Source organism: Pundamilia nyererei, unplaced genomic scaffold (genome assembly GCF_000239375.1).
Source record: "Pundamilia nyererei isolate P.nyererei 1_Seehausen unplaced genomic scaffold, PunNye1.0 scaffold00235, whole genome shotgun sequence".
In the NCBI taxonomy this organism is placed as follows: Eukaryota; Metazoa; Chordata; class Actinopteri; order Cichliformes; family Cichlidae; genus Pundamilia; species Pundamilia nyererei.
In genome coordinates this window covers 332,147-402,728 of record NW_005187636.1, presented here as the reverse complement: position 1 = coordinate 402,728, position 70,582 = coordinate 332,147, and the positions used below count along the sequence as shown (strand labels likewise).

At 40.3% G+C, this 70,582-nt stretch overlaps 4 protein-coding genes across 6 annotated transcripts in view; 1 reads left to right on the top strand and 3 right to left on the bottom strand.

Annotated features, from left to right (window-relative positions):
- LOC102195361 (solute carrier family 26 member 9) overlaps positions 1-6,081 on the bottom strand; it is a 6,740-nt gene extending 659 nt beyond the window's left edge. The window contains exons 1-19 of the mRNA XM_005749026.1: positions 5,957-6,081; positions 5,610-5,749; positions 5,374-5,484; positions 5,052-5,227; positions 4,785-4,949; positions 4,546-4,698; positions 4,335-4,417; positions 4,093-4,240; positions 3,894-4,007; positions 3,696-3,773; positions 3,494-3,589; positions 3,296-3,402; positions 3,139-3,208; positions 2,961-3,053; positions 2,733-2,870; positions 2,333-2,584; positions 1,756-1,810; positions 1,257-1,393; positions 451-510 (exon numbers count right to left, since the gene is read on the bottom strand). Coding sequence (XP_005749083.1) covers positions 451-510; positions 1,257-1,393; positions 1,756-1,810; positions 2,333-2,584; positions 2,733-2,870; positions 2,961-3,053; positions 3,139-3,208; positions 3,296-3,402; positions 3,494-3,589; positions 3,696-3,773; positions 3,894-4,007; positions 4,093-4,240; positions 4,335-4,417; positions 4,546-4,698; positions 4,785-4,949; positions 5,052-5,227; positions 5,374-5,484; positions 5,610-5,749; positions 5,957-6,081 — 2,301 coding nt within the window. The remainder of the gene's footprint in view (positions 1-450; positions 511-1,256; positions 1,394-1,755; positions 1,811-2,332; positions 2,585-2,732; positions 2,871-2,960; positions 3,054-3,138; positions 3,209-3,295; positions 3,403-3,493; positions 3,590-3,695; positions 3,774-3,893; positions 4,008-4,092; positions 4,241-4,334; positions 4,418-4,545; positions 4,699-4,784; positions 4,950-5,051; positions 5,228-5,373; positions 5,485-5,609; positions 5,750-5,956) is intronic.
- Positions 6,082-10,106: 4,025 nt separating this feature from the next.
- Positions 10,107-11,930, bottom strand: slc48a1a (solute carrier family 48 member 1a). Its single transcript, XM_005749013.1, has 3 exons — positions 11,204-11,930; positions 10,483-10,650; positions 10,107-10,318 (listed from the first exon to the last, which is right to left on the bottom strand). Exons 1-3 carry the CDS (start codon positions 11,331-11,333, stop codon positions 10,182-10,184), a joined length of 435 nt encoding a protein of 144 aa, XP_005749070.1. The 5' UTR covers positions 11,334-11,930; the 3' UTR covers positions 10,107-10,181.
- Positions 11,931-13,421: 1,491 nt separating this feature from the next.
- On the top strand, positions 13,422-36,070 carry rapgef3 (Rap guanine nucleotide exchange factor (GEF) 3). 3 transcript variants are annotated; one of them, XM_005749011.1, is made up of 28 exons: positions 13,422-13,534; positions 15,703-15,788; positions 20,121-20,165; positions 24,023-24,129; positions 24,209-24,330; positions 24,891-25,068; positions 25,221-25,305; positions 25,630-25,690; positions 26,035-26,111; positions 26,216-26,362; positions 26,530-26,636; positions 27,733-27,821; positions 27,932-28,010; positions 28,220-28,370; positions 28,486-28,565; positions 28,667-28,697; positions 30,001-30,076; positions 31,078-31,215; positions 31,434-31,531; positions 32,279-32,404; positions 33,169-33,350; positions 34,272-34,362; positions 34,471-34,521; positions 34,634-34,721; positions 34,806-34,870; positions 34,973-35,027; positions 35,197-35,268; positions 35,411-36,070. In XM_005749011.1, exons 2-28 carry the CDS (start codon positions 15,726-15,728, stop codon positions 35,527-35,529), a joined length of 2,583 nt encoding a protein of 860 aa, XP_005749068.1. In that variant the 5' UTR covers positions 13,422-13,534; positions 15,703-15,725; the 3' UTR covers positions 35,530-36,070. The 3 variants fall into 3 exon arrangements, with proteins under 3 accessions (XP_005749068.1, XP_005749069.1, XP_005749067.1); XM_005749012.1 differs by lacking the exon at positions 13,422-13,534 and adding an exon at positions 15,511-15,577; XM_005749010.2 differs by lacking the exons at positions 13,422-13,534; positions 15,703-15,788 and adding an exon at positions 16,328-16,967.
- Positions 36,071-37,458: 1,388 nt separating this feature from the next.
- itga5 (integrin, alpha 5 (fibronectin receptor, alpha polypeptide)) lies at positions 37,459-68,778 on the bottom strand. Its single transcript, XM_005749009.1, has 30 exons — positions 68,339-68,778; positions 59,766-59,896; positions 55,870-55,970; positions 55,197-55,320; positions 54,974-55,035; positions 54,831-54,876; positions 54,591-54,716; positions 54,460-54,504; positions 54,178-54,221; positions 53,907-53,963; positions 53,236-53,288; positions 52,943-53,148; positions 51,889-52,080; positions 51,750-51,795; positions 51,358-51,471; positions 49,963-50,018; positions 49,409-49,566; positions 49,081-49,218; positions 46,674-46,741; positions 45,112-45,262; positions 44,914-45,006; positions 44,262-44,341; positions 44,031-44,111; positions 43,823-43,928; positions 43,375-43,533; positions 42,674-42,781; positions 39,932-40,045; positions 39,223-39,324; positions 38,972-39,094; positions 37,459-38,845 (listed from the first exon to the last, which is right to left on the bottom strand). Exons 1-30 carry the CDS (start codon positions 68,545-68,547, stop codon positions 38,762-38,764), a joined length of 3,177 nt encoding a protein of 1,058 aa, XP_005749066.1. The 5' UTR covers positions 68,548-68,778; the 3' UTR covers positions 37,459-38,761.
- Between the last annotated feature and the right edge of the window lie 1,804 nt (positions 68,779-70,582).

Sequence of the window (70,582 nt, the reverse complement as noted above, 5' to 3'; positions counted from 1 at the left end):
GCACTTCTGTATGACTGCGCAGTCAGCAGTTCACTCCTCGGTTATTGTAAAAGGTAGGCAAACTGAGCCCCAGAGTTCCCTTCATTAGCACTTGCTTGTTGCTGGTGTCTCTTGCGCTAGTACGTGCCACCCCCTGCCAGTGACGCGAAGTACTGGATACTGCCCCTGATTACTGATCAAGGTAGAACATATGAAAATTTTAGATAGTCGGATAAAAGATGAAAGCTTAAGCAGAGGACGGATTTTGGCAAGAACGCATTTCATAAATTGCAGAATAATGTCAAAATTATTGACAATATCTCCAGTATGTTTCTTCTGCTCTTGTTCACTTCAAAACATTTCCTGCAAAAGTAAAGTGACTCTTAGACACAGAATGTTCGCTACAGAATTAATAATAAGTAGGTGAACCTGTCATTTTGTATCAGGTTGTGCAAACAAACGTCAGTGTACCTGTTCCAGATCCTTCTCCTCATTAATGTTAAAATCAAGTCCGTGTTTTGCTCCCTGGGCCTGCAGCCAACAACATTTCACATATTTTAGTTAAACAGGCTTGTACACAATGTGATTCTATTAATACTGACACGACATGCAGTAAGACAGTTGGCATACAATGAAATCTCCTTTAACTGTGTGAAAGCAGTTACTCCAAAGTGCTCTTCAAAGACCTAGACTTTTGCATTACAGAACTACAGTAAACTTTAAAATCATTTGTTATCCATGCTAAGTAATATTTTTTTTATCAGTAACCAATTTTTACGGAGCTATTTTACTTTCTATTTAGAAATGTACAACATAATCTATTTTATTAATCTTCTGAATTAAAAAAAATATTAACAATTTTCTACCTTTTCACCTATAATAATTTGCTATTGTCTTCCATGGTGTGTATGTCATGTTAGATTAATAAAAAGGCTGCTCTAGCTCATGTGACAATGAGAAACAATATGAGAGACTAAATCAGATACAGAGCATACAGCATGTGCCATGACCTTGGTGTAACGTACAGCTTTGTTTGTTGTGGCGCTTACTCTGTCACAAAACCCTGTGATATTTCTGTTTACCTTTGCTGAACCAGATAAGGTGACAAAAGCTGTACTAAGAAGAGGAATTTTTCACTTAAGAAAAAAATATATTTTTCTCCTCTGTTTAATCTGTCCCCATATCCCTAACCTTAGAGGCTTTAAACAGCATGTGTTTGTATGTGATGTTTTGAAAAGGATTTGTCTGATAAGGTTATTTTATGCAGAGAGGCCTACCTTTGAGTAGACTTCCCTCTCTCCAGAGGTCTGCTGAGCAAACAGAATGGCATCATGAACAGAAAGAAAGAGATTACTGCGGGCAATATTGCCATCTTCAAACGCTCCCCCGGCCTCCAGTTCTTCATACACCTGGGCTGCAAGTAAGGCAACTAATATTATACAGGGACAAAGACATTGTTAAATGTAGTGATTTTGCCTAACGCGCCTGTAGTATTGTAATTACAATTCTCTAAGGCAGGAAACAAGAGAAAATTTGCAGCTTTAAAGTAATCAAGCATGATAAACTACAGTCACTGTGGATCTTCCCTTTATCTCGCTGGGAAATTGAGGTTACCTGCACAAAATGATACGCAATGTCTAACTTGTTTTCCTCTGACAGAGCACTTCACAGAGCTAATGGACTCAGTGCTTTATGAATGATTAGATCTTTGTTGCCATGCCAACTGTACAGAGTAGCCAACAGGTGTGAACAAATGCAGGTAGTTTAAGATTTTACCTTGAACGTTAGCCAGGTACAGTTTAATGCCCAGCATCGTGTAGCCCGAGTTCATCTGCGTGGAAAATGAAAGAAAGAAAACCTGTCATGGACATGCACATACATGAACTTACAACGAAATCCAATTATTAATGCTGTCATAAAAAGGCTCGGCTGAACAGCATCTGGCTAACTGAAAATGAAATATTTGAGAAAAAAGTAAGGCATCCTTTCATGATTCAAAAATGTGTTCAACGCAGGTTAGAAGCTCTCTTTTTCTATTTGGACATAACTGCCTCAGTCTCTTTGATATGGGAATATCAAAATGAGAAATTCTCTGAAATTATAATTTGTGTTAATTAACTTAGCTGTTAGACATCCATTTTATATTATTAAACATAATAAAACCCCTTTCAAAAAACTTTTGCTGCCAATTTAAACTATTTTCCAATCTAAAATAACTGCATCTTTAATCTTTTATGGTTACTTTCTGCACCATAAAACAAAATTTAAAACATTTAGTGTACTTATATTACATTACATTAATCCTATATTATGTTAATCCTGACTCTGTTAGCACAGGAGAGAACTTTATAACCTTTATCAATGCTTTTATGCCCATCAGGTCTATGAAGCAGACCCCCGCCATGTCGAGGATTAGGGTGTGGAAGGGCACTGGCTGAGGCTCCAGGGTGAGAACAGGGGGACTGGATGGCTCTTGGTCAGGCAACTGCTCGCCAAGTTCAATGTCATTACAGTGGAAGTTGACATAGCTTGTAGGAAGTTCAGCATTGTTGGCACTGCCATCGTTCATATCAAAGTCATTTTGCAGTTCAAGCTGAGATATGGTCTAGATTTACAGGAAACAAATACAGAAAGGTACAGAAAGGTCACAAGTTGTACTTTCAGTGAATCACCTTTAACTCAGTGGGATATATATCAACAGTTGGATGGCCCGTAAATTACATGAGTCTGATGTCATATGAACTTGATCCTACCTGAGCTTTCATGTTAACCAAAGAGCTGAGTTTCCGCCTTCTTGACGTTTTGTCCTTATCTTGTTTCACTTTTTCCTTCTGTTCTTTGTCCAAGAACTTCTGCCTGGCCAGGATAAGTTTGCCAGGGTCCAGCCCAGTCTAGGTATACAAATACTATATAAACATCTACATGTCACATGAACACATGGCCAACCTTGCCTGACGGGAAAAGTGGCCATTTTGTCTTACCTTTTTGATGACTCTCTGGCGAAATATTTCCACATTTGCAAAGTAGATTGGTGAGCAATAGTTAACTATTTTCACACCTGTTACTGACATGACCTGTGGAGTTGTTACGAAAAAATGAGATGTAATTCACCCCAAGTAATTTCTTATGGTAAAAAAAAAAGATATATACTTAGTATACCTTGCTGTACGTCTTTGGATTTCTGTAGATATCTGTATCCTTAATTTGGACAATTATTGAACCATTGCGACTGTAAGGAAAACGTAGTTATGAAAAACTAAAACAGTAGAGCTCATTTTTGGTTCAAATGTACTACATGTTCATACAGTTTACTCACAACTGTGTCTTGAATATAACTACCAGGATGGAAAAACTCACTCCGATAGCAACACCATAAGGCAAGCTTAGAAAGAATGTGGCCAAGAATGACACAACCCACACACACTAAAAAAGAGACAATAAGACATGAAAAAAATATAGTAAAAAAAACCCCACTGCATTATGCTTCAATATCATATCAAATGATTTAAATTACACAGTCCAGTTTGCTCTTCTTCCATAAGTAAAAGGGATCAGAGAGCTGTAGGAGTGTGTTCTTCAGGTTTACTGCAATCAACGCTCCAAGCACTGACTTGGAGAAACAAAGATAACTGAAGTTACTTAATATGTCTCAGTTGTTCTCTTACGTCTGTATGTTTTGTATGATATTTCAGGTTCACACTGTTATGTCCACTTACTTTTGGGAGTGGCTTTAGATAGATTCCCAGGGCGAGCATGGTGACCATTACTACTAGCATTACACACAGACTGGCAAACTACAAGAGAGCAGTAGTGCAGTAGTTAGGGGCTTTGGTAAACATTTGCTGTATTTATAGTCCATACTAAATCTTCCTCAGTAGGTTCTTAGTTATAATTTGAGTATGATCTGCACTCACTTGTGAAGTTCCTCCAGCACTGTCAACAGCCAGCGTTACAGACAGAGCACAGCAGATCACATGGATCTTAAAGAAAGACCCAAGGAAATTGCTGCAGCCTAGAGCCAACATTTCCTATTCAAAAAGACCATTTCAGTGTTGACAAAAGTGAAATAAAATACACTTCTTACATTTTTAAGAGAGATGCAGTTTTTCAAACCTGGTTGGGATTCACATCATAGCCATGCTTAGCTGCCAGTGTCCTGCCCATAGCTAAGTTGATGACGTATCCGACAATAGCCAGAGAGAAAGCTGTGCTCAACATGTCTTCCCACTGACTCACTGTTGGGAGGATCGGTGCAGGAAATCTAGAAAACAGAGACAAGAAACAAATCAGAGTTAAACATTCTTTAATGACTTTCATGAATAACAGTAGGACAAAAAAGCTTATGTCTGCTTTACCCCAGAGGAATATTGCCCACAATGTCCATGTGGTAGATCTCAGGAAGATGCAGCGGACCTGAGATGGCTGTGGCCACCACCACCTGTGTAAAACAGGAACAGAAATCACGCTACATTCTATTATATACTGTTAATTCTCTTATGTGCACCCAGAAAAACATCTGTGCAACAGCTATCTCAAATATCTAAAAGAAAAATTTTAACTACTTACGACGATGATCTCAATAGGAATAGGGAAAGGAAGTTTATGACGAAAGTGGAAACCTAGTTCTTTCACCACAATCAAAACTGCACTGCTGACCAAAGCAAAGACTAAGGAGGCTATATTGGTATCAGGAAGGCCCAATATTATATCCTTGAGAGTCTGTTTGGAAAGAAATCATTTTCAGCAAATCATAATTTTGCAAAGTATCCGATCATATTTTCTTTAATAATGAATGGGTAACTTACATATATAACAGCCAGCGGACCACTGTAAGATGGCACTGTGATGCCAAAGATGTACTTGAGCACTGAAATTAAGATTTGCAGTCCTGCAGCAGTCATGAAGCCTCTGACAAACGACTCTGACAGATAGATGGCTACAAACCCAAACTGCATGAAGCCAAGACCAATCTGCACAGACATAAATCATACTCAGTGTGCCACCTTTAAACTATATCCCATATTCCTTTCAGATTTTACCTTAAAGGACTGAGCTTTTAGTGGTATAAGTACCTGTATGATTGCAGTGAGACAGGCCAGAGTACCAGATATAGCCAGACGAACTTCATTCATCCTGTCAGTGTCCACTACTGTGGCATTAAGAGTGGCATTGAAATGACTGAAATCCGACTCAGGGGCTAGCCTAAGACACACGATTCCCACCATAATGCTGAGAACAGCAAAAGTACCTAGACATAGAAAGTAGGGTGTCACATCTATTTTCCTTGCCATATTGCAAAGCGGGCAAAGTCAGGCTCAGTGCAGCACCATGCAGCTCTGGTAACTTATCACTGTCATCACACAAAATTGCTGTAGATAAATCATTCTGATTTACCTGGGACCATCTGGTGAGCAGTGCCCATGAAGAAATATGGGATGAGGGGGAAGAAAGAGGAATAGAGACCATTGACAGGAGGAAGATTTGCAAGGAGAGCAAAAGCCATGCCTGGAAAGAAAAGAAGCTGTCAAATAAATAATAAAAAATAACACAAAAACTGTTATCCACTCCACCAGCTAGCATCAGTCAAAGGCTGTTATACAGAGTTATCTGAGAGTAGAAGATTGACTGACCTTGGGGAACCTGAATGGTGCCGGCGCTGACCCCACTAATGACATCACACAGCAGGTTTTCTTTTACTTTGTACTTGGGAAGCCAGCTTAGAACCGGCAGGTGTTTAAGTAACAATCCTTTGAGCCTGGGTACAGAACATCTAACACAAAAAAACAAAAAACTGTCTTAGAAGATCTCTGGTTTTCTGCTTGTTCATTTATAAAAGTCAATAACACACATGTTAACTTGAGTTCTAGTTATGTATCCCCGTGCTTTTGAATATAATACAGAGGCTTATCAGAAGAGTTTGTGTGAGAGAAAAGCACGTTGTTCATGTTGACTGTGCAGTAAGATTGCAGTTCGGTACCTGAAGAGTTTCTTTACTTTTTCTCCAACAGGGAACTGTCGACTCTTTTTGTCAAATTCTCTGTCAAAGTCAGGGAGGTTATATGCCGGCCTGTCAATCACATAACGTGGGTTTTCCTGTTGCATGGCTACAACATAGCAAAATATATTAAGCAGGCAGATATTTTATGCAATGTCTTCAAAGTGAAATTTAACACATTAATATAATAAGTCATTTGGTGTCTTTTTTGTTTAAATTTGTCATTAATTCATGAAAGTATCCATAAAAACTCAACAGCATACCTGGAACTTTATACTTCACCTTTCCCGATACTAAACCTGGCCCATATTTTAAGTGTAAGGTCCTTATCTAACCTTGATGAATGAAAGATCAGCCAAAACTTCACGGGACTAATAAAATGTTTGATCTACACTGGGTAAATAAAAGATCATGCACAAGTTTATTTAGTCCTCAGTAATCCTTTTCTCCATGCAGGAGAAAAACTTATGTTATTTTTCACCAGAATGACAATACAATACATTATGAATACACAGATATTTTTACTTTTTATATTGAACAGATGATCCAACAGCTGTCAGTTGTAATTGTTGTTATATTTTTATAAACTGTTAAACACTAAACAGGAAAAAAAGATTTTAAAGAAATAAAGCTAAAAAGAGATATAACTGCATTAAGAAAATGAAATTAGATTTAGCCTTTTTGTCTAATAAATAAATCTCCAATATGGAAATACTGTGTGAATAATATATCTTATCAATATCACAACCTAGGGATATTACATTACATCTCTTACATATAACCTGTTAATGTAAATAAGCGATTCCTAACAACTGGTGTATGCCTGTAGTGTGACTGATTGCAGCTGACTAAAATGCCGTGTGTAAAGGCAAACACAATTAGACAGATGTTAAAGCTCAACATAAAAAAAGAAATTTTGTTGTACAATGTTAAATAAAAAACAGAAATTTTAAGACATTGTACTTACTTTTGCCTTGCTTACTCTTGAAGCACGTCTGCAGATGTTTGACTCAAATGAGACTTGTTTGATTACTTTTGAAGTAATGCTAAAGACCTTCTACACCTGCTGGGTGGAGCTTAAAAGGATAAAGCCTGGTGCATGCACGCTTACTGTGAAATACACTACACAAAAATTTAAAGAAACACTTTCAAACACATAATGAAATCATAAGGATGCCACATCATTTAATGAAAATTATCATTATCAAACCATAGATGGCTGAATTCAAAGACAACAAAAAAATCCAAGTGAAAAAATAATACAGCATGCAAGTCCATTATGCTGAATTTTCATTGTAGCAACTCAAAATTGTATTCAGATGTATGTGAAGGCCCAAGATATGCATACGTGACAACGTCAGGGGATGCTCCTAGCGAGACCATGGATGGTGTCTTCTGGGGATCTCCTCCCATATCTGGACCAGATGACTAAGCTACTGGGCAGTCTGAGGTAGCATCGAATGGACCAAAACATAATGTCCCAGAGCTGTTTTACTGGGTTTCAGCCAGGCGAGCGTGAGGGGCAGTTAGCTGTTTCAGTTCCTTTATCTTTCAGGAACTGCTTGCATACTCCTGCCACATGAGGCCAAGCACTGCCTAGCCAGTAGAGGTCTGTCCGTCCATCCACAATCAAACCAGTCATGCTGAACAATGTTACCAGAAAAATAATGTTCTCCATGGGATCTCCTGACCTTTTAACATCTGGTCTCATCTATTAAAAGTACAGGAACCAGTGCTGGACTCCCAATTCCGGTAATATTTGGCAATATACTAATCAGGCTCCACAGTGTCAGGCAGTGAGCACAGGGACCACTAGAGGGCGTTGGGCCACCCTCATGAAGACTGTGCCTCATTGTTTGGTCTGAAACATACACACCAGTGGCCTGCTGGAGGTAATTTCATAGGGCTGCAGCAGTGCTCATCCTGTTTCTCCTTGTACAAAGAATCAGATACTGGTCTTGCTAATGAGTTAAAGGCCTTCTATTGCCCAGTCCAGCTCTCCTAGAGCTTACATTCTCCTCCATGCTTTGGAGACTTCCCTGGCAAAGCGTTCTAGCAATGACACACACTGATGTGCTGTCCTGGGAGAGTTGGACTACCTGTGCCGACTCATGATACCAGTAATGATGCTGACTCTAGCAAAATGCAAAACCAGTGAAAAAAGTCATCAGAAGAGATGAGGAAGGAAAAATGTCAGCTTCCATCTATAAAAACATTCCTGTTTGAAGGCTTGTCTCATTGTTGAATTTCACTAAAACAAATTAAATAAAACTGATTAACAATCCCTCTGCTACTTAACTGACCACATCAATGTCCCAGAAATTTAACTGACTTGATGGTATACTCTGACTGAAGTGTTCCTTTAATTTATTGAGCAGTGTAGTTAAATTGGTTAAACTTCTGATTGCCGAATGTGCCGTTTCATCAGTGTGCTACCGAGCAAGGACACAAGATGTAATTACCAATAAATGTATTTTAATAGGTTCAGTTTCTATATACATGTAGCATCCTGATATTCATACTTATCAACAGAAACACACAAACAAAAATACAACTTTACATATTTTATGGGAAAAGGGTAGACATAAGATAGAGCTGGAACTAAACCAATTACAAACCAGTTTAATTTGGCGAATACAAGTAATCCTGCTAACTGCAACAAAATGATACATACAAACACCTTCTTTTCACAAAAAAAGGGTGAGACAGCCATGACAATGTGTAACACATGATTTTGTCCCATTGTATTAGAATTTGTGTGCAAAACAATGGCATCAATATCATAGACTAAAGTGCAATTATATAGTAGTTCCATTTGTGTTTTCTCTAAAAGAGGAATGCCAGACTTCAGATAACCTCTCGACATAAAATGAAAGTCTCCCTCTGGTGGAACAAAAAGAAAAGCACAAACTTCACATGAAGGCATCGCCTTCAAGAATGAGAGAACAATCGAGCAGTTCTTCCTTTCTTACAGAAGCATGAATGTTCTTAACATTTCACATGACAGAAAGCTTTCGATGAGAACACAAAACTTTATATCTGCAGCTAAATTTCCAAAAACATAGTTCAACGAATAAATTGACAATGACAGAAATGTTATGAGAACCAGTTATTTTCCAAACAAAAACTGTGAAAAGCTGAGAGTACTGTTTGTGAATGGTGCCAACAGTAGTAAAATGCTGCAAGTACTGGTGATACGTGGCTACATGTAGCAACATGTACATGGACTTGTAGGGGAAAAAATATAAAGAAGTGAGTGTATACATTTTTTCATGAGTCTGTATAAAACCAATGCCGCAGAGGATTTTCATCAAAAAGTAGGATGCACATAAAACATATTTAACTCATCTAAGACAGACATTTGTATCTGTACACAGAAGTGAAGGTGAACAAGTTTCAGTTAAGTTTATATAAACAAAACGTTCTCGATAATGTTGCCATTTTTGTTAGTGCACTGCAACAGCTTGATCTTTGTAGTAATGCTTCACACATAATGTTTAGTCGTGATACTAAAATAACAAGCGCTAATAGCAATAGCAGAGTAGTGCAGCAGAATAAAGAACTTGGTATTGAACAGTGGTATTGGTATTGTCTAGCAAATCCTGGACTATAATGACTATAAAACACTTCTCAAACATTAAGTCAGTGACTATCAGGAGATATGAGTATTCTGCAGTTGAGTGCTGACTATTTGAGAGCTAATTTGGATGAAAACAATCACTCGCTGTCAAGCTAGTATAACTTTTAAGGTAAATGGTTTTAATTTTGGTTTCGATTTTATGGTTGAGTATTTTAACTTTCATTTGAAACACTAATCACTGGATTAAAAGCCTGTTATGGAGGGGATTTTCTGACTGTTTAAAAATGAAACAATCCAAAGATGTAGCTGTTTAAAACCACCTGCACGTCTCAAATGTCCTCCACAAATTCATTCAAAAGCAGCTGACGTTTTCAGAGGTTTACAGTTTCTACAGGACTGTAGCACGTAGGCCATTAAAAGTGGGAGAACAGGTTACTATGCAAATACAGAGCTTGTTAAGCAAGTGCAGCAAATGCAGCACCATGTGATAAAAGTCTGATGATTTTTTTTTTTTTTAATCTAGCCATGTCTGCTTTTCCTCTTCTTTATTATAAAAGCTCATTGTCCATCTCCCGCTGGCAGCCTAAAACCCCTTAAGTCCACCAAAGTCTTTAAAATGAGTACTGACTAAAAATCACTGAGGATGCTGATGTCCGCAAACTCCTGGCGGTAATTGTATGAGTAGTAGGCCAAGAGGGAAGACCATTTGAGGGTCAGAAAGCTCCACACACAGGAGAGGTAGAAGCTCTTCGGGTCAGTGAAAGCTGTGGGACAGAAAAAACAAGGTGGTTACTACTAGAGTTACAACAATCCTCACCTCTCTGAGTATTTGAATTGTCAGTCACTTATTTTAACATAAATGAACAACAATACAAAATTCATAAAAAAAATAAAAATAAAAAACAAGGAACAGAAGAGACAAGATTACATTGCTTCTGTGCGATGGCCATAGTTAGGAAGATAATAAAGGCAGCCACAGCCAAAACTGAGAAGAATACTCCAACAGCGATGAAGAATCTAAGACCCTTGAGCCAGGTTCGCCAGTAGTCCTGACGGTACATGATGTGTGTGATGAGAGCCCAGAGCGCTAAAACTCCTGTCAAGACAGAAAAACACAGGTTTCGATTGAGTATGATAACACTGCAGCTTGAAGACTACAGAAAACCACCACGTGACAGTAATTTATGGAAATTACAGTGTTGTAATAGAATGTAATAGACTACTCCCATACAAAACAAGAAAAGACTACTATTTTAGAAATTTTCTGCAAAAAATTTGTTTTAAAATAAAATTTACATAATATTCAGAAATGCAAGTAAATCACTTAAATTACTCAATTATTAAAGTTAATTAAAAAAGAACAATACGGTTTTTCTACTTGAAAGATAAATAATTATAATTTAGCATTAAAAATATCATTACAAATTTTTCAAAAAAAAAAAAATCATAATGTACCAATAATGCATTGTATTTTATAAAGATTTCAGTGACGGACTAAATTTTAAGAGTCGTTATATGATTATGGCGCTTAACTGTCCAGGCCTGCATCGCGATTAGGATGCCTGACATGGCTAAATGCGCCGATATCCCGTGATAAAGTCATTAACTGTTTGCAGTGTTTTTAGTTAATGCTATGTGTTTCAACATACCTGACAGGCCTCCCATAGCCGCCGTCCATGGTTGTTTATATGCGATATTCCAGACCAAGAAAGCCGACAGTCCAAACACAGTACCAACAGTAGCATATCCTATTTTAATGTATATGTTGGTGACTCCCATGTTGGAATATTGCTACTGTTAGCCAACGTTAGCACCGTCGTCGAAGATAAAGGAGTATTTTTTTTCCCTCAAAACAAACTATTATTGGGTTAAACCACAGCTTACTGCCACATTATGCAATACCCTAAGCTACAGGAAAAGGACGAAATGAATTTCCCCTCCGCTAAAGAGGACCCAGGGAGAGACCGACAGCTATCCCTGCTAGCAAAACTCTATTTCGAAATAGAGATCAGTCACTTCATGTGCCTTGTACGTAATACAAAGACGAAAATGGCGTTAAGATTTCCAGCTAGCAAGCAACATCAAAATAACAACAGACGAGCTTATCCGATATACGCCGCAAAGATGTTAGGCTATCATCGAGAAAACAAAACCACCCCGGAGAGCTGCCTCTTCAGCTGCAGAGGAAATATTTATTTCAGGAAAAAACTTTCGTTATTGGTCTTTACCTGCCACTCGCTGTTACACAACACAGGACAAACAAATGAACTAGCATTGCTAGTTCAGGGAAAAAACGAATTTCTATGCTCTGTTTACAAAAATTTGCCATACTATCACCTCCCCTTTAAATATCTTTGTACAGAGGAAACCCCCTTCTTATCGACACACCGCCCCTAGTGGAGCAAAGAGAAACTGCATTTCTCTTAGACTTCTCTAATGGAGCTTTGTAGAATTAAATGTGTTGTGCAAAGTTGCAGGCACTGAAAACAAAATAGGAATTTATAAATTTTTAATTTGTTTATTAACTTCAACCCATTGCCTTTAGTGTTTGTGTGCACTGCACTCTCTGGGACTTTTGTTTTGAGCACCTTAAAGACCTTTGCGCAACTATTCTGCAAATTTGAACAGCTTTAATGTATTATAATTTAACAAATGTCAGAGGTGATTTGTGAAAGAAGGACAAAACCAAGAGTGAAAGGGAGGGTTTACAAGATGACAGTGAGACCTGCAATGATGTATGGTTTGGAGACGGTGACACTAACAAAAAAGACAGGAGGCCAAGCTGGAGGCCTGCTAAGATTTTCACTGGGAGTCACCTGGATGGAGAGGATAAGAAATGAGGATATCAGCGGGAAAGTTTAGGTTCAACAGTTTGTGGACAAAGTTAGAGAGACAAGGCTGGGTTGGACATGTGCAGAGGAGGAATATAGGGATATTTGAATATGAAGCTGGTAAGTAGGATGAAAAGATGAAGACTGCAGAGAAGGTTAATGGGTGTATTGAAAAAGTACATACAGGGGGCTGGGTTATCAGAAGAGAATGCTAGGAATCGGGGAAGATAATCCACCGTGGGGACCCCTGAAGGGAGCTCCCGAAAGAAGAAGTGTCATGATTACTTGATCAGGTCTCTGAAGACAATTTTATGTTGAATGCTTGATGCTTGAATGCATGATGCTTGATCAGATGTACTTTTGATAAATAAGAATGTAAGCATCTAAAATCCCTATAACTTATACAGTGCTGTAGTGCTGTTCATACATTTGCATTTTGGTCACACACAAAAAACTAACTGACCTGAGATGAATTTTTAGTTTGTCTCTTTTCTTTCTGTTTAATGCATTAGAAGTTTATGAGTAAAATGTCAAATGTTTATGTGGCCATAAGGTCAGACAAATATATCACAGTATTTTCCTGCACAAATGGACATGTGTTAACGCAGCTGCACACAGAAAAGAATAACACCAAAGACTGTATTCAAAGTAAATCATGGCTCCTGGCTAACAGTGGCAGGCATGAAGCAGTTTTCCCGTGGAAAAACATAATGTATTTATAATCTCACTATGAATGGAACAGTGATAAGGATGTATAGTAAAGCGTACTGACTTTTTTTCTCAGAAGCTGAGCCTCATAGATTTCCTGTGGTTGTCTGCAGCTCGTCTACAGTCGAGACTGTTAAACAAGAAAACCACATAACCTAGTTCTGATGAACTGCAATTCACATTGCTTAGATTCAAATTCTGTCTTCATATTCTCACATACATTGCCATGTATCAGTGCTGTACTAAGCCCATGCCCCCGGGCACTCTTTTCAGGACCAATCAGAAAGACACAGGAAGCTGTGTCCAGTAGCACTCCCCGTAACTCACATAAAGTACCCTGACTGAGAGACATATGATAGAAGCGAAGGCTAGAAAAGGAAAGCAGACAAATTAAAGAACTGAAGTAATCAAACTGAAGAATCTTATAAGACTGCGACATTGGTGAGTTACTGATTGCAGAGCAAAGGATTGTGTGGAATTGTGGCAGACCATTTGGTTCGTTGTGCTAATTAATGAATATTATATGTCTATTTTAATCATAATATCTTGTGCTTTACAAAGCCCCTGCTGATTTGTCTGACAGGGTTTTAAGGATAATTTCAGTCTATAAAGGCACTTTTCCATCACAGGTGTTCAAATTCTAGTTTTTCTCCAAATAATATATTTAAATTGTTACTTTTTAGTATTTGAAACTAAGTCGGTAATGTAAATGTCAACATGTGACTGCACAGCGGGGATTAGAAGTGAAAGAACGTGGTTGACAAATGTGAAAGTGTTGCAGTGGGTGCAGAAATATTGTCTCCAACTGCTTTAATGTCTTTGCTTATGTGTGCTCTGCTTTCTGCTTCACCCCTCCATAGACCATAAGGTCAAACAGATCAAACACGTATTTCCCTGTCACTGCTAACTGGCTTGGATAAAGGAAGGAAAATGTGTGTTAGTGCACGCACATGTGTGTGTTTATGTGTGTGTGTGCGTGTGTGTGCGTGTGTGTATGGAGAGACACTAGACAGTCACAACAAAGACTACTGGCAAAGTACATTCCATGGGTGTGTTGCAGGAAATCCCACTCCCATTCCCGAAGGATCTAAATAGAAACACACGCACACAAATAAATACAACTTTAGAGACAGAAACACAGAGAGAAGCGCTGCACATAAAACAATCCATTATAGTTTGATGGTGTAATAAAATTAAGTCTATAACATTCTATAACTAATGCTTGCATTTTTTTTTTTTATTTCATTTTGAGCATTCTTTATAAGAAACTGATCAGCGAGTTGCTCAATTTCTAAATACCCTATGAATTGCTTTGCAGGGCATGTGCATCATCAATAGGGGGCAGCATTTATTTTCAAAGTGCCAGCCTGGAATGTGATACGCAATGCAGACCTGGGTCCATAAGAGTTCAAGGTGTCAACAGTCTAAATTCAGTCTACCTTGAAACTTGGAGCTTTTTGCTGGTTATATTCTCTGGAGCTAAAACAAGGTCACCTAAATCTCCAAACGAGTTAATAAGATTTGATTTCAATCCCAGGGCCAGAAAGCAATCGCCACTGCTGAATTTTTAGGATTTTCAGGGTGAAAGCTGATCATAGTCTAAGTGCAGCTTAGGTCTTTTGATATTTGGTGCAAAACATCAATCCCCTGAAAGAATGTTTTCCCAGTAATATGCTGCTATTTACAGAAGACAATCAAGACAGTCACTTTTTCAGATGCTATCAGCCAGACTGTAGCAATATGCTCTTCCTTATCAGCTAAACTATTGTATTTAAATTCCCCCAGGAGGTCATAAGAAGGAAAACCGGATTCCTTGGTTGTGAACATTCTTTATGTGGCATCAGAGAGCCCCTGTGAGCCATTTTCAAGACACAGAGAAACACACAGTTTAGTCAGAGAACACAAAATTTATCGACTAAAGTTCAGCGGTAATTTCTGTTTGGTTGGGTTTGATTGCTTGGCTACTTTTAAGATTGGATTTTGAGACAATTGTGACTGGAGTGTTGTCATGACTCGAAGGAGGTCTAAACATGGTAAGAAATCATTATTCTTTTGAACATTTGCAGCAAATGTGCCTCACGGTACTTTTTAAAGTACAGTTTTCTGTACTCCAAGAGCCACCGTTCACTTACCACACGATTATGTAACAGGGCTCCAAGATGGAAGCAGTAATGTCTACAGTAAAGGTCAGCAACAGGTGCTGGGCTTTTAATAAAAACATACAAAAGAGGCGGTTTGAACACACAGCTCAAATTGCAGCCAAGCATGGAAAACATGGATGCTCTGGTCAGTGTGTGTTGTGGAAAGGTTTGGAAAAGTGACTCAGACACTGAGGTCAGTACAGGAAGGGCTGCCCTGCACTAGAACAATAGCTGGGATTTAAACAATTCTTGCATAACTTTTCCAGCCTGCAGCACACAGACATGATCCTGTTATAACAGAACATGGGAAATTAAGTTTTTAGAAGGGTCTCCTTGTCCTTATGTAAGACATTGCAAATTTACATCTGCTTGTTTTGTTATTAACTGACAAGGGAAAACGCTACCTTCCCATTTTACTTTCTCGACTGTTAAAGAATAAAATCATTATGCTGTTTTTTCTTCACACAGATTTTGTTCAAGCTGTTTTCTTGATGGAGAGCTACGTCAGAAACAGCAGTTTTCCACCAAGGCGGCGTACACCAGAGTTGGGGGACGTAAGTCACCTGCATCTATAAACGAACACAAAAAAGCCAAAAGTGTGAACTATAGGTGTAAGGTTTGAATCACAGGAAGAAATATTGAAAAATCCATTCAAAAACCGAACACCTGTTATGAATTTTATGATTTCATAAAGCTTTAATGGGTACATAACACTTCAACACCAAAGGAAAAACACCTGTGAACTAGAACTGCATAAACGCATTAAGTGTTGTCCTCAAACCTAAATTACTTTCTGCCCTTGAAGCAGTTTATCTCTGCCTACAGACCCAGTTGAGCCAGGCAGCTGGATAACCTGATAAGTGTGTGGTCTATACAACGTGCTGCAGCTTGTGTGTTTTCCTGAACTACTGTACTAAACAAACTTTATTATATAGTACCTTCATGCAACATTATACCTCCTTTAATACCCCTGACCCCAATGTTTGTGTGGATTCACCCATTTTTTTTAACAGTTCAGCCAAGAAATGATGCAAATTTGTAACAAATAAGCCAGTTATTTTACAGAAAGGGTGCACATTTTTAGCAAGTTACTTGTTTGACTAAGACTTGTTTGAGTAAGGTTTGACATCTTTGAAAATTTCATCTCTAGCCTTCAAGAGTGAATTTGAGTTGAAATATACACATCATATTTGTCTACTCGCTGACGTGTTTTAACAGAAGGACAAAATGTTAAGGTTCTACATGCACACAGGTCAAGCTAAGTACGTCAAACACCGTTTTTAATTAGGTGGTAAAACTGCCAGAAGAGGCAGTCTCTCTGATGCAGTTTCTTGTGAAAAGCCAAAGAGCGCACACACGCAACGCAGCAACAGTGCGCCTGTGCCGCGAGGGATGGCTGAACAGTACACGACTCGACCTCAATGAGGCAGCAAGATCTGAGTTTGATGCAGGACCTGCCTGGAATTACTAGGAGGACAAAATGCGGAGTTATGAGTTCACGTTGTCGCCGTGTTGAGTCGCCGCTGTGCAGTAATGAGTGTGAGACGGGGCTATCCAGATTACTGTGCCGTGAATAATGTGTAGAGCTGCCGAGCTGCAGATCTTCTGACTGGGAAACTTGTTTGTCGGTTGTTTTGATCCGAAACAAGATGCATCTCTTTCGGACTCACAATTACCAAGTGTTCCCGGACCGCTGCTCGGTGGAAAAACAGACAATACGGGGCATCAGCTGGGTATGCCTCTTTAATATTTATACATTTACTTAAGCGAAACGACTGCGGAATATTTCATGGAACATAAGCAAGAATTGCTTTTACTGCATGGTGTCACAATATGCGGATAAGAAGAGATGAGAATGATGACTACGATGACATCATAATTCACTGTCTTTTTATATTGATCCGTTCATTTCCAAAGTAACATGACTTAAAGGCTTAGCGTTCATTAAGAAAAAATAAAATAACATAAAAAGCTTATAAATTTGAGGTGTTGGCACAAAATAGGGCTTCCAAGATGTCATTTGCTTTCTTGCTTTAGTTCATATGAAATCACTGCTGGTAGAGCTACTGCGAGGGTAAAAGACTGTAATCATAATTTGGTATGCAAATTGGTATCTCCTAAATGTCTGACACATGTTGCCTAAAAGGCCCTAAAAGTATCCTTTACGTTGCAAGTAAGCTTCGAGATTTGGTGCTGAAATAGGAAAGACGGAAAAGTGACAGAACATTTCTGAAGATCTGGGAGCAAAATGTGTGGTTGTGTGAACAGTGCATGTAACTGAGTACAGCCCAGTTTTGTGGCACTTCTCTGTTTATTTGATGTCACTATGCTGCCTTTCCTGCTCTATTTACTAGTTTTCCCAGCCTTACTTTCTCTGTATACTAGCCTCATTATAGAAACCACAGCAGAAACAATTGCAGCTAACAAGCCTACAAATTAGTTAGTTAGAGCAAATTAATTGACATCAGCATTTTCATAAGTCCAACTTTTCAAAATTCCCTCTGAATTATTATTATAGCTTGTTTTCATTGTTATTGATGTTGATGTTTCGGCTATTAAACAGACCAAGGAGTGTGAACCCTTCTCTTTTGGTTGTGGCTGACTGCGGTAGCATTTCTTGCCACTGTCTTAGTTTTTGAAAACCTATCATCAGTTGATTCCAGGAAAATAGATGGAATGTCATCCATTTAAGCAGCTGTTTTAGTCATATACAGAATAAATAAAATTAGCTCAGCCTTAACTATGTAAATCAGCTGGAGTCTCTGCATTTTGTAGATATTCAGGAACGCTTCCAAGTAGACTGAAGCAGGTTCCTCTATTGTTGTAGCAGTTGGCTGTGGTGACACAGGAAGGTAACAAAGCATATTTCATTATTATTATTTACCTCAGGTTATAAATAGTGCATTGTTTATTGTTCACGTTCCCTGAAACACCCTTGCTCAGTTTACAGAAGAGTTTGTAGAAGAATGCAAAATGAGGGAGGTTTTAGTTTCCAGGTCACAGGAAGACACATAACAGCGCTGAAAGTCTTCTAAATTTACCTGATTTGTAAGTATCAGGGGGCCAAAGATAACGTGCAGAGACTGTGTCCCAAACTGCCTGCTTTTACCAGCCAAATATCAATGTCATACTTCCGTGAACTAGTTAAAAGTTCTGCATGAACAGCAACAATTGCTTTGGATTTTTTTTACCATAACACTAGGATGCACAACACATAAATCTAGAAGTATAAAAGTATCAATCTTTTTTTGAACGTCAGAAGTATCGCTGAACCGGATAAAACCGAGGGATATCTTACAGCTGACAAATTACAGAACTTGAAACATGCTAAATCATCCTAAATGCAAAATTGACAAATGCATGCATTCACATTGTGCATTGTGCATTTCAAATATTGTTTGTGCTACGCCAGCACATTAGTGGAATCTGACTCTGTAACAGGTAATAGCAAGTCTGTATGCTGTATTTGGCTTTACTCAAAGCTGTTTAGTTGTTTGGCAGTAGAGTGATATCCAATCTTTCTATTCATTGTCGTGTGTTATTAGTAATAAGCCCTGAAGGTTAAGCTAATTCTTTCTCTGAGCACATGAGGCAGATAAGAGCACAGCTGAGCTCATTTTGCTGTCATCATTTGCAGCATCCCTCCTGGACTTCTTGCTCCTGCATACCAGTGCTGACACATGGACACAATGCAGAAAAAATACCTCACATACATAAGGGTTCCTAAGTGTGTCTGTCTAACAGATATTGAAATGTTCTCCACATGTTTTTAACTTACGAGGCACGTTTGTTTTGATTGGCTCATAAATTAGCTATGCTATGCATAATGTTTCATGGAGTTACTGCCATTCAGTGGCAATTGGGTTACAAGCTAAATTGTGGTCCATTCAGGCTAATATCACATGATGTAGCTGCCTGTACAGCAGGCCAAATAAAACATGCCACAAAGTGTGTGTGCAGTAGAAGCAGAGAAACCGATGTCTATCTCCGATGTGAAGAATCACATCAGCTACTGTTTGTTTACATGTCTTCTATGTCACGTGAGTGCTCTGCATATTTACCTTTTTTTGTTTTGTTACAACTCTTACAATCCATCAATTCAGTAGAAAGAGAGAGATTTGTGTTAAAGTGAAACTAGTAAATTTTTAGAACTGTGAGGCAAGTTGAAACGTAGTGTGTCCTTTATATTTTCAATTAGTTACACTGAACCCAATTACCTTGGGAATACAGACAGACAACACCAGCCGCAAGATGGTCATAAAAACATAAAATCTAAGCAACAAAGGGGAAGTCTGACTTGGGTCAAAGTACAAACGTGGGAATGTTGAATATTTTTACATGGTAGGACGTTAGAGATAGCAATGATTTGACTCTTTTAAGTGAGCATTTCAAGAGTGTAATGAAAAATCATTAATATTGTCTACATGTGGCAGCTGCTTCAGTATTAATCTTTAAATGTTCAGGTTCAATTACTTTTTACATGAAAGGATAGTCTGTAGTTTAAAGCAAATATTTGTTTTAATGAAATTCAAAGAGTTTAACCATGTACCTTCTGTTGCCGAGGTCTAAATACTCTTTCCTCCCACTTCATTACACACACTTGACAACCACCCACACCATGTTGGAGACAATGGCACATCACAGGTTGAGATAATGCATCTGTAGTGACCTTCATACCAAAGAAGAGAAAACAATTTTCCGTTTCTCGATGGTCCAGCTTGGTTGTGTTTTTTTCAGACTAGCTACAACAAGATTGTCATCAACAACCAGCCCAGCTAGTTCCTGTGGAATGCTGCTCCCGAGCAATTTATTTTCTTTATTTTAGAGGTTTTAGATATGGAGAAACGGTTCACTGGGGATAAAGTATGTCTTTCTGTTTCTCCCAGACTCCACTGCCAGAGGCTCTGAATTCAAAGGACACTATGAAGCAGGTATGTATGCCAGCATTTAACAGAATTTCAGTGGTGCTTTGAGACTCTCACTCTGACCATAAGGAGAACCACAATGTGAGAGCAGAGGTGAGATTTAAAGCAGAGTGTAAACACCTTCACCCCTGTCCTGAAAGATCATTTAAGCACATGTGAGATCTATTGTTGGTTATCACTAATTAGCTGATTAAACTCTAGTTAGCCTTTGACAGGTTTCACTGCACTGGTGGCTTTAGTTTTACTGACCTCCAGTATAATTCAGAGTTGCAGAGCTTGCATCCTCTCAAACTGCTGAACTTGTTCTTTTGTTGTTTATAATATCCTGCATTACTACTCAACCGAGTTTTAAAAAAACACATTCCTTGCAGGGGCAAGCAGTCATAAGGAGTCTAAAGAGCACTCCAAGGCCCACAATAAATTGACCCTCCCCACTCTCCTGAGTCCTACCTAACTCAGTCCAGGCCCCTCATGTTGCTTTATCTCAGCTTCTTCAACAGCATGCCAAGTAGTGAACCTTTAAAACCCTGATAAGAAGAATTGACAGGGAAAGTGGCTTCTGTTTAGGTTCAGTGGTCTCCCTGCGACAGAAAAGGTAGAAAGCAGTACAGAGAGTGCATCTTTCAACTCCTACCCATATGGAAAAGAAATAGTAAAAACTTATAAAAGACTTGCATAAGATGTGGCCTACTTCATATAGTGAATCATATAAGGCTTATATGATTTACTCATGAAAGTGGCCACTTTCTCATTACTTTCATATATTGTTTTCATAAGTATCCAAAACATACAAGTTTCATTTATGTAATTTTTCAAGGGATCTTATATCTGCTTTTAATACAAGTTTCACACAAGGCAGATACAAACTTTATAAGATTTATATATATCTTTTCCATATGGGTAAATAATCAACCCTGTGAATATTTTCGGGTTTGTAAAGACACAGAGGGAGGACAGAGCAACAGAATCTGCAGGAGACATGTGTTGCTAACCTCATTGGGGTTTTTTTTGTTATTGTTGCTTAGCAAGTCAGTAGTGAGCATCATACATTATGATAGCACTGTACAGGATTGGTGTTTTTAATAAGCAAGGTTTGATTGTGCTCCAACATTTTCCAATTCAAACATGAAATGGAAACGGAAATCTGTCTGTAATCTCTGAAAAGCTTTTTTTTTTACCGTACATTTTTACCCATGTTTGCGGTATATATGTTTGCTGAAGAAGTGTGGCGTTGTTGTTTTTTCTCACAGAGAAAGAGAGGGGTAAAAATCAGCCCAAAGATGAAGCTGCTTGTCAACTCACTCTGTGCTTCTCACAACACAGCCCACTGAGGTCAAAGAGAAAGTAGAGAAATGTCTCGCCTACAAAGGAGACATGCAGTGAATGCTGCACTCATCAATATTCCACTGAATGAGACAAAGGCATGAAATTAAACATTTTAAAAGAGCATGACTAATGGTTTTAGTCGCAATCAGATTTAAGTCAAAAAGGATAAGACAGAGAAAAGATAATCCAATTGAGCTGTGATAAAGACTATTACAAGCTTTTCTCAAGCATCTAGCATGTTTGAGTAAACTGTACAACCTATAGAACAGCTGTTCTTTGCCTGGTCCTGCAAAAATTGGCTGTAGTAATTTATAATCACAGATTAGAATCAATTCCTTGACAATTTGAGTATGGTCCAGTATGGATCACGTGAGTATTATTCAGTCATAAATCACCTAATAATGTAGGTTCCTGACTTTAAAATTACCTAAACAACAGTATAGTGCCCTGTCATGAATATATTATGGCCGCCTGTCCAACTGTTATAGATGGCATATACATCACTGCCGGTTGCTATGCACGGGCTGAGTGTGTGTTGTACTCTGTGTCACTGACTGGCACACCTGTGGGAAAAATGTTTGCTCTTTAATTTCACTCACTAGAAACAGTTACATGTGTGTTGTAGTTCTCAGATAATGGGATTAGATGGCCTAGTTCAGGAAGCAGACTCAACCACATATAGTCAGCAGCAGAGGGCTCACAGTGATGTATGGCTTTTGATGTTGTTTTTGTAAGGAATGAGTTAGGTAATGGAAAGTCGCCTCATCAAGAAAATAAGTTGGGAGTTGACAGGCATGAGAATGTGACTGCAGGAGCCCCATGGGAAAATGGGCCTCTGGGAATACAAGTGACCTCACGACACACTAACTTCAGCAGGGCACAGCAGAGGCCTCAGGACGCATTTACTCTGTTGATGTCAGGTCTGGGAAGAGTCCAGTGTCAGGGCGATAGGTTAAAGTGTACACTGTGCCCGCAGCTGTTAATTGCAATTTTAAATTAGAATTAACAACTTTGTGTGAACTTGGATTTACCAAGGATGTGTTATGGCCCACTTTAAATAGGGAAAACCAGAGGCTGTGTTGGAGTCATCGAGGCATGATGTCAGCAGATAAGTCAAACAGTAGGTGTTTTTACATCCTGAATGAATTGCAGAAACCTACAGGAGACAGAAAGTAGTTTCTGTTGCTGGCTTCTTTGCATTGCATTCTTAAGAAACGAATATAGGAAGTAATCCGTGTTGGATTTTGTGTGAATCTCCAGGTCACCACCTTAGACAAACAACAGTGTCTAGGGGAAAATCCACAGCCTGTGTCAAGCATGTAATCACAAGACCTGTGGGAGTCAACCAGGGAGGCGCAGAATTAAAGTTTGTGCGACTGTCAGTCATTGAGACAGTAAATATTGTTGGGTGGTAGTTTAAATCAATTCTTTTATGTTCAAAATACAGAGCATAAAGCATGAGAAGGTCTAAAATTGGAGAGCTGAATTTCAGCCACAAACAAAGCACATTCTTGTTACGTAAGCTTTGCCTCTGCATGAGTGGCTGGCAGGTTGTGCACCCTTGTGTGCAGGTCTTTGTGAGTTTAAGCCTGACCTCAGTGTGTTATGTGCAGCTATGTGTATTTGTATTACCAATATTGTTGGGACTATAGGGACAAAAAGAAAGCCCCCATAATCTCACTAAATTTGAAGATTTGGGTTTAGGTTAAAGTTATGGTCTAGGTTAATGCAACCCTTTATATTATGGTGTGTGTGTGTCTGGGTGTGTGTTTGTGTGTGTGTGGTCTGTTTGTCCCCATAACAACCCATATAGGGACAAAATGCCTGTCCCCATGAGTTTAAAGGCATTTTTGAGACTCAAAATGTGGTTTTAGTGTCAGAGTTACAATTAGGTTATGGTTAGGTTCAGCCATTCATTTTTGATGGTTAGGGTTAGGGTAGGCGGCTATGGAAAGCATTATGTCAATGGGATGTCCCCACTAAGATATGAAAACAGGACTGTGTGTGTGTGTGTGTGTGTGTGTGTGTGTGTGTGTGTGTGTGTGTGTGTGTGTGTGTGTGTGTGTAGGTGTGCTGTTGAGAATGAGTGGTGGGGACATCAAAGCAGGTTAAAGGGAAACTAGTTCAGAGTTGTCATACATTTTGTTGTTGCTCTGTGCTGGCCAGAGTCAGAAGCTGGAAAGTCAGTGAAGTTTCAGTGCATTTAAGTTTGCATCTTTAACACCTTTTCACCTCTGTGCAACCCCCAAAAACACTCCATTACACTTTGACACCTATGCAACCCCCACAAACACTCCATTACACTCCAACACCTACAGAAGTCTCCACACACAACATTGTTCAAAACTGAGGGGGAAATTGTCTTCCTCACTTTCACAAACACTCGTTTCTTTTGCTGACTTCGGCCTTTCACCAACCCAAAAATTGGCAGAAATTGTGTTTATAAAAAACACAACACCCTTATGATTTAATCACTTCACCTAATACAGTAACTTTGCTGTATTTGCTAACTTCACCTATCTTTCATGTTTATCAAGTTTCTCTCAGATCGCGTGGTGAAGGCAGCCAGATCAGTATATAGTGTCATGATTGAGAAGAACCCTGGTCTGATCCGAGATAGAAAGCATCACCTCAAAACATACAGGTACCTATTCTGGCGATGTGCTTTAGTTCATGATTAAAAGTAACAGTGTCTCTTAATTACATGCAAATTTCTCTCATAGGCAATGTTGCTCCGGTAAGGACCTTGTTGACTGGCTGATGACCCAAAATGAAGGCCTCCAGTCAAGAAGTCAGGCAGTGGGAATATGGCAGGTCTTAGTGGATGAGGGAATACTTCTCCATGGTAAGAACTGAAGAGCTAACTTTTGAAGAATTTAGTATTTTGATGAAAAATAGGAAGGATACTTGTCATGTGTTGGGTGAATTTAGGGCTTCTTGTGAACTGTAGATGAATGTGGAATAATGTCCAAACAAATTACTTTTCATGTATTCTGATGATAATGCTTTTGGTAGCACTTAGAAATGTCCCAGACATGCTCGAGTATCTTGAAATCTGGTGACCGAGTCTACCATGACATTTGTTTTGCGTTGTTATTTCAGTCAGTCAAGTGTTCACTAACCACTTAAGCTCTTTGGATGAGACACTGTCTTCCTGGAAGAGACCACTCCAATCAGGACAGAAATGCTTCATCATCAAATGAAGGAACTCACTCAGAAAGCATTTGCATTTATTTCCATTTATCTGAAGTTTTATAAATGACCGGCATAAAACTTATCTAAAAATTTACTCATCTGCCTCGTTGTTGTTTCTAAAGCAACGTGTGTGTTGGAGTTGTCTAACCGCATTCTTGCATTTCATTTTAAGGGTTTTATTTTCTCTTCTGTGTTTTGTCTCAATCAAAGTGAAACACGAGTTGAATTTCCTCGACAAGGACACACAGTTCTATCGCTTCCAAGACTCCCAGTTTGGACTTAACCACATATTGAATGAGAAGGATTCAGAGGATGAACTACAGGAAGCTCTGTCTCTGCTGTCTCAGCTTGGTCCTGATGCTCTGCTCACTATGATTCTACGTAAATGGTCAGTTTGTTTAGTTGTTACATGAGCATTTCCTCATGATAACCTGTATTGTCAGAAAGCTTCTTACAACAAGTTCAAGGTGCTAGCAAAGTTACTGTATTTTGTTTTGTTTGGCTTATTATGTTCTTCTTCTTTCCTTTTTTATTTTACAGCCCCAGTCAGAGGAGTCCCGAGGACTTGGAGGTTATCTACGAGGAGCTGCTCCACGTCAAAGCTGCCGCTCATCTCTCCTCTTCAGTCAGTCTCTATAAACTCCCCTAACATTTTTAAAGGCTCTACATATTGATTTTTTTTTTAATGTGAACTGTTATCAAGTTTTCGTGATAGTTAACCATGGATTTGATCTGATATATTTTATTAAAAATTTTTTTTTTTAAAAGACACTATTCTACTTGCATACATCAACCATAATATTTTTCTTTTGTATTTTATGCCACATGAAAGAAATGTTAAAAATACACTGGAAATATGAAAGTGAAAATCAAGAAAAACCCATTTACAACAATGATAGCAGAAGGTATCAGTGCGCTTCTGTCTGTTCTTGTCCTGCTGTGCCTGTAGGTGCGTAAGGAGCTGGCAGCAGTGCTGGTCTTTGAATCACATGCCAAAGCTGGAACAGTCTGTGAGTTTACACAGCTTCATTGTGTTGCTGAATCACACGATAATACGGTTCTTATGCACAGAAAATAGCATCTTTTTCTGTGAAACATTCATTGTTTCCAGAAAATAAGATTAAGACTATTCAGACCGTCTAATGTTATAATTAATTTCTTTGTTTACTGTGGATAAGAAGATCATCAGGTCTTTTTTCTCTTCAATCCTACCCATTTCTTTAATGTTAAAGCCATATTTAACAAAGTACTTTTAAGGAAGGTGCTCTCAAGGTGTGATCTTCTAGGAGTTGTAATGGTTAGAAAGATATATGACTGACTGATGTGGTTTCTTTCTGCTTGTTTTTCAATATAGTGTTCAGTCAAGGGGATAAAGGAACCTCTTGGTACATCATCTGGAAAGGCTCTGTAAATGTGATCACGCACGGCAAGGTAAAGCCAGTGGTTCCAAATTAATAAAACCCACTGTCTCTAATAAAACACGTTGCAATTGATTTCAAGTATGCTGTATAGCTCAGAGTATTGTGTGCATATAGGGTCTGGTGACTACTCTACATGAAGGTGAGGATTTTGGGCAACTAGCTTTGCTAAATGAGCAACCTCGAGCCGCCACCATCATCTTGCGAGAGGACAATTGTCATTTCCTTCGTGTTGATAAACAGGACTTCATAAGGATCCTCAAGGTTTGTTGGATTTCCTCTTACTGCATTTTTATCACCAGAAGTTGTCTGTCAGACATCGGGTGCTTGCTGAACACATGTAGCCCCATGTGACAATTTAAGAGATGTGAGATTCACGCAAATTTTCAAATAACTTTTCAAACTGGTTGTCATCCTTCTCTGTCCTTCAGGACGTGGAGGCTAATACAGTGCGACTGGAAGAGCACGGAAAGACTGTGCTGGTGTTGGAAAAGAGTGCAGACTCGACTGAACAAGGAGGAGCAGGGAACAGCAGCAAGTAAGCGACTCTGACCTACTAACTTCTATAAAATACTGCAGTTAATTTACAAGTAGGTTTATGATCATGAAGACGCTTTGCCTGGGTGTGGGCTGATAATGCATGGCTCTAATACAAACACTGCATCACAATAAGTGATGATTACATAAATCTTTTTTAAAGATGTGGTTAACCGTTTATTAATGGAGTATTACCTAACACTCACATAATAGGCAGACTTTAACCCTGCCTTTCTGAGTGACGTGTTATCAGTCTTGAACCACTTTATCAAGTATGAAGGTCAATTAAGTTGATGCAGGACTCTTATTTAGATTACGTTTAAACCACTTTCTTCTCTTTACTTGTAAATCTACACAATTGAAAAGAACATTTATTCTCTGAACATTCAGTCCCTTTTTGTGCTCTCAAAGTTTTGAATTGAATTTGATTAATATAGCAATCAATTCAAAACAGTTCAAGGCACTTTATATTGCATTGTAGAGATCCTTTGATGTTGGAGAGAAAACCCAGCAATCAGACGATCCCCCATGAGCAAGCACTTGGTGATTATGGAGAAGAATAACTTAGTTTTAACAGAAACAGACCTCCAGCAGAACTATGCTAGGGAGGGGCGGCAATCAGCTGGCTGTGGAGGGGTGAGGGGAAAAAAAAGAGGAAAAGAGGAGAGCATAAATAGACAAGAGCATAACAAAGTATGTGAGAGAGTACACAAAAGTTAATAACATGAGGTAGCGTCATGTAAAAGCATCATGAGCGAAAGAGGGGTGTGGAAATTAGAGATGTGCTGGAAGGTGAAGTGTTTTAAGCAAACACAGTAAAGCTATGATCTGAAACAGACAGAGCGCTATTGTCTACGCGGCTGTGATATACAGCTAAGAACTTTCAAAGTGTTGTAAACACAGTCTGCTAGACAAACTATGCAATGATTACGTCAAGAGACTTTTTGTGCTTCTTCTTTTTGAGGAGATAACAAGTCAACATTTACACAACAAATACTTTTTAATTAATTTATTGCTTTATTTATGTGGATCAATGTAAGGCAAACACAAGATTTTGAAAGTTATTCTTTGTTTTTTTTCTGTCTTGCTTTTTGCAGGTACACAGTTATGTCAGGAACACCTGAGAAAATCTTGGAACACCTACTGGAAACAATAAAGTTGGAGTGTAATGGAAATGATGCTATAGGTGACACTGTTAAGATTACAGATACCTGTTATCTGTTGTTGAAAAAAATGTTCAGACCAAGTCAGTTACTTTGTAATCACTGTATTATGGTGATGATTGTGTCCCTGCAGATTCTTGTGTGAGTGACTTCCTGCTCACCCACAAAGTCTTCATGCCCTCCAGCCAGCTCTGTCCTGCACTACAGCACCAATATCCTACAGTGTCATTTATACTGACAACAGTGAAGCTAGTGTTGTTTATGAGAATTGCTGTAGTCAAACAAAGCTGTATTATAGTGTATTTTTGTAATATAATGGAATTCTCAGTGCATTTTATTACCAGAATAAATTGTTATAGTTAATGTTGTTTTTATTTTGTAATTAAGGTCTTATGTGTTATACCCTTAACCAACATTGCACTTACCAGGCACAGCTTGCTGAGGGCTCCGAGCAGGAGAAGACTGCCTATGTTCTCAACATTAAGCAGAAAGTAGTAAAGTTGGTTGGCCAGTGGGTGGCACTGTTTGGCCTTCACCTGAAAGAAGACCCTATTGCCTTGGACTTTCTGGAGGTGAGATCTCAGCCTCAGAGTCATAAATTAAAATTTTAAACATATCACTGTGTGATTTTTGTGTCAGTATGTTTTTTTCATCAATCATTTTATTTTAATGTTGGGGTTGAAACAGAGATTAAAGAAAGATATGGCACCGAATTCACAACTGTTCAACGTGCTGAAGGACTTCAGAGAAAGGAGGAGGACAAAAGTGTACGCACTATCAGATCATGTTTCATATTTCTTAACAATTCACAAGTCATAGATATTCTTCGCATACTATTTAACACTTTAATTCTTCTATACTTTTTCAGGTTGGAGAATGGCTATCAGTCACTGAGCAGGGTAAGTTATTGAGTGTGTGGAAACAAAGTACAGGTTTCTGGCACAACTTCGCCTACTTCAAAGGTGCATGGAGAAGAGCAGATGTCTTAAGAGGCTGAAGCTCCAGCAACTCTTGTAGTATGAGGAACAACCCATTAAGTAAAGAAAATTGGCCCTTTTTCAGAGATATCATGTCCAAGAAAATTCTCTTACAGTAGCAACTCCTTAAGGTATTCCTTAACTGGATCATATTTGAGCACTTTTTAAATAGTATGTTTTCTATGGTTTTAAACCAGTTTTTTATCCTTTACCATATTTTGTCACAGTCCTGGGTCAGTGACCCAGTGTTTTGGATTTTGTATTGTTATTTTTTATTAGTCTTTGGTTTCATCTTGGTTCATATATATCAGGGTTTGATTTCTGTTTTGCATTTCAAGTTCTTTAGGTTTTGGTTCCTGTGCTCCTCATGTCCCTGTACTCAGTGCACCCTCTGTTTACCTGCCGCGGTCCCACCTTTCCTGTCTAGTCAGTATCGTGTGTCTGAGTCTGTGTCTGGAGGGTCTGTCTGTGTGTTTCCTGTTTTACTTTGAGGGTCCGTGTCTCAGGTTAGTGTATTCTGTCTTGCTTCCCTTGAGCAATTAGATTCAGGTGTGTCGCCCTCCTGTGCACCACTTCCTTGTTACCAAGTGTGTGTATTTAGTGTCCGTGTCTTCTACTGCTCGTCGTCGCATGGTACCCTCACTCTAGCTGTGTGTTCTGTCTCCCTTACCGGTTTAGCTTATGTTTGTATCTCTCGGTTTAGTTCAGTTTGTGTCCAGCAATAAAGCTGTTAAAGCTCACATCTGCCCTTTTCGAGTCTACATTTGGGTCCTCTATCCCTGCCTGGACACAGCCATGACATATTTAATTTATTTTGAGGGGGGGCTCATAAGGTATAAGGCCCAGTTGGCCTTATATCTATTGGTGAATATGTATGCTGAATAATTTTCTACTAAAAATAAAATTTCCTCCCCAAAAATACACATTTGAGTGGATTGATGGATATGTATACCAGACATATATCACAGCTTGTCTTTTCTACTTAAACTCTCTACTTAAAATGTGTTCTATTTAAAGTTGTATCTGCAGTATATTTTTGATAACCCTGACAGAGGCTAAAGGCCAAAATGAAAGTTTTTCTTTATACTACAAGTCCTACTGGAGCTTAAACCCTTTGGGATGTTTGCCAAAAAGTGTGACAGAGTGTAAGAAATGTCTTTCTACTGCCATTAGAGAGTTTAATGTCGCTGAAGTGTCACTGAGTCGCCTTTTATATTATTGGCAGAACCACCAGTTTGATTGGTTTTCAAACTTTGAGGAGTCAGTGGGGAGGGTTCAACCAATCAGAGCACATGATAAAGGTGAGTAAAGCTCAAACACTACAGCTGACAATAATCAAGAAAACCAAATCCCCATAATAAGGATAGAAGTCTAGTGGGGGATATTTAAATAAATGAAAAAAGGAAACGACCTGAAATTGATGGCAAATCATACAAACATCATACATAAACTTTTACATCTATCTTTACCAACAACTTCAAAATCAAACCTGGCTAAATTTGTGTCTGAAATATAGCTAAACAGTATAAACAGTTTTGCTAGATGTTCATGTTTAATGTTCACTAAAAATACTGAATATAAAGTTCAACTTGGTCACTATATGCATTAAATAGCAGTATGGAATAGAAAGCGTGGCAAGATCCGCATCTTCAGCACCAATGTGAAAGCAGTCCTCCTGTATGGGTCCGAGACGTGGCGGGTGACCAACACCATTACCAGCAAGATACAGATTTTCATCAACAAGTGCTTGCGACACATCCTTAACATCAGATGGCCTGAGAAGTTCTTGAACACAGACCTGTGGAAGAGAACCAGCCAGAATCTGGTCGGTCAAGGCATCAAGTAGAGAAAATGGGGCTGGATAGGCCACACACTCCGAAAACCGTCCGACAACTTCACAAGGCAAGCACTGGACTGGCCGCCTGAATGACGTGAACCCAGCTGAAGAGAACTCCCCAGAACAGTCCGTTGGCGTGGTGTTGTTGCAGCCCTATGCTCCACCAGGAGTCTACAGGAAAATTGATTGATTGATGGAATAGTAAAACTAGTCAAAAATGTTTTGAATGCTAAGCTGAAGTCCATATCCAGGTTAGAGTTAGTTTAAATGAACACGTGAATGGCCATGATGACAGATGTTGGGAAAAGGGTTTAGAATCAGTGCTTGTGACGTGTGTGTCACGCAATATGTCAATAAAGGACAACAATCTCAGTATCCAGTAACTTAACAGGCACCATTAGTCTTTAAATTAATCACCAAATTAGCATGATGTGACATTTTATTTTCTGTCCTCTTCTGATTTAGTGTTGTATGAGATCTACAGGCCAGACAACAAACCTCTCACTCCGATGCTGCCGGTGAATACATCTGTACAGGAGATAATGTCAGCATTAGGAAAAGCTGGAGAAGATCATGTCCTCATCAAAATGAACTCCACAGGAGGTGGGAGGCATTAGTCATATGTTTTTGTTTTGTTTTCTAGAACCAACACTTATTTTTCATTAAAATAATCAGTTTTTTGTAGATTGCTAGACTAATGTACTAACAGATGAGTAATTCTGTTTGTCATCAAACCTATGTCGTGTTCACAGAATTTCAAATGCTCTCCTTTTTTTTAAAATTACGGTGAAAATTACTCTGTTTCCTATGACTGCACACAGAAAGAGCTCAGCTAAAGCTGGATGCTACTGCAGTCTACACCGCCCTGGGACTCAACGAGAGACTGTTCATCTGCACAATCAGCGAAGTGGAACAACTGGTGAGGATTTGTTTTCTTACATAACTTCTTTACCATTTTTTGGTCTATTTAGTTTATTAAAACACACTTATTAAAATACATGAACTCGCTGTCTGTCTGTCCACCAACTCCTCCTACACAATCAGGGGTTGAGCAACCAGACTTGGAAGACAGGTACATCCTATGTCCTTTATCTACATCAGATATTGCTGCCGGTTGTTATCTATGTCAGACATTATGATGTCTCCTAGCAACCAACTATCAACAGGCTAAAAGGATCTGTTTTCTGCATTTACGCATGTACAGTACCTATGAAAACAAACATCCTATCATTTAATTTTGTAACAGTAACATCTCATTTATAGCCACAAAAGCTGAATCATACACAATATTATTATGTTTCATAGCAACTACCTAGCAGCCAAACCTAAAACAACCTATATTTTGCATTTATGTACCTGCAACACCTAATAAAAGCCTCATGTCATTTTCATCTCACAGCCAAGTTTCACCATAAAGTACTGTAGCATGGTCATGAACTAGTAACGATTAATATCATCCTATTCTATTTCATAGAAAATGAGGAGGGGATTTAACTCACGGGATATATTCTAAATATGTTTGTTGTTTATTATGGTTTTTCATATTATGGTTTTGTTGAAAGCAGCATCCCCAACTATAAGGCGAGTCGTTAAATGTTCACCTGAATAACATTGTTCCTGATGATTTTCATTCTCTCTGCCACTGCGCCGTCTCTCTCTCTGTCAGACACCTCTAAAGGAGCAGCAGGGTCCAGAGCAAGGAACCGCTGATGTCCTTGAACAGATGTCTTCTAAAGACATTGCCAGTGAGCTCACCAATTATGACTGGGAGTTGTTCACTGCCATGCACGAGGTAACTTGGCGGCTATGATTGATGTTTCGTTTGATTTTACCAATCAACTGCTTCAAAACTGCTTCAGAACACTAGAGTATTAACTAGTAATTAACTTTAATTGTATTGAATTTGATTTATATAGCATATTTTACAAAAATTGCTATTTCTGTGTACTTTATATTGTAAGATAAAAGCCCTACAACATTAGAGAGTGATACACAATGATCTGGTAATCCCCTTTGAGCAAACACAGCCTGACGGGAGTGAGAAAGAAGAAAGAACCCTGCAGGAAGGAGAAGACTGTTTTGGTGGCGAGCGAACCTATAACAGCATTTCCTTTTTGGTTTTGAAGCCTTTTTGTTTCTCAACAGTGTATTTGCCTGTTGTACATTCTTTATGCATGTTCTGAAGTGTTCTGCATTTGTTTTGGTTTTTCTCTGAATTGTTGTTTTTGTTGCATTTTCTAAATGTTGTGGATTTCTCTTTGTAGTTGTGTTTTGTATCTCATGGCCACTACGCCCATAGCTGTTTATTTGCCCACTGACATACATAACCAAAGCTCAACGTAGCATTCGTGCAACAAAGAACTTTGCATGACTCTCAAACTTTACCGCCTTTTATCTACCAGTATCATCTCTGCCATCAGATTATTTGGGTCATTTCCTGCATGCCTCACATTTCTAAAGAAACAAAAGATACCTGCAAAAGACTTCCTGTCTGCTTGTTTCACGGTGTGTTTAAATTATGCCAGTGGTTGTGACTCATTGTCTGTGTCTCTCCAGGTGGAGCTGGTCTACTACATTTTTGGGCGCCACAAATTCCCTGGAGCCATCACGGCTAACCTAGAGCGGTTTGTGCGTCGCTTTAATGAGGTGCAGCACTGGGTACTGACTGAGCTGTGCCTATGTGAAGACCTCGTGAAACGTGCTATGCTGCTCAAGAAGTTTATCAAGATCGCTTCAGTGTAAGAATTAATTGCATAAACCATACATTTAGCCAAAGCAGGTTGGCCACTGAACAAATAAGCATCTCAGCAGTGAAACCTACTGACCTCACGCATGTCTTGCCTTTTTCCCGGCCCTAAAAGGCCGATGGGGTGTTGTCATCACCTTACCGGGTGGGCGGCGTGGACAGTCAAATTTATGGTTGCGATAACTCAAGAATGACGCAATGTAGGATTTTGAGATTCATGCCATAGGTGCATCTACTATAAATCAAATCTCAGTTTAAATCTCAGTGACGTCAGCCTCAAGGTCAATGTCACATTGTAATGTAATGACACAACAAGGAAGTCATCTACGACTTTCAGAGTCATACCATAGGTGCATCTACTTTACCAGTAAGCAACTCATAGTTTAGACTTGTTGATTGAAACCTCAGATGGTTTGGTGCAAACGTTTGGCATTTATGGTTCACAGAGAAATGTGTGAAATATGTGCACATTGCTTTGTGCAGTGGAGCACAGTCGTGCAGGAACAGAAACAGGTTTTCACCAAACTGTTACCAGTTGTGGTAACAGTTTGGTGAAAACCATTGAATTGTCCAAAATGTCTTAGTAAGCAGAAGCATTAAGGTTTTCGTTCTTTGAAACTAAAAGATCCAGGCCAACTCATTTTTTATCCACTGAGGTGCGGCCCAATACTTTTTTTGTATATAGTATACATTTAGAAGAATTAGCATGGTCTTATACCAAAAAAAGAAATTGATACAGTAAACATTAATATCCTGCTTAATATCATATATTGTAATCATACAGGTATTGTCACTGTGAGTATCCGGGCAGGACCTTTGTACTTACTTTTGTCCCCCCATCTTAAACTTTATCCATCCAGCATCACTTCAAGGACTGCACTTTATTTACAGTCATGTGTCCTCTCCATCACAGATTAAAGGAGCAGAAGAATCTAAATTCATTCTTTGCTGTGATGTTTGGCTTAAGCAACAGTGCAATTCAGAGGCTTTACAAGACCTGGGAGGTGAGAGCCCCCTTGAGGCAGCAGGCATGATGATAATAAATGTTCTGCCACACTTACTAAACAAATACTTTAAAATTGACTTTGCAATCTTTTGCTTGTCTGTTACAGAGAATACCCAGCAAGACAAAAAGGATTTACTGTTCTCTTGAGAGACTCATGGTAAATTATACTATGTACTCAGCTTTGAATAAGTTTTATAAATGTCCTAAACAATATATTTTCTTTAAGGTTTCTAATGGTCTGATTGTGTTATGCTCGCTTATTCTTTTAGGACCCTTCACGCAACCACAGGGCGTACAGACTGGCTATAGCTAAACTCAGTCCTCCTTACATTCCCTTCATGCCTCTGCTGCTGAAAGGTAACAGACACCAGTAAATCGCAAATCCACTGGCAAGTCCTTATTATTAAGATACTAATTACTTCTGTCCCTTCCTATATCTAGATATGACGTTTATCCATGAGGGAAATGCAAACTACGTAGACAAACTGGTCAATTTTGAGAAAATGGTATGGAACAGTTATTTTCAAATGTTATGTAATTGTTTCCTTACAAATCATATCCTCAGTATAGACTGACTTGAAGAGTTTCCTTTTCTCACCTTGTCGTAGCGAATGCTTGCCAAAACAGTGAAAATCGTTCGAGGATGCAGAAGCCAACCTTATGGTAAGTGATAGTTTGGCAGCAAAATGATCGGGCCCACTGACTTCATACCTTTGAGACTGTATGCATTCAGGAAAAGTTGGAAGTAATTCACATGCATGTTGGAGTAAACACATACAATGCAGTTTTGTGCATAAATCGGGTAAGATAATGTTTTATTTTCCCTCTGCAGTGCCTTCATCTCCACAGAGAGGCCTGGCAGATCGTATGTTTCTGGAAGGCGCTGCTACTCGCTTGTCTACATGTAAGCCACATCTCTAATGCCATTCGACAGTTTTTAATATTTTCTTCATAAGATCTATAGAAGGTTCAGTTTAACCTTGTTTCTACAAAAGTACAAAAACTTAAACATATGCAGATTCAGGCATGATTTTAATCTTTTCTAGATTCAGATCACGCCTTTCCTCTGCGGACTTCCACAAACATCCGGCACTATATCCAAAACCTGAAGGTGATTGACAACCAGCGCAAGCTTACGCAGCTATCGAGAACAATCGATTGCTAGGAAATATGACTGAAAATGTGCAAAGGACTGTGAAACTGAAGCAAAATCACAGCCGAAAAATTAACTCTGTATAACGGAATAAAACCTCCAAACTCATCTCAATTAGAGGTGGGAACTGGACCTTTGGAGATGTAGCATCCCATGGAAATTCATTGTTACTTAAGGAGTTTGGACATTACTGGAGAAGCTTTCTGCACAGCAAAACATTGACAGTCAAAATGGGCTCTGTGCACAGAAATGAGCTCCAGTGGCCCTGACTCTGTGTTGACAGGACTTGTGGTTATTCAGAAAGCCTTATGTCACACTGGTGTCTAAACATTTCAAGTGATCCCTTCAAAAGGAAATGTTACAACATGATGTACAGTGAAGTATTCTTGTCTTTGGTGTTAAAATTCATTTTGTGAAGTTTTTTTATACTGCTGTCTGTGGAAGAATCACATTGTTTTTTCCACAAAACTGCCATAAGAACACAGACTTGTGCCACAATTAACCACTTTAGGTCAGTGCACAAGTGTTTTCACATTAAATATATTGTATCAGATCATGTTTGGCACTAACTGACATGCATAATTTCGTATATTATTTTCTAAATAAATTATTTTCCCACTAATGTGTATTTAATGACAGTACAAACATGTTTAAAAAGGAATCATTTTATTTAAAGTACAAACCGTAACAGGTAAAAATTGACCTTCAAAGAGCCCCCATTCCACCTGACATTAAAGGGTCTCCCCAATATGGGGTGAGGATATTCACAATTCTCCATCTTATTAATATTTACAACACCTTTTTGAAAGTCCTGGCTAAGACATGTAAATAACAAAATGAAGAAACCAGTGCTTTCTCCTGATGTAACTGAGGATGAAGAAGTAAAATGATCCCATCATTATAAAAAATGATTTTCTGTGTTTCGTTTAAAAAACAAAAAACAAAAAAAACAATGTCTACTGACTACATTTTAGGATAAAAATAATTTTCCAAACGCAAATTTTGTGGACTATCTGGAAAATTGTATCTATCAACTACAAGGGGATTTATGAAGAGAATTTAATGAAGCAAACAAATGCATTGCAGACGGTCAGTATGATGCTGTTTGGACAGGTGCAACACCAGAGCACATAAATCACCAAACTAATTCAGCATACCAGAAATGTGCTTGTATTTTTATGAAAATCTATGCTACAAAAAGTGAGATCAGAAAGGTCCTGCAGTGGTGAGTACATATGAAGTGGGAAAAATCCTTGAAAAACAGAAACTTTCACACCTGAAATAATGCTTAGTGAGAAAAAGCAAGTGAACCACCAACAAAGGATTTGGCTACATGTTCATCACCTTCACACGTAAAGGTCTGATTTATCACAAATCAATCACAAACAAAACATAAATCAAAAGAAAGCACTGTAATATTAAAACAAGTGAATATAAATATTGCACTTCCAAACAACATGTAGTTCCCAGTGCCTAGCTGTCATCCCTTTGTTAGAGGTATTTATGCTATCAATTTTAAAAGTAACGCAGAACTGGTTAAGCTCAATTATCTCAAGCTACTGATGTGATTGGCATAAAAAGGACTAGGCAGTGGGAAAGGTAATAAGACAAAAACAAACATTCATAAATATACCATCCACACAAATGCATGTATTCATGAAATCTCGCATGTATACATGTAAACACACACAACTGGAACGGTAACTGACAAGCACTAAGTATTTACATTAAGGACACATTAAACTTATGCATATGTCAAAAGAAACCAACACGAGGCATTTTAATGTTGCGTCCCTGCAGCCTCTGGGTGTGGGATGGCTTCAGCTACTTCTCATTTTAAGCATGGGCAGCATTTACACAAAAAAAGAGAAAAAAAAAAAGAATAGAAAAATACAGTATCTCACAGCAACACACATTTTATGCTGAAAAAGAATCATTCTGCCTTCAGCCTACTGTCGAGGCTATAGGATTGCTGATTGTCATGTCTTCAGTTTAAAAAAAAAAAATCATTATATGCTTATTTCCTCCACCGTAAGCACAATTTGCTTCATTTAGGCTTCCATCTTGAATGAACCCAATCCAAACAAAGCAGGAGTAATGACATTAAAACTAAATCTTGAGAACACTGCGTTTTGACAGAAGCACCACACTGCTTCAGGCCTTACATGAGGTTTCACAGGTCTGTGGTGGTTCCAGTCCCATCCCAGTCGACTACACAACAATGACATTGCCAGCACTGGTAACTCTCGACTCAAACATACAGGATTTAAACAAAGTGATCAGTAGGAGTCAAATTCAGAACTCAAAGGAAGGTCAGTCAGTCTTTGGTGTCTTTGGAAAAATATCAGTAGATTTCCTTTGAGTGCAAAAACAACTTAACCCGGCACTGTCCACCAACCTGAGGCAGAGAGAGATCAGTTCCATGGTCGGGTGAGAAATGTCCATCTATGCATTTTTTTTAAATTTCCGGAGTGGTGGAGTGGTGGAGCATATCCCAGCATGCACTGGGCAAGAATCAGCACCTCTGAATAGTTGGGATTTAAAATTACTTAAATTTTAGCAAAGGAATTGAATTACAATTAGCTATGAAATCTGAGCTTTAAAACAGGTTTTGTTGTTAAATATTTGTCGATGTTATGTTGCCTTTACTAAAGGCAGATAAACAGTTTTCTTATTTTTTGTCAATTAAATGTGTTTAGGAGATATCAGAATACTTTCAGGCCTCAGCAGGCAGCATAATTCACAGCTCCTAGATGCCACAAGCAACATGTGGCCATATCCTGTTAGAGGCAGCAATCATATCAGATCATTAGCACCAATATAAGGCAGTTACAGGGAAATAACAAAATGATCCATACCAAGAATCCATAAAATTAAACCCATCTTCCTGCATCTGCAGGTTGACGGTAGCCTGCATTTCTTCTGCAGTCGTTTTTTGTTGTACAGTCCAATGTTAGCCTTATGCATTGACACAAGTTCCATTTGATAACAGTCCAACCCTGCCAGCAAAAAAGACATAAATTAAAAATAGAAAAAGAAAACATTCATTTGGCTTTGAGATCTTTGGAGTTTTGTCTTCCTCTAGTGCAGCACAGTGGAGTTCCAGTAGTCTTTCTTTCTTGTAACTCTTCAACTGCTTCTGTCTTTCTTTCTTTTTTTTTAAATCCACTCTACATATTCCACCACAATTCTCCGTTGCAATCATATGGCCAGGTACTGTGGTTTTGGTAGCTTTGGTGGTCTTTTAGGCCTCAGAGGCAGCCTGCGGTTTGAGTTCTGCTTTCTCCATGGCAGTGCCGTAAGGGTCAGATCGTTTGAAGAAGCCCAACTGCAAGAAGAAAAAAAACCATTTCAGAAATGCAGGAAACATAAACGAGAACAGACAAAATCACATTCATTGATCTTTCAGATCAAAACCATGCTATGCTTCTTTTTATATCACAGCAGTACTCACTCTGTATAAGATGTATATGAGAAGAGCCAGAAGCAGTAAACCAGCCAGAATAGCCAAGATGATGATCCACAGTGGAACTGAGTTCTCAATATCCGGCTTGTTCCAAACCACTGGAGTCACCACCTGAGGATGACAAGACAAGATGTCTTCTTCCAAACTACAACAATACAAAAATATGTACTAAAAATATAGATTTGTGTGAAATGAACAAGTTCTAATAAATTGAATAACTTAATAAACACATTAAATACCTTTTTGTTTCCACTGGGAAAAAGTTTAGGCTGGATTGCATATGGCATCTTCTTCACACGGTATTCTGCCAGGCACTCCAGCACATATTGCTTATAAGCTCTCTGAAGAAGAAAAAAGAAATTACATTCAAAAATGCATATAATATACTAGTTATACACTAGGTGGCGACATTGACCATGTGCATCTCCCTGCGAAACACCCTTTAGCATTCCTACCCTATGAGAAGCTGTGATAACCAAATATTAAATTTTCAGTACATACCACATAGATGGGAAATAATCTGTGTATTTTAGACATGACAAACACTGGTAGAAGCTGCAGTATGAACACCAGTGTGGAGCAAACTGCATCCTCAGAAAGCAACTGTTGTCTCATTTGTTTAGGCAAATATGCGTAACTGGTAATACTGTTAACTGATTCAGAGCTGCTGCTGAGTACAAATTGATCACAACCAAACATGTCTTACTGACAACTCCAACTATTTGCCTTTCCTAGCAGCACATTTGAGGTTGAGTCTCAGTGTTGTTTTAATAACGCTTTAATAAAAATGGCTTCTTACTTCCTCCCAGAGCCTGACATGAGAAAATATACAGCCACTGGTAGGGGAAGATCAATTTATTACTGTATTTTGTCTTATGTTTGGAAGATATGTAAAATGTACAGTATGTGTGTGGGGAGTTTGTATGGCAAGGTTCTTCCCCCACAAACCTCAGTGAAGGTCTCAGCCCAGACACGGGATCGCATTTTAAGGATAGCTGTAGTCCCCTTCTGCAGAAGACCCACATTGCATTCAACTTTCCAGCAGTCCACAGTAGAGCAGTTCTGTGCAAACAGAGAGAATGCCATCATTATGATGCGGTTAGCGATGTTAAATACATGTCAAGCCATTTTGTGCGAGAATACCATCTGAAAAAAAATGTATTCCCACTAAACTTAAATAATATGACAAAGCCTAAATTCAAGTGGAAGTTATTAAAGCAAATCTAAAAACTAGCAGAACAGATAAATAAAAGCCGGTGGAACAAATATACAAATATAACAAAGAACCCAATGTTATGATCCCTATTGCATGCCTGCTTCGAATTAGATTGAAGGAATGTCATGAGACTGTAAAAATGCAGCATGCACCACTCGCCACATTATTGCCCAACCACTAAAACCAGCCCATTTTTCTCAAGACTGTAGAGTACACAATCTTAATTAGATCCCCATAGTGCAGCTTGATACATTTAACATTTTAAAACATGTGCACACTCTGTTTTAAAGGTACTGTAGCCAGACCACCCCTAGACTGAGAGGTTTCGGCGGGTTTCCTGCGGGAACCCATTAGTTTACTTATTACACAGAGAAAGGCAAAAGTAGGAGAAGAGGGTACCCGCCTAGTTCCTTTAGGCTCAGTCTTAGACAGACTTAATAATTATTCAGACAGACAGAGAGCATATCAGTCTGTTTCCGTTCGGTAGTCATGCTTGATGCCCAAGGGCAGCAGGGCCTCAAAGGTTTGTGAAAATGACATGCACATGGTCGAATGCCAAAGATGCCTCAGACCCAGTTCCCACATATATCCTCACTGGCAGGATTATGTGGTCAAGAGCTGGATCATGGAGGCATGGATCCTTAATAAAATGACAGTTGAGCTTGAAAACACAGCTACTGTACGGAAGCGGTCTGTAAAGTTTTACAATTACGCTTCAATGGTGCTAATAATAAATTAGGTGGTTTTGAATCAGAGTGTTGATCAGGTAAAACTACTGTTAACTGCAGCCATATTTCAAGTAAGATAATGAGAGCATTTGGTAAGGTAAAACATAACAGAACTATCAAATACGTGGAAGCCCCTTTTCATATATGACATGCTTGATGTTAGATTTATAATTAGTTAATCTTGAAGCTGACAGTTACCGTTGCTGGTTCATAAATATGGCAGTCATTCAACATTAATGAGGACAGAATTAAGACTAATACGTGTCTACAGTCAGTATGTTAATAGATTGTTAATAAAGAGGACTTTGGTTCAGCCCCTGATAAAGATAAACATCTGCCAGGTATCCCAACTTGGTAAACCCATGAGGTTTTAAAGGCCTTAAACATACATGTAAAGCGCTCGGCCATTATTAGCCTACAAATTTTTTCCATCCTTCCATTTTCTTAGCAGCTTGTCCAATTCAGGGTAGCAAGGTGGCTGGAGCCTATCCCAGCTGTCATAAGACGAGAGGCGGGGTACACCCTGGACAGGCTTGCAGTCCTTTGAAAGGCTAACACAGAGAAACAGGCATTCACATCTACGGACAATTTAGAGTCACCAATTAACCTAACATGCAGGTCTTTGGACTGTGGGAGGAAGCTGGAGTGCCCAGAGAGAGCCCACACAAGCACAAAGAGGACATGCACAGAAACACCCCAGTCGTCTGGTATCTTTGAACCAAGAAGTCCTGCTTTTAGCAAGCAGAAAAGTCTGTAAAGTGGTTTCAAATGTATTACATGTGCTAGAACAATAAGATCTACCACTATTATCTTCAAAGAGCTCCCCATTCAGTGCCACTGAATGTTGCATGTCCCACAACACAATGAAAGTGAGGCCATTTTAAACTAATCAAAGTAATTTGGAAGTCTTTTGAGTTTTGGTGCAGTTAATCCCAGTCCTTCAAAAACTAAACAGGTCATCTACAATTCTCACCATCTCACCTTCTCTGACCACAAAACAGTAATGCATTCTGATCAAGACTCGTGCTGAATGGAGATGTCTATTCTCTCAGGCATAAGGAAAAAGTGCAGACACAAGAGAAACAGGAGAAAGGGCTGCTTCATACTAGAGTGTCATTGGACATGCTTGATAAACGACCACAGTTAGGAGAGACGGGCACAGAGACAAAGACTTCTTTGGTAGAGGCAGGTATCCACAGACAGAGGGAGATAGAGCAGCTACCTACAGCTGGGTGGATCAATAGGACCAGTGTGTGGGGGCTGAGCAGGCTTATAACACCCAGAGCCAAAAATTAGAGACAAGTCTGTGAACTAAGCAGTGCATCACAGTCAAAAAGCCTCCCATGCCTTTTTCCCCACCACTACTAAAGGCTCTTTAATGTTAATCACCACAATGGGACAAGCCTGTAACCTCTGACCCCTCCCTTTTAACGACATCATAACCTAATTTCCCGTCCCCAGAGCTTCATGTAGGAGCAGGGCCAGTGTCACCAAAACAGGGTCGCACAGAAAAGCATCAAATCTATAGTTTCAAATATAAGTTTATGTGTGGTGCAAAAATGAATTTACTTCCATCATCATATTTACTCCAAACTACAAACTAAAGCTTGTCATTCCTTTGCTTTAAAGACACTATCACAATCAGTCCCCGACTGCTAGACTCCACCCTTTTGTCCGACAGTGTTCATTCATGCATAAAACATGTTGCTCTTACAGAATGTGACAATTTCCCGCTAAGTGCCTTACCAGGTTAGTCAAATGAGCAAGCTGATTCTTGTGGACGTCCCTCCTCTCGAGGCGATGCTCATGGCCCTTTAGCGCCAGAATAGGTGACTCCGTGGATGAGCGCTGGAGCTAAAGGAAAACAGAAACACACCAGCCACCCATTAGAACAACACAGATACTGACCTCACTAGGCAAAAAAGTGCACCACCCTTTCTGTCAATATAAGACCTAATGTTAGCATGACCCTGAGGCTTTTTGTCATTAATCAGAAGCATGTGAGCTCTACTCCTTATGGATTCCCATGGAAATACACCATACTTAGCAATTCACTAGGGGGTGGGAAAAACATTAGATCACAGCTAAGACAGATGACCACTCACAGCTCTGCTCAACATCTGTCAAACGTCACATGTAAACACAAACAACCACACTAAAATGTTTTGCCCACAAAATCCCCAAGTTACAACTTAGTATGAGGGGGTGTTGTAGATGAATGAGTGTGTTGCTGGGTGAGGTGGTTCATCAAGCTGTGCTGAGCATAGGGAAGAGTTTGAACTTCAAAGCAGTGGTGGGGAAAGTGTCCTGGGTGGAGTCGAGATTCAGGGTGGAGAAGGTGGGTGTGGGCCAACCGTTGGGAATCACACAGGGAAATGATGGGAGATCTTCACTCTCTGACTTTGCCTCATTTGACCCTGAGAGGTGTTCATCTGAATGTCACTCACTTTAAGGTTTCGGTGGTTCATGTTTTTGTCAGCTGTGCAGTTAATGGGGCCTTCAGTGGAGAACTCCAGAGGGTAAAGGAGAGTTTGACCTTGGACACGGAAAGGGCAGCGCAGCTCAAGTAGGGTGTGGCTGATCCTACTAGGGCCATTGTTCACAAGCTGGAAAAAGGAGTGAAAAAGAAACATTTTACTATATCAAACATTTAAAAAAACTGTAAGAGTCCCCTTAAGTTTTTCATTTGTTTCTCCAAGCAGTTTCTTTCCCATGCTGAAATATTAATATCTGGTGTACTTTTTTTAATCCACAAATCCATGGATCTGCACTGGCGCAAATCCCACCGTGTGATCTGGTTTTCCTCCTCCTTCTTTTTTTTTTTTAAACTGTAATATCTGCTTTCCAACCCAATCTGCTCAACCCCACTGAGCATGCACAGCTAACATCGATTACCTCATAGATGTGTTCCACGGCAGGCCCAACGTCCACCTCCACGTTGTAATTTTTGGTCAGTTTCCAGTTGGCCGGCGGAAAGAAGACCTTATCTGGTCGAGACACACTTAAAATGGGAAGGAGGGATATGAGAGTATGTGTAGGGAGGCACTAGGGATTTAATGAAGTCACAAAAGCACGAATGGGGGAATTCTAACACTCAGCTCACCCCTGTAGAATGACATCAGCCTTAACAATCACCTCCAGCTTGGAGGCTACAACCTCACTATGGGAATTATTCTCATTTTTGCTGTGGAAACAGAGAATGGAAAAAAAAGAAGATCTGATTAGCTGATGTCATTTGAGAGTTGTGAAAATCAGTACTATTAAATCAGAAGTAGTTGATATTGTGTACACTTTTGCTATTTTTTCCTGTGTTGGTGATCACATGAAATTGTACCTGCGGATTTGCGCCTCGAACTGAATCGTTTTGTGTGTGTCCTTCAGCCGCGGCACTGTGAAACGTAGGCCTGCCCAGAGCTAAGGAAAGGAAGTTCAGACATATTAACATCCCCTGAATTTTTTCTCATTACAAGTAACAGAGAAAAGGAAAGGACCTAATAGACCCAATCTAAAAGTACTGACTGACTGCTTGAGCATGTTGCAGCACAAAAATGTGACTTCTTGTTCCTGTGCCGCACATTATTAAGGGTCATTTCAGATCCATTTACAATAAAGAAATCTTTTTGTCGCTTTGAGTTAACATGTAGCCAACTGTCTTGCACCGCAAACCTATTAAAAGCATGCTGACTTGTGACTCAATCGATAAAAAAGGGAACCAATAGAACAAATGTAGCCTGTACTTCCTGCCACACCATTTCCTGACACACGTTGACTTTTCCTGTGCTGTCTACACCCCAAAATGAAGATCGCATCACTTCCTTTTTTAGTTTCTATGAACTGATAACTGATACATTAAATTTCAGATACTATTTATATGTCCTATGTAAACAAAATAAGCATACAAACAACCTTGTTTGTGCCAAAACACTTAAACTTCTTAAGCACTGAGCTAAAAGAGAAAGACAGCCAAAAGACAACATTGCTCCTACATTGGTGCCCGACTTCATTGGGTTCCCCAAATCACAGCTGAGGTATCGGGTCTGGTTCTCAGTCTCATAGCTGCAAGTCAGCTGGGTCAAGGTCTGGAAAAGAGGACAGACTGGTCAAACCACATCGAAAGAAAATCATCAAGATTAAAGTCCCAATAGTCCCAAAATCAGGGTGTCAGTTTGATTGTTTCTATTCACCTCATTATTGCGGGCAATGCCAATGTAGTCAGCTTCAGGGGGCAGCACCACATACAGGTCTGCTTCATACGCCCCTCCCTCACCCTCATTCCTGGCATTGAATGTCAAGGTCAGTGAGTTGTCATCACCAAGGTAGACTTCCTTCCTGTCACTGAGGACCCAAGGAAAAAGAAATACAAAACAAAGAAACCCCCAAATGATTAGTTGGGTCACTAGATAAATACCTCCATAAATAAACATGGATTAAGTTGTTTTCCAAGTAAACAAGGGCATTCTTTGTTCCCATTTGCTGGCAGTGGAACAGGCAATAAATTGCAAATTGCTCTAATAAAACTAATATAACTGCATGCTCTGTGCTTATAAGATCTATTTTATTTAGAACCTGGCTGCAAAAATGCAACAATTAGATTAATCTCAAAATAGCCCACTTTACATAATTTTTTTCCCCATGTGATATTAAAGACATACAAAAGGCGCAGAATTATAAAGCATCTCCCATTTATTGCTTTTTCTCACTCCCTACACCTTCCTCCAAAGCTATGCACAAAGAGAAATTCCACAAGAAGTGCTACAAGGGCACTTTTAATTAAAGTCTATTTTCATAAAAGCAGGAGACAGCAAAAGGGAGACGAGTTATAAAGCCGATCCTCTGCTGGCCAAAGATTCAGCTGGGGCCTGATTTTAACTGACATGGCACTTTTTAAAGCAAACAAAGCCTCAAAATTAGAAAACACCACAAAACCCTAAGACTTCCCTGAGGGACCCTTGGTCTAACAGGTTATGTGATTTGGCAGCGGAATAGAAAAAAAAAACATCGTACAAATGTTGGATACATTTTTCTCTGAAATTCCACTAAATCATGACCATCTGATCACCCCCTCCAACAACTATTAGGCAGCCATAATTTACTGCAGAGCAGACGAAAATCAACAAAGTATAATTTTAATTGCACTAATCACACTTTCTGCGTCTGGGTTTCTATCGGATGGGGCGCAGCAGAATCCCAGCAGGTTGTTCCATATGTAATAGATAAGTTATACATTGGGAAAAATGGGGTCAGATGGTAGATAAATATAGGAATGTGAAATCAAAATGACAGAGCAGAGCAGGGAGTATCAGGGAGGCAGTTATTTTTGAGAAAACTGCTAACAGATTTCTCGAATCAAAGTGTAGCGGGGATGGCGATGAAGACAGGGTTGGGCCTCTTGCAAACAGATTCCTTTCATCTTTTCTGTCTTTCCCCCTTTAGCGTTTGTCACAGCACCTGTGGAGCTGAGCTATTTCCTGCTTTGTTTTGTTTTTAACGAATGGTGCCCCTACTGTACTTCAAAATTGTAGCTATTAACACTCACACTGTGGTTTGTTAAACTAAACAAAAAGTAGAGAACAACAATAACAGCTGTTTTTATGCTTTAGGGTCTCTTTTTGCATAGCGGAGGTGAACATTTCAGTGTCTGTAATTCTGTTCAGGGTTCACTGTGTAATATCCATTGAACTTTATTCTATTTTCTAAAACCTATATGCTCTGGGATTTTTAGCAACAGCTAAGGAAAAAGACTCACCCGCTAACTGCCAGCTTCAAGTCAGGAACACAGATGTTGTCCTCTCCACAGTCCAACAGAATCTGTGCCTAGAAGATACAAATTGAAGATGATAAAAGTCTGAATATAGGGGTGCAGGCCAACATCACACAGTAGGTTGTGACACTTATTCTACACGTGAAGAGAATTAGGTACACAAGATAAATCACAAGATCTGTTTAAGGAAGAGAACAAGATGAGTGTAGCAAGATGCAACATGCAGTATGACTAATATATTCCACCACTTGTCTCTGGACCACCACCCAAGATGCACACACACCTGGACTGCAACCCCTCTTATTTACAAGACATCATCACTACACATCAGACAGCTAAAAACACAGAGACAATAACTGCCTCAGTGAGGTCATGACAGCAACAGACAGCCTGATGAGCCAGCTGTCCCGGCACGCACGTGCTTTCTGTTTGCAATGTAAAACAGGGGGAGATTATAAACAGGGTGCAGATCAGAGTCTGTACAAAAGAAGATACTCCTATGGAGCTGAGCACAAAGCAGCCAGCTCCCAACTTTAACCAGTGTCCCACATCACAGCGCTATGTGGTAAACCGCGCCTTCACCACACACTACACCACTGTGGAGCATGATCAAATGTAAAGGGAGAAGCCTACAGCCTAAAGGAACTTGCTGAGACATAAGATATCTCTGGTGACCTGACAGCAGGAGGGATGGTTCAGAGATTACAGTGGAGGGAAAGACAAGAAAGGAGCAGAAACACTGCCGGATAAGTGGATGACCGCTGAACGTGTGGCAGGGAAAGCCCTGTGGATTGCTAAATTGCATCTCGCCGCGACTATGACAGTGTGATGATGTTCATGATGATAAAGACAATAAATAGAAATAGAGGAGAAGATTAAAGAGAGCCAAGAACCCCCCTTGTCATTACACCATCTAGGAGCTCTAATTATGCACACCATGGTAACCACCATGCTAACTTGGCCGCATGTGCACCCCAGCTCATATGTCTGTTTGGGGCAGGAAAACAACATTCGTACCACCATTACTGTACTTAAACAACATCAACACTGACATCAGCATGTGACATAATGAGTCCAAGTATCATTTGGCAAAAACAAAACACAACCTTGGCAATATGACTGGAGCACATTCATCAAAATCATATTCAATTGGTCAGATGACTTTGCTTTAAAAACAAGGAGGGCATTGATTCACAATTTCAGCCGGTTCCAAGTTCTCCAAAGGTGGCTGCAACTTGAATCTTTACTGGCATGCATACAAATGCATGCTATGTGCAAGACGAGCGATGCGATAGCAATTAATAGATCCATCATAATGCCACAAATCTTCACAGATACATGTGGAAAATGTTAGGATGAGAGAGTGAGACTGCGCTCGGCGCATCAGCTGCCTTTCATTCGCACTCCAGCTTTGAGAGAGTACGAACTTGGCAGAGTCTATGAACTGTTATATCGCCTTCCACACATTCTCAAAGCATGTGTGGAAATCAAGAGGGCATCATGTATCTATTCTAGGCCAAGGCTGTGGTATAATAGTCACCATACTCTGTTTGTATACCGTTATATTCATACAGAGTAAAGCAAAATTAATTAAATTTGTTGGCAGTCTGACACCACTCCTACTCTGCTTTTATACATTCAAAGAACTGATTCAGGTTTATGGCTAATTCTTTCTCTCAGGCTTGTCTCAAGGTCTTGGTACAGCAGTAGACCACATCTGTTGGAGGCCCAAAAGCTTTGATATTTAGGAAAGAAAAACAGCAGTGACAAGGTCCAAAAGGAAAAAAGAGAAACACACAAGGGTAGAGAACGAAAAAGAAAGAGATGGAGATCAAACTAGACTGATTGCTATTCCCCTAATGCTCCAATCTGGTGGCTGTTGCTGAATTAAACATATGGTGCGTGCTGTGCCACAGCTGAAAAGATGCCTTCATGTAGAAATGCTGAGACACTTCAACCAGAGGGGCCTACATTCTGTCCGTGCCCCTCCCTGAAATATTGACCATCCTTCTGTGCCTGCAGCTCTGAAAACACTCACCTCAGTAGCTAAGCAGGCCAAGAGCTACTCCTGCTGGGACAAGGAAACACGCCACTGTACATGTGTCTCACATTTTCATTTTGAAAACAACTTTCCAGACACCCTGGATCTCTTCCCAGCCGACAAAGAAAAGATTCACACTTTCATCATGAACAGAAGAGTCAGTAAGGAGTTGGCCAGTGATTACTGAATGATGGCGGAAAGTGCAATCGAGAGATCAGAGAGAATGAGTTGAAAGAATCTCAGTCGCACATGCAGATTATTAGTGAACTTACTATATAATAATTTAAACAGCTCTGTAGATACCCGGGTTAATTAACCTAGCTGATAGAAGTGTAGTTCACGTCAAAGTACCTTTTGCTCAATTACGTGTGTGGTCTGATAGTTGAGGATGGGCCGCAGGCCGTGGGAGTCAGCTGCAGCTTTTGGGTCCAAGCTGAAGTTCAAGGCCACATAAATAGAGGAGAGTTTATCTCTGAACTCCTTCTCATCCTACAGTGAGAAAAACACATTTTGTGTCATACCACCGTGCAATTTGGCTGTTCAAAAGTGACACAGAAACACAACTATAAAATGACTACAGCTATTAGTTACACTTCACTTATATGCAGTTTTTCAATAATGATTCTAAGCATTGCACAGGCTTAAATGTCATTTTTTGTTAGAGAAAGAGAGGACTTACTCTTAGGTAGATTCTTTTATGCTGGCACACTCGCTCTCCGTGGTTCAGCCTCACAGTCATCGGGAGCAAAGGCTGCTGGGAATCCAAGAACAGAGCCCTCTTCACTGCACCTTTCTGCTTGTGCTTATGACTATCAAGCTGCACCTCCACCTGGAAATCTGGAACGCATAACACACACAAATGACCATTCATGGTGTGATGAATGTTCTAGAGTCACAAAGTGACAGGTCTGAAAAGGACCTCCGTAAATACTCTGAAATACACACAACATAGTCAATGGCACATAGAGCTGTTGTGTACTGAGGGGGGCTAATAAGAGATGATAACTAAGAGGTAACGAGGAAAAATGTTGAGGACAGAAGAGGTTAGATCACTCAAGGGGGATCACAAAGGACATTTGGCATGCTGCACTCCCTTTTTGTCATAACAAAGTCTGAAAATCTGCATTAGCTGCCAAAACACTTTAACCTACAGACTGTTATGGATTTAAAACATTACCACTGGTGGCTATTTGACAGTTTGTAATAAAATGCAGATGTGGAAAATTGGCTCACCTAAGTTCTTTGGAAGGTGTTTCCCATCAGCAGATATGCAGAAACTCAGGTTGACACTGTTTTGGGAAGAAAGGACGAGGACATGATGAGAGAAGCATATCCATTAATGGCAGAGACTCTGTGTAAATACTGTACACATAAGACACCTCACATGCCCTCCCTTGTTCTCTCGCCTTTTCTCATGGGTGACTTTTTTTGTGTGTGTCAGCTCATTACATGGTTCACATTACAAGGCGTGGAGCACACTGAGCTTTCAGTGAATATTATGACAAAAACCACACATGTTTGGAGATAGGCTGGCATAAAACTACTTTTGCCGGCCAGGCTGATAAATCAGTGTGTCTCCGCTTTCCACCCGCAGCCCTCCCCACACACAAAGAAATAGCAGAGTTAAGAAGGGTGAAATTGAGCAACGACTCAGGTTTCAGTGCTGACCAGTGAGTGGCTGTCTATATAAGCCTGTAGCTCTCTCCCATGACATCAGCCACACAACATGCCGCCGCTGTCCAAGTCTGCAACCCCAAAACCCCCAACCCCTATCACTAGTAACCCCTTGAAAGAGTCACAGAAAAAAAAATAATGCAAAAGAGAAAAGAAAGACGGATGGGCTTTACCGAAAAAAAGCAAAGTAACAGGAAGAGAGGTGAAAAATGAGAGCAAAAGACAGAGAAAGTGCAAAGCCTCCTTTTGAAGAGTAGCAGTAACTTCATATGAATGCTCCTGTGTCTGCCCTTTTCGGCACAACTGTGTGCGCACGCTCACGGGAGTATACGTGTCCTGATGTTTCCCAGCTGTGTTCCACCACCAAACAATATCTCATTCAAAGCAACTGCAAAAACCTTCCAGCCCCTCCCCTCCCATTATTTCCTCTGCTCTCCTCCCCCCGATCACCAAAATCTCCCCATCACCAGGCAACGTAGCACAATCAAGACATATGTGTATACAACAGTTTCCTTTATGGATCAGCATGTAGAGAAGGGGGGGGGGGGGGGGAGCTGAAACAGGAGCACAGTGTCAACCGTGTCGAGCAGCAAGCTACCGTGGTCTCCTTCCTCTAGGGTTTTTCTTTTTTTTTGGAGCTGGATACTTTGCACAGTTAGATCAGGCTGAAAACTGCAAACAATGCTTCTATTCAACTTTTTTTCTCTCTCCACTCCACAAAATAAAGTGTGTTATATGAAGACACTCTGAAAATAGGTCAGATAAGAGCAGTCCTCAGAATACCATCACTGTGTAAAGGATATTCTTTATCAAAACTTCCTATTATGATAGAAATGTTTATGCATGGGGGAAATGGGGAAGCCCATGTCTCTGCAGTTGGGTCAAATAAATACCAAAAGTGAAGAGCTGCAGGAAACAGAGTGTTCTGTAATTCTGGACCGTCTGAATACTCACCAGGAAACGGGAATGCTGGAGTTTCCAGTGGTGAGAATGCAGTTCTTCTCCTCAGGATTAATCATGGTGGGGGAAACTGTCAGCGAGGCACTGGTGTTGACTATCGGCCGGGATCTGTAGGCAACAACAAGAATGCTGATTGAAGACACAGTCATCAGATATTACAGTTTCCACTTTCTTTAAGTGCTTCATAGATTAGCTTCAGATTTTGGAAACTCTATTTCTCTGTCTTTCCTTTTGTTTTGTTTTGTTCTTACACTATATCTGTAGAGTGACCAAACATTTATCTTGGCACACCAGGCAGACGAACACAGCCATGCTTTTTCCCCCAGACTTAATTTTGGAATTTGACTTTTCAATCAAGCAAAAACATACATAAAAATAAAACATACCTATATAGAATAGCCTTATTAATACCAAAAGCTCCAACAATGAGATCTGAGGAAATTAAGAAAGATAAATTAAACACACACAAAAAAAAAACAAAAAAAAACGTTAATGATGCTCATTACAAATTTCATCCTCACTTACCTGGGTATCCGTTCATGTCCAGGTCCTTAGCACCTCTGAGGGCAAATCCAAAGCTAGCAGGAATAGTCCCTGCAGCCCACTGCCCCCTAATCACCTGAGATGGCTTTTGTTTGAGTCCTTCTGAGTATCCATTGTAAATATAAACCAGTCCCTGCTGATCTTCTCCTCCAAATGGACAGCTGATAGCCACATCTTGCAGGGGGAAAAAATTAACTTATATTACCGTTGAGATTTAGAGAAAGAAACTAAAATCCCAGAGCACTTTATTTACAGTTTCAGCTGTTTTTCACTACAAAATTAATATGCATGATTTACTTAAATAGCCTACAGTATGTAGATTTCCTTGCTCTACAAAGTGTTGCTAATGTTTTGAAATTGCACAAAGCAGCAAAACTTTTTTTCTTTGACATAAGGACACAGGGGTATTTAGAAGTCAACCTATGCGATGATGCTCTGTGTGATCTACATAATCTCCAGTTATGCAGGAATGAAACTTCCGGTCCATTTCTGTGATTAAAGCTAAAACTGAATCCTAGCTGATCAGCTCTCATGTTCATCCTCTTATACCAAGATCACTTAACATACTCATCATTGTATATACTATATCATTTATTGACTATATGCCTTACATTGTGACATAAGCAGCAACACTTAAAGTTCATAACCAATAACTGTTTTATCTTTTAAGCTAAACACTTAGTTACCATCCATAACAGTCTTTAGGTTTAGCATTATTAGTCTTCTAGTTTGGTTCATTCATAAAGTGAAATGTATTGTAGGCTATAAATATTGTTGAAGTCACCAAAGCTATTCGGCTTCATTCTTTAGAGACCATAAGTGGTTCAAGCAAGCACATTTCTACAGAGCGTCATTGTGTTATAGCGTAATCTTCAATATTATAACAAAGCATACAAGCATTCTCAAAGTGTAATGAGAAAAAAGTAGCATCATAATAGATTGTTACTAAATTTCCTTCTTTTAAATTGTTGCCTTATATATCATTTCCCCACATTACCAATTTCTGTCCTACCGTATTATAATTCCCTATTCTTACCATTGAAACCATCCAAGTTCAGATCTCCCAATGGTGCAATAGTGCTGCCAAATCTCCCAAACACCTGAGTGCCTGTTAGAGGTAGGCGGGACTCTAGTTTCAAGGGGCTACGCTGGAGATAAACGTAGACTTGGCCCATCTCTTCCAGGCGTCCATGAGAGCTTCGGACCATGAGCATGGGAGCTCCCACCAGCAGGTCAACCATCCTGCAGACAAAACAGGAACATCACAAAAAAGAAAAAAAAAGATACACTGAAAAATAAAATAAAGAAAGACAGACAGCTACTACTCACCCATCACTGTTAATGTCAGTTGTGGCCACTGCATACCCAAAATATGAGCCCATCTATTAAAAAAAAAAAAGAAAAAAGAAAAGGTGTTTCCATGACTTTAAACATCACATCAACAGAAGACATGATTACAATTTAAGCAGTCCAAAATCCCAAACCCTCACACTGTTAAACTAAACTTCAGGCGTGTTTTCTCTGTTACTAGAACAAAAAAAAAATCATAAAGACTCAAGAAATCACAAAGGCTTGATGGGTTTTACAGGTTGGGTCCAGTGAAGGCCTGTCGGCTCCATTTCTCGTTCAGTTTCTGTCACGATTTTCAGTCTACAAAGCACTGCAAAAGCAGTCTCGCCGTAGTGTATGCAAATTCGCTTGTGATTATATTTGTTCAGCTGAGTCAATCACCAGTGTTGAAATAAGTTGATTGCTTTTCTATTCCCAGAACCATTTGCACAAATTGCGACTGCACTTTCCCCCCCAAGAACTGAGATTTGCAGTATTGTGTTTGCTAGATTTTTGTCTCTATTGTGGTTTGCAGTAGAGGAAATTATTTATGCTTACTATGAATCAGCAAATTAAGAGCTCTCATGGGGAGCTGAGCAATAAAAACACAGAGGAAGTGGAGCATTACAGAACTTTCTGTAGTTGGCTGAGGTGGGAGTTTTTGGACTCACCTGCTCTCCAGTGTACTCAGTCATGTTTGTCAGATCTGTACCGTTCAGAATAGACACCTGCAACACAGCAAGCACATATGGTGAACTTTTATAGGGTCTAATATAAGCACGATCCATGGAAAGGAATTCACTGCAAAAATAATCCCCACTGTGACAATATCGCTAAAGTTGTTTTCTTTCTTGTATCATTCCCAAGTATAAATCCCAGGCTTCCCATTCTAAAAGCGCTTAAATGAAAGCCAAAATGAGAGTGATGATTAAGCGATCTTACCGAACCATAAAGCATGTGTCCTTTTGGAACCCCAGCAACAAAATCTGTGAGACAAAGCAAAGATTTAAAGTGGGAAAAATACGGTTAAAGCCCAGTCAGAGGATAACAGAATATACTAAAGACATTTCCAGCTCAATAATTATGTAAAATATTGTAAATGATTTATGTTTATCTTACTACAACTATAACATTCATGTTGCTCTGTAAATGTCTTTAAGTGTTTCACTATTTGTCAACCTCACCTAATGCTGGCAGTGTCTGCTACCTGATTTGTTGACTTACCTTCTACCCCATCACCACTAAATTCCCCAGCTGCAACAGAGTAGCCTGTAGGAAACAGAAAAATTAGCTTTCGTGGCAGGTACATGACGACATGTGATTTAGCAAAATTTGTAAAGTTTTAATTAGCTTACCTTGATAGCTGTCATCTTTCAAAGAATGGGCCTGTTTGGTCTGGATCTGGCCACTCACCGCCTGAATAAAATAGCCTGGATAGTATGCTCTGATAATGTCCTCCTTAGCTGCAGAGATCACTTGACCTAAAATACGATAAGATAATGATAAGAAAGAAACTTGGAAGGACATACTGAGATTTCTGTGCGTGTGTGTGTGTTTTTTGTTTTTGACTTTTGATTGATGCAGGTCCTACATACCTTGCCAGAAATAACTGCCTGGTCCTCCCAGCACCACTTTGCCATCCTAAAAGAAAAATAACACCTGTGAATTACCTCAGTGGGAAAAAATACAACTATTCAAGAAACCCGTGTTCGTTCACTGACAGAAAATGTACATTTACCTTTGTAAATTCGGCACTGAATCCTCCCTGGCAGTAACCTTGTCCTGATGGACCACTGATTTCTGAAGGACAAAAGGAGCGGTGTATCATGAAGGACTTACTGTCAGAATAAGTGAAGCATCAACAAATGATATCCAGAAACCATCCAGGAAACAACCACTGGTGTTATCCTGATATATTAAAGCATCCATGCCGATAAGATTTGAAGAGAGGTGATGATTACCTGTACGACAAGGAGCATACTCCACAAAGTTGGTGAAGTTTTCGACAGAGAGGTAGCAGCTTCCTGTAGCATCAGAATGGGGAATATCCTCCTTAGTTCTCCATGAGTAAAGTGGGGCACAAGCCTGCAGTTCACAGGAGTGGGATTGACAAGTAAGAAAAGTGGAGGATTAACAGTGTGTTGATGAACAGGGTGAGCCATTAGGTGGGAGATGTTTTTCCAGTTGTGAACCCCCCCGTTGAACTCAGAATGGGTCTCAAGCTGAGGTCAGTGGAGTGTCTTGTGTGGGCGTAACCATGTAACTCAACCCAGGTCACAAGCCGTACAATCAGACCAAACAACAGGCAGCTAAACTTTGATGTCACATGGTGTATGTGTGTGGCTGTGAGTACAGTGAGTTGAGACTAGGGGTGAAAATTGGACCTGAATGACAACAACTTAATGGGCAATAATCTAGCCACTTCTCCTAACTTCTAACTAACACAGGATATGTGCAATCACCCAGCCAAGAGAGTGAGTCATCACTCAAGTAAAAAGTTTCTCACAGTCGTATATCAGGCGATCAGGCTAGTCTGAAATTCCTGATCTTAACAGCAGAAAGCAACAGCTGAGGTTTTCATCCCTTAAGGAAGATTCTATCATTTTAAATGCATCTCTTTGAAGGCTACCTTACCAGAATTGTGTCACCATGAGACCGGACAGTGGCACCAAACCATTGGTGGGATTTGAAATCAGCTTGGTAATTTGTGTCATTGAGCAAGACATTGCGATCCCCTGGGGAAATAAAGGAAGAGAGAGAGAAAAGAATTTGAGTTATAGCAGCATGATAACACATGCATTCCTTCAGCTGGACCTCAAGCATCATAACGCTGCCTGCCCCTCCCTTCCAGATTCTTGGAAACATCTGTAAAAACTGGCAGACAACATGCATTATGTTACACTTTCTTCATACAGAGATGGTTAGACTTGAAAAGAATGTTATTTCCTACTAGGCCACTGTTCTACAGATAGTAGTTGTGTTAGCTTTTGCCAGGTTTGGACTGGACTGGTGTGGCTTAACCCTGCTGACCCTTTGCCCTGTTTGACCACCTGGACAGTATCACTGATCTCCCACTTTAGTGCTCTGACAGCAGCAGGTGATGCGACAGATGGTCTGGGGAGTCCGGTTTAAACACAACTTTATTGGAAAACAGATGCTACATCTGTGCTGCAATAAAGAACGAAATCTGAACTAATTGATTATGCAAGGAAGACACATATCGCTCATATGAGTGTAGGAGCTGACATCTGTAAGGGGAAGTGCGTATAAGATCAGCCATTCCACGAGTCCTTCACTCATAATCCCCATTCACTCAGACTTCTGCAACCACAGGTGTCTTTCTAAAGAACAGAGCTAGTGTCTGTCAGACAGAACTGGGAGATACTGGGAAAGATCAAGACCCATGTGGATGTGAGGAAGGAATTGTGTATTATATTCACTCTGTCCATGCCTGTCTTCCTCTAGTCTTTCTTTCAGGCCAACTAGGCAGCCTGGAGCTGAGGAGGAAGGCCTGCACCATGTCTTTGTGGAAACAGCAAAGGGGCTGGGGTCCAAGGAAAACACACTCCGGCCTCGCTTCCTCACAGCAGCTTCTCACTCATCTCTATTTAGGCACCCACTTCACTCTCCCCTTCTCTGTTGTCAGTTTCAACATTATCACTATTTTCCTATTCATTTTTCTTTCACTATCTCACCACAAGGCTCCTCAACTGCACAGCCCCTTCTCCCATCTGTTTCCAGGGAGTGATGCCTCCCATCACCCAAGCAGTAAGCAGAGAGAATATAGCTTTTTAATAACCCAAATGTATTTCTGTTTAATCTCCATCTCTGGGGCTTTCGTGCTAACAGTATTCATCACGGGCGAGCAGCAGGCTGCTATGATTCAAGTGTTCAAAAGAGTGATAAGAAGTGCTTTTGCTGCATGGGCAAAACCCCAACTTCAAACAGCTCCTTGTTGCTTTAACTAATCTCCCTTAGCTGCATGGTATGTTTTTTTTTTAACATTTTCATAACAGAAGGGTTTGTTTGGTCAAGGCAAATGCTAATCGGCCAGGTGAAGTTTAAGACTGACCAACATCTGTGTTGGTTTGCGTTAACTTCCCAAGATAACCAAGAGTAGCATTCAAAAAGGTGGTCTTGTAATTCATACTGTCTAACTATGCTCAGGTTATCTTGCAGGGTGACAGAAAGGAAGCACCTCATAGTAAGGACCCAAACAAGGTTAGCAAAGTCTTTATGTGGTAGCCATGGCTCTGTGTCACTATAATGAATGATGAAAAGCTCTTTTTGTTGTCTGTGAGGCGACGGAAGGCAGCCAGCTGTAATCATGTGGAATTCCTTTAAGATGAAAATAGAGGAGATTCACAGGGGAGATAAAGGGAAATCCAGAGAAGGACCCACAACAAGATGTGATCCGACCAAAGTCCCCCTGGGAGGCTTGATAGCACGGTGTGCTGATGTGATGTGGTGCCAGTCTCTCCAGGGAGCAGAGGGGCAGTGAAGGTCTGGAGTGCATACAGACTCACTGTCTACTTTGAACTGTGGGTGAGTGGAGAGCCATTAGTGTGGTCAGACCCTCTCGTTTTAAGTGTGTATGTGTTTTGCTGTGTGTCAGTGAGGTAGAAGACAAATGGCCAAATTCACTCATCACATCAGCTGCCCCTGTGGGAGTACTGACAGCAGGAGACGAGAGGGGGACAGAAGAGAGCTGGTCTCTGGTTTCTTGGCCTTTCCTCTTTTCTCTCGTTCCCTGCCTCCCGTCCTGTATGTGTCCTCTCAAATAGACGGGCTCTTATCTCAGTGGCAGAGGAAGTGGATAGGAGGGAGTCTCTGGCCACTTTGACCCAATTAGTTAGGCTAATTAAGAGGTTCTGTGGCCTCTGGGTCAGAGCTCAAAAACACCAAGAAACAGGCGACCTCTGACACCACTTTGTTTCAAGAATATACAAGACACTCTAGAGCCATTTTCTTTATTATTCATACTGAATAAATTGGGGGAAAAGAAAAAAAATCACTAAATGTCTTTTTTTATTGCACTAGTCTTTACTATCATGATTGGCAAAGAAAATACAGGCAAAGCTGCAGTAAATGAATTGCAGCAGTAAATGTCATTCATGTAACAGCTGCTTGTCATAGCCATATTTGCATGCAGATGTTCATGGACTAAGCGTTCCTCCACAGCACTGCAGTTTTACTCTGATCCAGATGTGAGAGCTGGCACTGGCACTCTAATCTGCTCTTTCAAAGCATTTTCGAAATATGAAGGACTCTGGCAGCCCAGGAGACTAACCTTGACCGTGAGGGCTCATTGAATGTGCATGATATCACTCCGCGTGGCCTTTAGCCAGCATCCATGGCTGCACGACACATTTTATGTTGCAAGAAAAGCAGTGCTAAAATAGTGGAGCAAAGGGTACCAAGCAGTGGCGTCCAATAGGGGGGAAAGGGGCTTGTGAAACATGCAGTGGAATATTTCTCCACTTTGTCAATTAGGGAGAATAAATTTAAGTTGGATTTCCCAGGAAAGAAGCCAGAAGTGATGGGATCCTCCTACATGTATGAGTCATACTGTTTGTGTGTTTGTATAGGAGTATGTCTTTGCTACATCATTTATAATTTGACCTGCTCATTCTTCACTTTGCCGTGGATCCATTGTGCAAAACAGGGCTTGTGGGCACTCTGTCAACATACTGAAACATGAATCCACTCTTAAGACAACCTCACACGCTTCCTCGTGTTCTTCTAAACCACTTTACTTGATTTTGACTCAACTGGAGCCTCTTTGTTAAGACTAGTAGTGTCTACCTCACCTGTCATACAAACAGGATATTTCTTTGTCCGACCTATTTGTTTATTGGTTGCTTATCTCCGTATACTTCCCGAGGCCAGGCAACACGAACATGATCTGGAGGAAGGAAGTAGTACCCTTCAAGAACTCTTTGACACCTCATTATCTTTTTATCCCTGAAGAGAAGACAAACAGGAAAAAAGGAACACCCAAAGTCCAGGAACTAATGTAGCCAACAACCACTCAATGGAGTAAAACAATGATTCCTTTTCCAGAAAGAAAATGCTCCGATTGCCTCCAAAAAATGGGCAGAGAAACAACAATACTGAATAGTTTAAGAGCAAACAATATGTCCCAACAAACAGGTTAAAGGAAAAAGAGAGTGTAGTTGCATTGCACAGATAACAGGCAGGATTGTGCAAATAACCTTCTATGAAGTAAAAAGCTCCTTTTTTTCTTTCATTTCTAACTCTGCATTATGTCAGTGAGAAACAGCTCCAGCTTTGAGCCTGAAAACACAGCACATCTTCTGATCAAACCTCATGGTTGAACAGAAGAAATTTGACATAAAGGGAGGGAGAAGGCAGAAGAAAATTGTTTGTTTCAGAGAGTGGATGAACTGATTTGCAGCATCAAGGCCCCGTGGAGAAGGATTTCTTTTGAATTGCAAAGCTAGAAAAGAGCATAAAACTTCTTTGGCGCTAATGAAGCCCAGAGTGTAAATATCAGTCATAAGACTTACCTTCGAGGTCAAATTCGATGGCGTGGCAGTCAGTTTGGCTGGAGCTCCATGGACAGTAGAATACAGACCCTCCCTCTGTAACGTTGAACTGCTTTGTTCTAGCCTTGGGGGCTCCAACCAGCACACTTGCACTGCAAAGAAAAGACAGACAGGGTGGGTGACTAACAGATAACCAAGCATTTTTAAACGTACATTTTTTTAATCAAACCACGGTTTGTAGCTCAAAAGTCATTTCACACATATGCTACACCCTTTTTTAATCAATCAGAGGTGCATGTGAGAGTGCAAATGTACCACACAGATACAATGTTTCTATTATTTGAAGTTGCACCGATATGAGAACAGCATGGGTACTTTGCTTTAGGTTAAGGTGTCAAATCTAAAGTAAAGAGAATATTTCCAACACAGCTAAATGCCAGCCATCTCCTGCTGTGAGCTACATGTGAGAAAGGAAAACTTTCGGACACTGTCCCAACCTAATTTTTTCCAACATTTTTGGGAGTTCATGTGTGAAAACATCTCCAGCCTGACTTCAATTAAAAACTGCATTCCAGACCTCCCACCTGAACAGCTTTAAGCATGATCCGGCGCACGTTTTTTTAAACATCCTAACAGGTTGCAGCACTGTTTTACATAATCCCCTACAACCACTGCAAGCTGCAGCAATGTTGACAGGCACATTCACTCCCTTTGTTTACAGTAAGACACATACAAGGGGAAACAATTGCATGGTCACACACGCTCCCCTGTGGGCCAGATTCACAAGGAAAACAAAAAAGCAGACAGGCTAAGTAGAGTCACTCTCTTGTTTCTACAGCTGTGATACTAAACATCAGTGTCCTTGGAGCTACACTGTACAACTACAGAAAGGCAAGTCACCCGTGAAGAGGCGCAACCAGTAGACACGGAAAGAATAGTGAGGTTATAGGTGAGTTCCAAACAGAAATAAAAGAATAAAAGCAGTAAGGGGGTGCTATGTAAATTGAGACAATCAAGCCTTAGGCAAGATTTGGGGGGGGGGGGGGGGCTAGATAATGTGCCTAAGGGTTTAGCCATTACCTCATTCCTGAGCCACTTGACCTGACAAGCATCACAGACGTATTTGGGATTGATGTGGGTAGAGGAGGTATGGGACCAATGAGACCAGACAGTGTCCAGGGAGCTTAAAAACAGGAAGAATACACCCTTTCCTGCCCTAGATCTACCAATAGTGCATGAAGGTTTACATTGGGGCTAAACTTAGTATCATGGCCCGAAGGGTAACTACTCAGTAGGGTCCAGAAAAAGACAGGAGAATCAGTATGAGTCAAACAGCAGTTAAACGGTGGAATATTCCAAGGATGGTGTAATCCACTGTAATTAATCCTCCTGGAACATGACTGTAGATGCTAAGATGCAGAAAACCACAGAGAAAAAACCTCTAACAGCGGTGGGGCAGGGTCTACTGATGGTCAGCACAAAGCTTTGAAATCCTCTCAGCATCTATGGTTATGAAAACACATATGTGGGAGAACAAAGAGAAGGTCACGGTCGCACTGTTACTGTAGCCTGTACCTCATAAGAATGTGCAATGCCAGTTCCAAATCCAGAGCAGAAACTCCCGTTGGAAGAGAAACAAAGAAGCAAACCAATTCAATTTGGAGAGGAAGAACCTGTGTCCCCCCACCCTTTTATTTTTGATTGTATATGCAGACTCAGGGATATCCCAGTAAAGCAGCAAAGACCTGCATGTTCGGTATTGTAAATCACAGCAGGATTTCCTAGTTATGAATTCTCACAATAAGACAGATGGAGAGCTTGCTTTTGCTATCTTTAAATTCAGATCTGAGTTTAGAAGTAGCAGAAGTTTCTCACCAGCAGACCACACACTTCATGTGTGCCTCTTACAAGTCCTCCAAACCTATGCGAGAAAAGTTCATTGAGCACAGTTTCCTTTGTTTCAGCCAAATGCTCTCGGACAACCAGGATGAGCAAATGATTTTTTGGCAAAATAATTTAAGAATTAATCTGCAAGCACATGCATGCAATAAATGACACAGCTGGAGGAACATGTACACAATAACAAGGCAGAGGAAACAAAGCTCCAGCATCTTTTGTTGAATCAGATCTGAACAGAGTCCAGCCACAGTTGGCCATGGCAGCTTTTCAAAGAGAGGAGAGAGAAAAAAAATCAGGAAATAACCAAACAAGCACATCATGCTTTAATCAGCAAGCTGGCAGTTGAAGGCAGTTTTTTTGACTACTTTACACTGATACATGCAGATGTGCAAAGACGCGCGCACACACAAAGTTCTGCACTGTAAAGCAGGAAGAATTAGCATTTAATGGGTCTTTATCTTTGGATGATCTGTCAACTTCTCGTTGGCATTTCCCCACCCTTATCTTATAGCTGCATGCTCAAAAGAAAGAGCTTTTGCATAATTAGCATTTAATGAGGCTCAAACGTCAGTCTGCTGAGTGCGACTCATCAAATTCCTTGGTAAAAGTAGGGGCATGAAAAGACACGTAATTAGAGACAGGCACAAGATTTCTCAGCTGTTCAGGACAGAGATACTCCTGAGATGGGCTGTATTAATGCTTCAATGGCTAAAGTGGAGACTAGGCAAATAATTCCTGTAGTGCTGTGAGAACAGCAGTACAGTATCCATCTGACAGGCAATAAAAAGGTCAAATGTGATCATCTCAAACCGATCGGTCTGCTCATTTGGTCATGCTGCTATGAACAAATGGCAAGCCAATTTCACAGCACACAAAGAGATTTGAGCAATGTTTTAATGGGAAAGTCAGGGCAGATGAAAAGCATTAGCGGCTTCTTCATGTCCCACCAACTGCCTTACAGCAGCCACTAATGATGCGCACCACCCAGCTGACAATTAAGCATTAATTAAACTAGTTTAAACGATTTAGGCTGCAAGTAAGGAATGTGTAAACAACAGCTTCACTGTAACCAAGTACTGGGTTTGTCTCATTAGAAGGTCAGAAATCAGGGGACATTCGACAAAAAAAACATTTCACCACGCCATAATTGCCAGACTGCAACCACTATTTTATGTGGGGTTGAGAAATTAAGGGTGATACAGAGTGCTGGAACTTGCTGATGTGACACAACAGTGCGTAGCCGTAACTAATACGCTTTATGATGAGGTTACAGAGGGAAGTTGTCAGCAGTCAAATTCCTCTGTTACCCCCCTCCTGTTCAGCACAGCATTTTTTTCCCCCATTCCACATTTAATTGTCTTCCACCCAGCTGCAAGGCTGATGTCACTTGAACACTATTAAAAAAAAAAGAAAAAAAAGATTTAAGCTCGAAAAGGGAAAAATTACAATCACATTTTAAGCCTCCAGTGCCGGCTGCAGTCACCATCTGCAGTCATAAACACGGCTCAACAACTGCTACGGTTCTTGTGCACAAAGAGGGCCAGAGAAAAGAACCAGCAGCCCTTGAACCTTAGCAACACCTAAGTAAAACACGTGTGCCCCAGAGTTTGCACTAACCTATTGGGATATGGTTAAACACTGGAGTGGTTCCATATCAGAAAAAGGATCTCATATGCAGTGATCTGATCTAAGCCAGAGACAGCTCATGACCTTCGCTGCTCTCATTCCTTCAGTGAAAAAAAGAGATTTAAACGTCCCTCTCATGAACAGTTTGAATGAAACCTGGATCAGCGGGAGCAGAGACAAAATTTCGAAATCAAGTTCAAATGTGGAACACGTATAAGAAAAGCTGAATGATTTCCAACTGTAGCGTGACTGACACTTGAGAAGTGAGATCAGCTGAATGACAGAAATGAGAGGCAGTAGTGTCTGATGATTTATTGCAGATCACATGGACCCATACAAATAGGATAGTACTCTCAAAGTCAAGGCCAGACAGAAGCTGTTTGAGTCCTTACAGCTGCCATATGGACGTTCGTCTAGTCACACACACACCACATACACACATGTTGTCAGTGCTGCTGTCCAGGAGCCTGAATATGATGAGAGTAGCAGTGTTTGGTTGGCGCGTGCTGACTACAGTGAGTCTACTACGCTGAGCAGAGGCCACCTTTTTCTTAACAGTCAGATGTTACTGTAAGTTGCAGGACGGGGAAAAGATCTATATGTAGCTCTACAAGCCTAGAGCAAGTTATGTCCTTTTTTTTTAACAATTTACAGACATTTCCAGATCCCAGCACTGACTTGAAAAGAAGTCATTAAGATCTGAAAAAGCACCCACCAGCGATGATAAGATAAACAGCCCAGTCTCTCAAGGATCTGATCCCATATCACAGCAAAACCATTTCCTCTGTATCCTCAGAAGGATAATATAGCTGGGCAACAGGTGGCCTGGAAATTGAGGCACTGCTAGCTAAGGTAGCCAAATAATGTTGTTTATTGTCACACAGGCAAAATGTGTGCGCATCCAAGCAGATGTCACAACCAGAAATAACAGCTAAGGCTTCAATACTTTATGCTATTCAGCAGCTGACTCTCTTCACAGCTCTCAACCAGGAGCTGTTACGCAGATCAGCAACTTGACAACAAGTTCATTCAGCGATCATTGCCTTTCCTTCCAACTTTTCAACAAGCAGCAATCAGTTTGAACTCACTAGAGTGAATGTGGGGAAAGCATCAGCTGTTTTGTTAAAACCGTCGATGTGTCAAGTTGTTTCACAAGTGGCAAGCAAGACATTTAAAACACCCAGCTACTAAGAAAAACATCCAAAATGACTCAGATTTTCATCTTTGCATTTGCTCATACCAAACTGTTGCCCATCCCCAACCACGATCACAGTCTCTTCCTCTTTCACAGTCCTCTGCAGGGATTTTACTGCTGCTGGTTCACACCTCTCCACAATGGCCACATCAGGGGGTCTAATGCTCTCACCTCAGAATAGAGAAGCTGTTGTATTAAACATGGGGGATTGCAGCTGTTGGAGCACTTTGCCTCTCCAGCCCTCTGACCCCTGCTGCAGCCACACATGCATATACAGAAGCTCACATTCATAGGCAAGAAAGGCTAAATGTTACCTAAATATTCCTAAATAATAAAACTGATTCCAATTTGAATTTCACAAGAGGACAATGGCGTCATGTGCTTATTGCCATGTAAAGGACAGCCCTTATCAGATTACTATAGAAGTGAGTCATTTCATGATTCAAGGTAAAACAAACCAGGCTTGCTGGCAGTGAGACATTAAATCTGAAGTATCAGTCCGGCCAGCCCTGATCAGTGGCTAGCTCCATTCCAAAACCAAAGTAAACCTGACATCCTCGGGATATTGCTAATAGAATAGACATTACAGTGGGGTCCAGTGGCCCTTTAAAGCCATCATCACCATCCACGTTGACATCTGTTTCCACTGCAACACACAGAGACTCAGTATAAAAAAGTATCTTTAACTAAAAGAAAAACAGCAAAACTTAGAAAGAGACTACAGTGTAACCTCACTAACTATTCCCGCCTGACTTCACAAAAACCTGCATGAATATTTCCCACCTACTGGCCAGTAGGTGAAAACAACATTTGACAACAGAAGATTAAAGCTGCTTTTTAAGGCTAATAAATTAAAAAAAAAGAAAGAAATGAGTCACAGTGAAAGCTCCTCCAGTGGAAAATGGTAAACAAATTCTGCCATTAGACAAAGGGCCCCTTTGTCTGCACGTAACAACGAGAACCTGGATGAAGAAAAGCTTGGCAACCCAAATATACAAGCTGTGCTGTGCTGCAGCTCAAACACTTACTGGTTTGATTTAGAACCAGGTCTATAGAACAGGACACCAATGAAAACAATAACAGAAATAAGACTGATCATATATGGAGAGCGACCCCTGCATAGGCACAGAAAAAACACTGCTGCATTAGCAGCCAGTCCAGTGTCAATATTAGTTTAACTCTAACACTGTTTGAGAGATTAAACTGTAGGAGAGTTACCAACATGGACTGGCTGACCTTGCCATGTGTTTGTCACGGCCAAACCAGGACAGGCACAGGGCTAAGCTAATCCATATCACCAAACACATCACTGAAACACATCAACCTGTCTCTTCTGCTCATACACTCCAGGCAAGGTATGTTATTGTTTACAGCTCCTGATCTTTAACCTTTTCTATCTCGGTATGATCCACTCCCTTATCCATGCCAGACACCAGAGAAAGTGAAAGAGCAGTCAGTTAGTGGTTGTGATTAAGTGGTTGAGGAAAGAGTAGGCCCTCCAAAGTCCATGTAGAGGAGGGTACACAAGGGGACTGATGTACACAGAAAACAGCATGCTGTGAAATGTCCATCTTCACTCAACATGGAGAAACATGCTCACACAACAGGGAACCATATATCCTCTTGCTCTTCCTGCCCTGTTCTGACAAAAGCTGTCACACATAGTTCTATCCTCAGGCGTCCTTCCATGGGGGGCCATCCACAAATGTCTAAATTTAACTTTATTATGTCATGCCAAAGGGCATGGCAGACCCACATATATAAACTAGCTGTCAAGGATCATCAAACTGGGTGAAAGCAGCCCACTTCTTTGTTGACTTGACAGCAGCTTTATTGATAGGAGAAAGTCTCAGTCTCTGAATCCACATCTGCAATCTGCATGGATGAAAAGCAGCAATAATTTTACCTAAAGGTTGGAGCCAGGCTCACAGCAGTTCATCCTGACAAGAAGAATCTCTTTGTGCAACCCTCAACTGACCTCACAGTGGTTCCAGATACTCCCCCACATCTTATGGCTCCAAAAATTGTGGACGATGATGATGTGATGGCAAAACAAGAGATAATAGGAACTCATTTCATGTCACTGCTGATAATGTTTGATGTGTACACTTCTAAGAAAGTGTGGATGAAATGTGGCAGATGAATGTGGTTTGCAGATAAAGCGATGAGTAATGGTTTTAAATGTGCTCTCTCAGACTTTCGTTTTATTTGATGTCTGCCTTTTGAACACAGATCACCAGGAGGAAAATTACAGGGCAGTGTGTTTTAGGAAACTACATTTAAGCAATATCCTTGTCCTGGACATATAAACCATTGTCTCACGTCCGCTTCCAAGAGCAGAGCGACTCAACTGTAAAAAAGTTCAGATTAAGTCATCGGTAAGATGACGTCTACAGTGTCTGATACTTAATGAGACTAGGAGTTATGATGGGGAGAGAGGCTAGACAGTGGGGGAAGGTTTAGGCGATGGGTGAATTAAAAAGCCTGCAGAATGACATCAGCATAGGAGGAAATAAGGAGGGGAAAGCCGGAGAGGGGGAGAGGGTTCTGTGCATGCAAGCTTCACATTCTAAATCATACAGCTCTCCTAAAACCCCTGCTTCCCAGGCAGGGAAATAAAAACCAATAGCAGAAGGAGTTTAAAGAGACAGTCAGGGCCATAGAAGAGGAGGAAATCTGTTCATGTCTGAGAGTCTGCCGTCCAGGGAAGTGGGGAGGAGAAACAGGGAAACTAAAGCTGATGCTCGCGGCCCACTCGGCACAAAGCCCGTTCTCAAATCGTTGCATGCTGGCTGCTTGAACAGTGGTCTGAGAAACTGTTCAGCAGACACATCGTCAGCCAGAGAGTGTGATTACATTGGAGTGAAGTCCTGACTCCAGCTGTATAACCTTTTGTTAATGATTACTGCAATTACAGGTTTGAGTGGACTCACCAAAATATAGTGAATGGTCAGCAACACAAAAAACAAACACAAATGCAGAACTGTCAGGAACTAATGTAATCTATGTCTTATCTTTTCCTGCATTCCAGCTGGTAGAAAGACTATATGATCCTGGGACAGAGCATCCCCCACCCCACCCCTTATTTATATTCCCCACAGAATACTGGAGTATAAGTCCTGGTCACAGCCATGCCTGCCAAAGTTTTACTTCCAAAAGTGACTGATGCCAAAAACCCCTCGGGAAGAATACTGAGACGGTCACTGCATGCTAAGAGTCACTGGGATCACATCCCAGATGAACCAGGAAGCATCAAAATCAGCCACAGCATTTAATACCGAGATTTGATCGCTAAAGGTTGCAGTGAGGTAGCATGTTCTGGGGTTTCGAGGCAAGGGCGGATTAAAAGGTCATCTTAATTTTGTAATTTGGTGGGACAATGAGATTAAGCTTTGAGGAAGATTTCCGAATGTTCCGATCTTTGATCTTCATCTCAAAGTCTTTTATATTGGAGTTATGTGGGCTTTATTTCAGAAAACACTTACAACAAAAAATCTAATTTTCTGGATAAATTCAATTGCAGTAAGTTGTAGGCAGACTGACCGTGTGCGCGCTGTGCGCAAGGCATGCGTCCAGGAAGCACAATATACACACAAAACCCCGATTTTCCGAGCCAAAACAACATCCCACAAATGAAATGTGTTTCCTATTGGAAACTTCTGACTTTAACGGGTGAGCTGTAGATGGCTGAAGTTTGGCCAGAAGTTCCGAAATACTTCAATGAACACTGCAATCTGTGCGCAATATTTGCGTACAACTGGGAAACTTGAATTGCCCAGATAAACCTCAAATGTTTCAGACCTTATACGGAAACTATGTTATATTTTAACGATCTGCAGTTACATTTTCTGTTTTCTATATTAAGCACACTTACCTGCCAGAATAAGACAAATAAAAGTCAACTGCATATCCGAAGTAGCTCCCATTGGGTCCGCTGTAAACAGCTGGGTTCTCCACATCCAAGTTGAAAGCCTTGCAGGCAGGCTTAGAAAGAGTCAGTAATAGCCCGATAATACAAAGGAATGAGCGTGCGAGAAAGGCTACTATCCCCGGCGTCTTTGTGAGAAATCTCACCAAGCCCATTTTTGACAATAAATTAATCCACTAAAGTTAGTTTTGAATGGCGAAATTGGCCAAATGTTTTGCTTTCTAGTCCGTAGATCAAGCCTGTAAACAGTGGGGAGTAAAACTACAGTTGCATCCCTGTAACTCTAAGCGGCCAATATCTCATTAATGGTCCGTCAGCTCCTCTCGGCGTCCCCGCTCTTCTTGCGGCTTCTTTCTCTCTGCCCCTCTTCAGGCGCACGCCTTCTCTGCTCACCTAATCAGGATACATACAGCAGGGAGTTCCCAGACCCATAACAGAGTTTAGAAGAGGAGGAGTTTGTGATTCCCTAAAAAAACGAAGAGAGAGAGGGGAGAAGAAAAAAAAAACTTCGAAGAGGGATCTTCTAATCCACTAACCCATATGTTTACTAATGTGATAGAAATGCTTTTATCACTCACACTAAGACTGTTAACAATGGACCTTAAAGCCTCTTTCTGATTTTATCTCACACTTATCGTGACCCTTTGAGACCAAATTTGTTGGCAGAGGTAGGCTGCTAGGTGATTGAAAGGTCAGTGAAACGTCACTTCACGCTTTTTTTAAAACTATAAATATAACTGCTTCGCTTTCCAAATGCAAGACTCCCATGTGCCTTTTCCCCTTCCCTTATGACCTATTTGCATAAATCTGTACTAATTATACGTCCATCAGCCACTCTTGGATCTCAATGTGTGATCCATATGTATTTCTATCTAATTACAGTGTGGATCTGATTTGGGCATATGATGTCTTCTGGGGAGCTTAAGGGGGGGTGTGGGAAGATTATGTATTTCTGTCTGAGTCACACGAGAGAGGAGCAAGGAAAGTGGTTAGGCTGTGAAAAGCATCTACTCACTGCAATGAGACCTTTAATAAACCAATCCAGGCCGACTGGAATTAGTGACTGTTGGTTTAGCTGATTCATCTGAGGCCTCAGGGATTGAACACAGGGGCCAAATTTGGCTGTGTGGCAGTAGCAACATGAACTCTCTGTCAAGTGCTGCTCATATTTATAACTCTTCTAAGTGCTCTGACACACAGAGCAGAAACTGATGGGAGTAATCCAGAGGGTCGGGGGGGGGGGGCAGTTCACAGCTGTCGGGGGTGCTCGATGGTTCAAAGCCTTAATCCCAGAGAGGTCTCATTCTCTTACTCTGTTTTTAAGTCCCTAAGATGAGAGTGCTGGTTCATTTTGAGCCAAAGCACAAGGTGTGGTTAATAGACAAACGAGCTGTACCGATAAAAAACATTTGTTGTTGAAAGTTTTCAGCTGAGGTCATGGTCTGTTATTCAGAAACCCCAACACACGATGGCTCTCAAATAACAAGATAGTGCATCTTCCAAAGGTGCACTGCTGTTTTATAATGATGCTTCTGGATGTTCTGAAATCTGAAGCAATTGGAGGTAGTCATGGTGGTGCAATCAGAGTCCTATGACCTCATGCATGAGGTTAGACACAGGGTATAATAGTATCAGCAAATGATAATCAGCTCTTAGTCATCACGAGCTTCTTTTTTGTCTACTTACTGACAGCCATAGGTTTCGTGCTATCTGTGCACACACATTTATCTGTGTGACCTGTTAAAGCATCAGAGTATTGGTTACATTTTCCTTTGAAGTAATTCCTCCTCTACTTCTTTTCATGCATACCTGCATGTACGCCATCAAGCAGGAACAAGCCAGTGCACAAAGCGTGCTCCGTTATTAAGTATGTTCTGTGCCTAAAACCAGAGTCTCTTTTGCTTTCGGTGATGTGTAATTGGGTCTGGCTAACTGAACAGTATTTTCCATCTTGTCTTTTCGGTTGAAAAGGGGGTGTGGTTTTATTCCAATGCCTGGACTTTGACATCATCACTCAGCCTCTATGGCAACAGATTTGAAGTGCTGCAAAACACTTATAGCACACTTCACAGGACTCAACACAGCTGGTCAACTATTTTAAATATAGAACTGACATATTGGCACTGTGGTATAGCCTATGCAGTACGTACGTGTATGCGAACCCATGCATACACACGTATAGTGTCTCTT

What these genes read in the sequence shown, in the direction of transcription:
- slc48a1a (XM_005749013.1), bottom strand. Translation starts at nt 11,333, where the DNA reads ATGGGAGTCACCAACATATACATTAAAATAGGATATGCTACTGTTGGT. An exon ending in GGCTATGGGAGGCCTGTCAG is followed by an intron (nt 10,651 to 11,203) that starts GTATGTTGAAAC and finishes CTGTCTTGACAG; the next exon opens with GAGTTTTAGCGCTCTGGGCT. An exon ending in GGCCATCGCACAGAAGCAAT is followed by an intron (nt 10,319 to 10,482) that starts GTAATCTTGTCT and finishes TCTGTCCCACAG; the next exon opens with CTTTCACTGACCCGAAGAGC.
- rapgef3 (XM_005749010.2), top strand. Translation starts at nt 16,884, where the DNA reads ATGCATCTCTTTCGGACTCACAATTACCAAGTGTTCCCGGACCGCTGC. An exon ending in TGTTCACTGCCATGCACGAG is followed by an intron (nt 32,405 to 33,168) that starts GTAACTTGGCGG and finishes GTGTCTCTCCAG; the next exon opens with GTGGAGCTGGTCTACTACAT. An exon ending in GTTCTCTTGAGAGACTCATG is followed by an intron (nt 34,522 to 34,633) that starts GTAAATTATACT and finishes TTATTCTTTTAG; the next exon opens with GACCCTTCACGCAACCACAG.
- itga5 (XM_005749009.1), bottom strand. Translation starts at nt 68,547, where the DNA reads ATGGGCTTGGTGAGATTTCTCACAAAGACGCCGGGGATAGTAGCCTTT. An exon ending in TCCAGCATTCCCGTTTCCTG is followed by an intron (nt 50,019 to 51,357) that starts GTGAGTATTCAG and finishes TTCCCAAAACAG; the next exon opens with TGTCAACCTGAGTTTCTGCA. An exon ending in TTGAAGCTGGCAGTTAGCGG is followed by an intron (nt 45,263 to 46,673) that starts GTGAGTCTTTTT and finishes TTGGGTCCTCAG; the next exon opens with TGACAGGAAGGAAGTCTACC.